Below are 51,131 nucleotides of genomic sequence, written 5' to 3'. Positions count from 1 at the left end.
TGGAAGGTCATGTATTTTGTAACTTTTCTCCCAAAATAAATTAGAAAAAGATTTTACCAAGAGAGGTGAAGTAGGTTTCATGCATAGGGCTACAACTTGATTACATTAGTTTTAGATTAAAAAACAAAGCAAATAACAAGCCCAGACATTAAATCTATTGGCCTACTGCTTATCAAAGTGATCATAATAGGTGGGGAAAAACAGCCAACTATATTGTACTTATCCACTCACTTGCCCTGAGTGAGCAGGAAAGCAGAATTCACCAAGCTGACGCAAAAGATTGGTCAGTGATTGGAGATTTTGCAACAAGAAGACACAAAAGGGAAAAGTTAAAATAGGACTTCAGATGAGCAGTTCTGGGTATATTTTATAATCTTTTCTTTCATTCCTTCTGTACTTGAAATTCACAAAACTCTTCCCAGTTCTCTTGAAGTTTTAATTAACAGATTCTCCAGGGGCTATTTAGAATTGGAGTGCCATCTTTCCTCCCCATAAAATGAAACCATGCTGGTGTAATACCGGTGTAATACCTACCTGATACTCTTATGTCTGTGCTTTACATTTGATGCATGTTTGAATCTTAGACTGAAGCTGAAAAGCACTCCGGTGAGAGCCGAGGAAGCAAAGTGCAGTGCAGAATGCATTCTCTTCTTCCAGGGAACGTAATTGTTCCCTGGGTGGGGTTGATATGGGGTTGGGCTCACCTATCATTTCTGAAGTTGTTCTCCCTTCTGGGTCTGCCTTTTCTCTGTCTTCTTCCTGTCCTGTACTGCTCTTCTTGATCACTCCTCTGTCTTCCTTCCTCCCTTTCATATAACCTCAGTGCCATAAAATAGATACAAGAGAGGACTGAAAGATACTGTGCAGTGATCTGAAGACAGGGTAATAAAAGTGAGGAGCTTCATGGGGTGTTAAATAGGGAGCAGTTAAGTACACGAAGGAGGGACAGCGGTGCCTTGGGACTTTGCTGATGAAGGAACTGTACTAATCACAAGTGGTTTATGAGAGAGGAGGTGAACTACTATCTTCCTGTAGATTTTATGTTTGCTGCGACTCACCTGTTTTCCCTGTATTCTTTATAGCCAGATGGTAGTTTACCAGGATAGTCAAATAAGTCATTATATCTCAGGTCTGTGACAGAATGGCATCCTACCTGGTCCACAGTGGCTGAAAATCATCTTTCCATGCTGTTCCATGAAGGTTAAGCCATGTGCTAGCAGTGCTTTAAACACTGCATTCCTCTCCAGTTAAATGCTAATTGAAAACATATTCTTTATATTTACAAAATCAGGTTTTGTGAAATGTTAGGCTTAGCTACATATTGGCATCCCTTTTAAGAAGAGAAATTTTGTAACTGGCCTGTGGAAAAAGCCATGAAGAACAGTTAATCGCATTTGAACAAAAATAACAAAGCAATGATGAATCAACCTATCAAGTGACGGCAAAGCTATCTCTGTCAATTATCCAAAGCCAGATGTCAAGGATTTTAAACACTGTACCAGCATCACCTCCATCACTAGTCTGTTTGTATACAAAGCTAGATTATGTTAGTCCAGTATTTTGCATACACAGCTATGAACATAATGCATGTATTGTGTTTATTCCTGCATACTTCCAGATTGTAGTCACTCCACATAGCTTTGGTTATGCATGACAAGTGCATATAAGAGATGTTTCCTATGTTTGATTTTCCATTTCAGACAGACTTACAGTCGCTGCCAATCAAATAGCATGATAAGTTGAAGCACAAAATGACACAATGTTAGGAACGACAAGAGCCTTTACTAACTATTCTTATAATTCCCCCAAAGACAGCTACACTTACACTTTGTTCTTGCTTTACAGGTCAAGCTATCTGTCATATATTGAACCAGCTACATCCCAGACAAATTGCTTGTGAGTTTTTTTGTATTGTACCCCTTTTATATCTGAGCAGTTAGCCAATATTCAGGATCTAGTACATCATCAGGAAAACCAACTCTCCCCCCTTATCAGTACAAAGAACGTAAACCTGCTTCATATGACTATTTTTGTACATTCTTTTTTTTTATCCTTTGTGCAAGAATGAGTATCTTGAACAATGGGATGCCATTTAAACCTCTGTAATATCTGAAAGCCTTAATTTTTAAAACAATGACTTCCTTATTGCATCTGTCAAGTAAATGAAAAATTTAATGATCCGTTAGGACTGACAGAATTATACCTACAGATGTAATTTCTCTTTTGTTTTAGTCTTATGTTTTCTTCCTGCATAAAACTGAATGATCAGGGGTTTGAAGTCTGATTTAAAACAATGTGGGTCTGTTTTCTGTACTGCCATTGTCCTGTTCCAGTGGATTTGGTAAGTCACTTACCCCTTATGCTTTTGTTTTCCAGTGATTATAACAACATGGTTTTTTACCTCAAGCTGATTGTGGGTGAAGCTTATTTATTTAGAATTTGTAAGATATTAGGTCTTAATATTAAATATTGCAAGTTATAATTATTGATAAACAGTTAATGAATCATACTGAAGCCAGATGTAGCTTAGTGTGAAAAGTTGCTGATGCCTGAAGCTACATCTGAGACCCTTAGTTCCTCTGACTGTTCTTCTCAAATTTAAATGTGGGCAGCATTCTGGAAGCATGCTGGCTGTGAGCTGTGAATTTAAAGAGGATTATAAAAGCTTTACATTCTCATACCACCTTAGCACCATTTTTTAAAACCCTTTTTGATACACTTCAATTACCCTTTCTTTCCTAGTAGTAAATGCTGATATTTAAATGAATGCTATTCCAAACGCGTGAAGAACTTCTGAAAGAATAGGTCAGCTTCAGTCTTCTATGACACCCATGCAAATACCTTTTTATTATTTACTTTTACATATTTTTATGATCCTTATCTCTGTTGAATCTGAACAAGTTTAACTTCACAAGACCTTTGTGAATTAGAAAAACATTGTCCCTCTTTTACAGATGGGTAGACTGCATTAAGTGCTCAAGATTACACTGACAATCTATAGCAGAGTTGGGGAGAGAATTCAGACCTTAACTTCAAGTCACTTTTTAAACCCCTCTCCTTTTCCCTCTTAGGACTCATTGGGCTTTACACAGGAAAAACTGAAGGAAGAATTTGGTCAAGTATAATAAATCCTGGAAAATATGGAAGATATTAATCCCAACATTTTTAATATAATCATAGTTATCTGACTGAAGTGCTTTATTTAAAAAAAATGCCTGTCTGTACATTGACTAAGGTATGGTGAGATTACTATTTTAGGAGACTAAATACCTTTGAAAATATAGGTCTTAAGAGGTGCCATAAAACTATTGTCAGGCTAAGGACAGTTATGACTGTCCAAGAAATGCTCCCACCATTGAAACAATGCCTGAGGTGACTATGTAGAAAGAAAAGAACTTGCATTTGGTAGGTTTCATATTTAGGATGATGACCACCATATCAGGAGCTCTTTGGGAGAGAACTGTATTAGCCAAATCCTGCTGTATAGCTTGTAATCACAGGGATAAATTCCTATCTAACTTATTAGGAAGGAAATCTTGCTGGCAATAATTGTGTTTCAGGATGGTGGTGGCTGTAGCAGTTCTGATTCCACAGAGAGTAAAGCCTTCATGTAATATTGTATTCTTAGTTATCTATCCATTTTCCTTTCGTCACTTAAATGAATGGAATGGCTCAGCAGAAGTAAAAAAAAGAAACATATAGTTGCATTCAGCAAAATCTCCTCCTCTAGAGATAACACTTATAATTAGAAAGTAAAATAAGTTAACCTAAGTAAATGGAAGTCAGCTCAACCTTGGGCTCAGGCAAAGATTATGACCATGTCTTGGAGCTTGGCCTTACTGAAAGAATTTGTCCATGCTGGTCTCCCATGCAGGCACTCTTAACCCCTTCTGTGAAGCTATGACCTGACCTGAGAACCTGATGGTATTTTTCACTCTGTCATTGTCTGTAAGGTCAGTTTAATGGCTACTGAGGACTAAGTACTAGTTTTGTTGAGCATCTGTATTTTGTTATAATGGCTGAGACCTTGAGAAATACTTACTTTTCTTTTATTATTACTACTTCTTCTCATGTCTCTACACCACATTTGTCCATTTTATTAGGTGTGCTTGTGCTCATTTAGTGTACTTTGCAAGATCTTTCATTGTGCGTGTGCCTTCAAGCAGTGGGCATTATAGCAGGTATTGCATTGTCTGAGGGTCTGTGCCAGTCACAGGTGGTTGAACCAATGGTGTAGCCCCACTTCTTCCTTAGTTCCTTGGAACATCCAAGTATGGTACACAGGCTGTTGAGACATTGCCAACTTTGCCATGGTTCATCAGCCCCTGGTGATAAGGACTCGGCTGCTGGAATGTACATTTTTTTGGTGTTGGGTATTTTCTTCTGCCTCTTGTTCTACATCTCTAGGTATGTCTCCTTGGGTGTGGGATCAAGAGTTTGGGTGCTGGGTTAGGAAGCTCCTATGTGACTTATCAGTAATTATTATGATTACTGATAATTATATTTAATGGAAGAGTAGCCTGAACCATGGCCAATGCCTAAAGCTGCTGGCTGTGTGTTATCTATCATGTGCAGATGATGTGAAATAATTTCAGTTGAGAAGTAGGGAAATTGAGGTACTGGATACAACCAACTGCTGGGAGCAATCAAAAAGAGTCCCTGCTGGCAGTCAATTGATTAAATTACAGATCATAAGGGGCTAGATGGGACCTTGCAAGATCATCAGGTCCAGCCCCCCTGCACTAGGCAGGAAAGACAACTGAGGTCAGGTGACTATCCGGGGAGTAGAATGGCCAGAATTATCTGTGCAGTTTCCTTCAGCCAGTGGGTGGGAATAGTCTTGAAAAAAAAACTCAACAGGTAAGAAATTATCATTCCTGCTTTATGGCAAACTTGTTGTGTTAAATTCCACATGCTGCCATCATGGACCAAACCTGTTTGGTGATTCACTTTGAACAAATGTTTGTTACAGGTAATGGGCTTGGCCACTTTGCCCAATTAGGGATTTCCTGAACAATGAGGGGGGGAACAACTTGTGAGAACTATTATGGATAAGATCCTCAGAGGAAAAACTATGTCTAATTAGCAGCATAAACAAATTGGTCTGTGGGATGCTTGGGCAGGTATCGTATAGGAGACCATAGAGAAATCCAATTAGCTGATAAGCAGCTATCTTTCTCTAGTGTCCTTCATTAGTGACCATGCAGGTCAGTGGGATCTTCAGCAGCGGCACTCAGGAAGCAAACCAAGCAGGAGCCAGTAACTATTAATATACTAAGCCTGAATAACTATGGCTTTCATGTAAGCTGCTACTTCAGATCTATGGTGACACGAAGTTGTGCAGTGATGCTCTCATGGCTGTCCCACATCATTTGAAATGATAAAGCCTCTCTCTCTTGGATTACAGATGGAGAGCCCTAGTTCTTCTGAAGTGGACTTAAACTGAAATGTCTGATTAAATCTCAAAAGACATTGAGTTTCACAGCCTTACCGACAAGTCCTACTTCGGGACTCAAAACAGAACAGAGCCATTTTATGATTTCTTACTTCTGATGGATAAGTCCCTAACACAGACTTTGTGGTGATGCTGGGACAGGAGATGACAACTCCGTTTATCAAACTCAAATGGAGAGGAAATCACTTGTGTGGAATATGTGGCCTTGGTCTGGCAGATTGTTTCTGTTATGATTAAATACTACTTAAAAAGTATTTACATGAGGGAGCATGAATTCATCTTGCTTAAAGAGACAAAATACACCAAAATTGCGCTAGGAAGAAAGAAGAAATAGGAAATGTAAAATTAGGAAATTTGCCAGGTAGCAACATTGATTTGGGTGTGGAACCTGTTCCATAAGTAATTTAAAAGCAGAAGGGATTGGGCAATTGAGAACAGCATGGAAGAAACTGTCCTGTGTTGGCTGGGAGTAGATTGGATGAGCTAGTCAGTCTTTTTCCATCATTGATTTCTGTAATTGTTTAAAAAAATCTATATATCTAATGGGGAGGCTGAACAGCCAATCTTGCCTAACTTTCCCATACCAGTCAGAACATTGTGGGACAAAGAACAAACAAAATGAAACATAAAACAGAAAGGAAGTCTCTTGAACCTCTCTGCTTGTGAGGGGGAACTGAATACATTTGTCTGTTCAGGTAGAGAAAGATCCAGGCCTCTCTATTGAGAGCATCATTCCTGGAACAAAGACAGGGTTAACTCTGAACAAAGAAAAACACTGTATTTTATGTTTAAACTGATTTTACATGGTCTTTCTTTGGCTTTGTGGGAGACAAAGGAATTGTAATCCTGGTGACAAAATTTGATGCATTTGGGACTCTGGTGTCTGAAGTGTCAACCATCATACTTGGACAGCATAAGCAGTGCCATCTTCAGACTTTTTCTTGAAAACGTGGCTGAGTTTTGATCAAGGCTTCTAGTCACAGAAGCATAGGTGCAATCCGCCTCTCTTCTGCGGCTGTGAACACTGATGGCAGGTATGATGTAGCCCTCCAGGATTGGGACTGAATTCATCAATTGATTTCAGCCAGGCCATTAAACAGAACTGCAATGTTGTATACTACAAAAATGGACAAAGGTCAAAAGTTCTATAGTTCATTTCCAATTCCCAGAGAGCGCCAACATCTATCTTTCCTCTCCAAAGAATGCTTTACTCTAATTACATATCACTTTATTAGGCAGTTGAAGCAAAGCGCATATCTGATGCTAATGAAGTGCTGCTATGTTTGAATGCGTAACTATTTTTGGACCTGAATATCTTCAGCACTTTTGATTGGGTGGCTTTGGCTTTAGATTTCTCTAGTTTTGTCTGTGGGCGATATTCTTGGTGAAAAGCAGTGACTCAGCTAGTCAGGACTGTCGAATTGTTTCCATGTTGAGAATGGGAAGCTGCAGAATAACAACACAAAAGCAGCTCTGTATTTGATAGATGTACTGTCCAGGCGGGGGAGAATCTGTTTTTTAGCTTTTATAGATCCTTCTAAATATTCACATTGGTTCAATGGCAGTGATTTTGAGCACGCTTTTGTTTCCTTGTTACCCCATTCATGGCATATTTCAGCAACACCAAACATAACTTACCACAGCCCTTAAAAAAAATGATGAAAATAGACTTAGACAAGCCCTGGTGGGACTCCTAGTTTTCCAGCTCTGCCTCCTCATTGAAGATAAAGGTGATAGCGGTCAATTTCTTTCATGCTTTGCTGCAGGAAATGGAGCTCTCCAGTGAGTTCAGAGTGGGTTGGGAGCCAGGGCTCCTTGAGTTCTTTCTGTCTCTGATGTTTTCTCTCATTTTAAGTGTCACTTATCCTTGCTGCTTCCATTTTGCCATCTGCTAATTGGCATAACGTCCACCTGTCCCCCAGATTGTATGAGAATTGTGCATCAAGTGAATAGAAGATGAACGCCATTATCATACAAATGAAGCATTTTGATATAAAAGCAATAATCGCTTTACAATTGGTTGAGAAATTACATGGCAATGTGACCATTGGGCAGATAAAAGTGCAGGTGCTATTGTGTTACTGCAATTTTTCCCCACTACTAAAGCATTTTCATGTTGAAGAAAAAATGTTAAATGAAATTACTGAGAGAGCCTGTTAATACATTTGCAAATGGAGTCAGTAGTTAATTGAAACTGGAGAGTATCCAGGCAGTATTTTGAATTCTGAAAGAATTAGAGCATTGCATACACCTGAGCTGGATTTTTAACTGTGGTCAAATATTTAAATGGTAACAATGACATTTCTGCCTTTGCCACTTTTACATAATTTTAACATCAACGTGGATAGCAGGGGGCAGAGCCACTTCAGTATGCTTTTATTGATGTCCAGCATCTTCCAGAGCTAACCAAAACTGCAAATGACCTTTCCTCAGGTAGTTTTTGAAAAAATCCTCAATGCACAGCTACAATGCAAAGGAACACATCAACTATATACTATAATGTTGACAGGCAGATTTAAGAGGAATGGGGCTAAGGGGAAAAATGTATATAAGCACAAGAGATCATGTCAATTAAGACACTTGATGTTTTTCAGACCTATCAAAAATAGAGTATAGTGGGGCAGGGTTGGGGAACGCACAAGTCAATACAGAAAACTGGATGGAAGGCCCTGAAATGTTGACAGGTTGCAGTTAGGAATAAAGACTGCTCATCAGTTCCACCTGCTGCACAATGTTTGCATTTTACTTAAATGAACAGAAACTAAACAGGACTGTAGGGTACAAGACATCTTACTGCCTCTACCAAGCAAAAAATACCAATACCTTTGAAGCTGTAGGAGATACTTATGAACAATCAGATTACACTGTAATTTGGCAAAAAGGCTACTTTCTAGTCTAAATACACTTGATGTTTGCAAGGAGAAAGCTATTACTGCCATTGCAGCTTTGCCTCCATCCATTCAACTGGAAGTATACATTATCTACCTTTCTCCAGGACAGGAAGGAAAATCTTATGTTTTTCCTTTTTATGCAACAGAAATTGAATCTATTAGATCTGTATAGATAATGATGCTATGCTTGTATTTGTCATCAGGGTGGATTATTGACAGCCATGTTGTTATCCTTAAAAATAATAGGTACATAGGTGACACTCTTCCTGCAAACTCCTAAAGCAACATCCCCATAATGGGAAGAGGAAGAAGCACATTATTTTTGGAAGAGTTGGTAGGGTGGGGGATTTGGTCAGGATACTGGTACTTAGATGGCTGCTTTGCATGATTCTTTGCAGAGGTGGGTGGTGGCAGTATTTTGACACTCGTCTTAAACAGCATGTCATCCCCAGCTAGAAGACTACCGAAGCTTCTGTAGCAATCTTCCCTGGAGGTCTTCAAAAGGAGACTGACACACATCTTACTGTGGTTATTTGACTCCAGCAGTCTTCCTGCCCAGAGCAGAGGGGGCTGGACCCGATGACCTCACATGGTCGCTTCCAGCCCTAAACTTAAGTGAACGTTTGTGTGAATCTGTGAAGTGGTGGGCCGATGGTGCTCTACCCAAATGCTAAGCTCATTAAAGCTTTAAAAAAATACTCAAATTGTGTAGCAAGGACTTGTAAGAGGCGCTACTTCTTGTAAGAAACCTCAATTTTTGGCCAAGGACTAAGGAGTTGTGTACCCACTGGAAAAATTACCAGCATGATTACACCATTGCCTGTGTGTGTTAAGGCTCATTCTGGAGCATATATATGCAGCAATTTAATGGTTTAAGCGTACCGCTGTATGCCCCCCATGTTGGCATACACTTTTGTACCCGAAAGCTTGTTTTAACATTTCTCCCAAGATTTTTTTGAATCAGCACTTCTTAACCTTTTTAGACTAAAGGCAGCTCCCAGAAAATACCAGCTCATATTTTTTTTTAAAGAAAAGTGAAAGCTAACAAAACAATTCTTCTGTTGCATAGAATTCAGAAAAAGCCGCAAGTCGCTATGATTTTGACGTTACGAATTCTTATTTGAAATCTCTGGGTTTCTCTCCAAATCATTTATATTTTTACACCTAACAGTGCACCCCACCCTACAAAGATCCCACAGCAACCTGGTTAAGAATCACTGTCCTGGGCCATTACTGGCCCATACTAACCCTGTATAGGATAGGGCAGTAATAGAGCTGAAATCCTGTTTTGTTATTAGATGGCCAGGGAATAGAATTTAGAATATGAGACTTCTCATACCATACTCTCCACAAAAAGCTTGCAACCAGCTTACTTCTACTACAGTAGAGCTTCAGAGTTCCAGCATGCTCAGTATTGCAAAAAGATGGAATATGGCCTTTGTTTTGGCATTAAAGTTTGTTCAGTTATTGCAGTCAGTGGAAAGACAGGCTCACCTGTAAACCCCTTTCTTCTTTCTGCCTCCCCACTTACAACAATTTCTAACTCCATTCCATCTGCTAAAACTATGAGAGCAAGAAAATTGACAGTGCACTGACAGATAGGGAGCCCAGCTGGAAGGTTATTTCTAGAACCATGTAGGCTTGCCTTTTTAAAAAAAGCTTTGGCTTCTGCAGTCTGAATGTGCTGCAAAGGCCACAAAAGTACATCCAAGGGCCTGACATCTATTCTGTGGGCGAGATGTACAACAATGGCTAGGAAGTATTTTTAGACTACTTTTCCCTTACATAGCTCATGAAAATTTTATGATGCATCTGCCAAATGCCCAAGATATAGCTATCATTCTCCTATGCTTACCTAAATAGCTCAGCATTACAGGCCTCCAAACCCACCACTCTGATCCAACAAAGCACATCAGGCCAGAGAACTTGAAATTTTGAAGGATCATTCTCTGTTTTAGTTTCCATCTCAATTATAGGAGAAGCCTGGTAATTTGCCAAACACCCCACAGCAAGTATGTCAGAGCCGCAAACAAAACTCAAGACTTTCCTTTGCTGCTGTAGAGAAAATGCAGACTCCCAGGAGAATCATAGTTCCTAAGACTAACTGTACTTTTTAACTGCTGAGTTTCCAGTCAGGCAAGATTACCCATGTCTGGGAGGTCCAGGGAAATAAGATGACAATTCTCTTGAACCCTTAAAAAAAACCCAACAACAAAACAACAATCCCCTGTGTATCTGTCACTAGTACTTGTCAGAAGCCCTAAAATTAGTTGGAAGAGATTCTCCACAGTTCTGTGCCTACCAATCACATCATTTTGATGAAAGTATGACTAAAATGTCACCTGAAAACTATCACACATCATAAAGGCAGCTCCATCTATTTGGAATGCTATGCTGCAATGCAGAAAACACCCAATTTCAAACCAGTTTTTTTTTAGTTCACGAAGAGGTCTAAACCAGGGTGGCAACTAGTGGCATATACAATGGGGAGGGGGCAGGCAAAGTGGTGGCAGATAATGCAGGGAACAGCAGCAGATCAGGCAGGGGAGAGAGGATTGGAGTGATGTGTAGGACGGGTGTGGGGCTTAACTGCAGCATGCTTGCCATGAAGGTTGGCCCCACTGCTCTGAGGAATGTATTTCATTACAAAGATTAAACTAGCTGGAATCAGATGCAGAGCCTTGCTTTTTTCCCCCCCACAAACTTTAATATTAATGTCATGCCTTCAGAATATTTAGAACACCAATTTGTGAGGATAAACTCCATTTGAGAGGAAGAATGTAGAACGCAGGTAGCCACGGAGCTGAGGCACCTTTTTGATTATTGGCAGAAGCTGTGAGTCCACTGTCTTCTGATCTGCTTTGCGTTGCTCTGTTATCTCGTATTTCTAAGAAAGAGAAGACTAAAGTTAGAATACCCCACAGATTTCAGCCCGTTATTCCTGCAGAACTTCTTCACAAGGGCCATTTTCCTGCCATGCCAAGGCTTTTGGCTGGGTAAGCTTTTCAGCACTCCATTTTCAGGAGCTAAAAAAGCGTCATTCCTTTTCAGCCACAAGAAAGAGACAGCACTGTGATGTTTTACACACACTCTCCCTCTGTATCTATCTATATTTCCCCGCCTCAAAGAATAAAGAACAGCCCAACAGCTACAGCTAGATTAAATTACCAGCTCAAACTACAGTGCAAATAGAGTCCCTAACACCACAATAAATAGAATACCTTCCATAGACAGGAAATCGATGGACAGCATGCTGAGAGGGAGATTTCACAACTCAACTTTATGTGCAAGACTGACTCCACCAATCTTAGGAGATGGTGCTCGTCTCCTGCTGGCTGCTTAACAGTCCAGGAGCTATTTTGAAGGCAGCATATTTTAAAATATGTGGATTCTCAGGTGTTGCTATCAAGGTTCCCATATGAGGTTAAACTGATCTGGCCTCCCATGCTTTTTAAGTTCTTTTTGAAAAGGCAGCGTTAAAAATATGCTTCTAGAGGAAGACCATTCCAACCCACTCCCTGCATCTGTGCTATAAAAAGGGCACTGAAGAGCCTTACCTCCTTTTCAGTATCAAAGATCTCGCCTTCCTGATGCTTGGGCTTACGCAGTCTCTTCTTCTTGAAGTACTTGTCACTGAGATCCTTTGGAATTTTCACCCCTGTGATGTCAACCTTGGTGGAAGTGGCAATAACAAATTTCTGGTGAGTCCTGCGCAGAGGGACACGATTGATAGCCAAGGGTCCTAGTGGCAGAGGAAAAAAAAATCCAAGTGAGTTACAAGAGCAGCGTTTCATTTCTGAGATTGCAGCTATGCTCTAAGGAAACTAAGTCTCCCTCATTGAATAACATTCAGATACAAACACTTATTTCTTGCAGAGAAGACTACTAAGCCTCATTAAAAAACATCTAAACAAGTTAAGACACCCTTTCTTTATGCTTTACCGTGCTAAAAACATTTCCTTATCTTGCTAGTATTTCCAGGTATTAAAATGTATGTGAATTCACTTTTCTGGAAATGTATATATTCCTACATAAGCAATTCCATGTCATGTAATGCCCATTGTGATACTCAGACTGCCTCAGAGATGCATGATGTATTCAAATGTCACAGGGAGATTAAAACTAAATTTAAAAGAGATTTCAATGAAAAAGTTGCTTACCTGTTACAAGCAACAGGCCGCTAGCAAGCTGCTTCAGGAAGATCACACGCTAGAAACGTATACAAGAGGACATTAGCCATAGCCTTGCCACATTAAGGACTGTTTAGAGTTTTTTAATCTCTCTCTCATATATATCACAACCTAAAAAATAGAACCATATCTACACTACTTGAATTATACTTTCTGCCACGACAGTAAAAAAGACTCATCCCCCAGGAGCCAAAACAAGCTATACTGATAAAGCATACTTTTGCCAATCTAACTGCATTCACACTAAGGCCTCTCCCAGCAGAGAGAAGTTGGTCAGTCATCTTGACACCCTTGCCCAGCCAGCACTTTTACTGATTGAAGTCTAGCTGAATTTTCTGTAACAAGCAGTGCATGTGAAAAAGTTAGAGGGGGAGAAACTTTCCGTAAAAAGGTGAAGCAGCACCAGCTTTGCAACATGTGGCTCAGGTTTCAATGAATACTCCCCCCAGATAACCTCTTTTTATGACCATGTGGGTTTGACTAGATACAAGCAAAAAATGCAGCAGGGGAGTGAAAGATCTAACTAGAAATTCTGTTCTAAAGTGTCATATACCCAAAGATGCTCTTCTTAGGATAAAGAAAATAAGTGTGGATACCAATTTGTCTTTTGATGTTTGGTTTGCTATAGTGATACTAAAAGCATTGATTTTTAGCTTTCCTTTGCAATTCATCATTCAGAATGCAAGTTGCTTTATTTTGTTCTGCAATAGTTTAAATGTTGGGCCTTCCATTTCCTAGTCGGAGATGGCAACAAATAATATATAGTAATTAACATTTTACTCCTGTTACATAAGTCTGACCCATGACTCCACATCCTTTGTAGAGTATGAGAATGTCCCTTTAATACTGTCTAGGTAACTTGCCCAGTCATTCCTTTTTTTTTTTCCCCTCTTATTCATTCTGACCATGTAGAATACAGTCTTGTTCTTAAACCTTCCCAAAAGACCAAGGAGGGGTATTGTCCACATAAAGCAGCAAGATGGCAGAAAACAATATGCATAAAATGAAGTTGCACACACTGAACCACACAACTGATGACTCTGACTTTATTTTAAAAGTGTCGAGGAGGAAGGGAATAATCACTGAGCAATCAATATAATGAAGTGCAAACACAGTATAGAAGTCTATTTAAAAAGTTTCTCATTTACCTTGCCTCTGTGGCGACCAGTGAGAAGAATCAGAACGGTTCCTGGACTAATGCTACCCCGCAGTTTCCTCTTGTGCTCGCAGAAGGGCTTTTTGCCATGACTCAAGAGCTTACGAGGAACATCTTCAGTTGGATAGTATCTTGGCTAGAGGGAACACATAAAAAAATATGAACTGAAATATTCCAGCCTCATGATAAAATTATTTCATTCAAATTGCGGTCCTTCCCCTTTCACGGATACTCCCTTTCATTTCATTGGGAGAGACTTGTTTTTCCCCCCCGCAAGGTTCTCTTTGCTGCAGGCTAGTATTTTAAGGAAGTTGGCACTTTAAAGACATGCATTTTGCATCATGTACCCAGCAGGTCACACAACACGCAAAGATGACATTTGTAATAGTGCTTTTAATTCAGTACATACAGGGTGCCAGAAGAGATGCTGTACTGCGCACCTTCTTCAGACATGTCAATTCAAAGAGTACGCACGTCATCTCAAATGAAGTGTGTGTGGGGAAGGGGGGTCTCCCACACATACTTCACTGGACAGCAGTACGTCACTAGATTGGGAACGTACCTACAACGGAACTCAACACTAGCGCCCAGACAGCGCCTGCCGAGGGCTGCAAGACTGCACGGCTCGTACAAGAGAGCAACATAAAATCAGCACTGAACGCAGTTCCCAAAACATGAAAGAGATTTTGGCCCTTTTTTTATTAATGCAACTCTGCATCTCAGTGTTCAGCAAGAGCAAACCTCTATTCATCTCTGACAGCTCTTTTTTTTTTGGGGGGGGGGGGGTGGGGGGGCATAATCTTACCATTTTACGGACTTTCACCACCCGGTTGCCTCCATTCTTATCTCCACCGACTGGTTTGGTGATGGTAGCAGCTGCTTTTTCTTTCTTTTTCTTTTCTATCTGCATGGGAAGACAACAAAGGAATGGGTTAAGAGTTAGAACAAGTTAACAAGTAGGGCTAATGAAAGATTATCAGATTCACCTAAAGAACCTCAGCTGCCAGAACAAATGAACGCACAGACAGTTTGTTTTCCACATACCTTTGTTTCTGGGGCCGCGTACTTGCGCTTGTACATCGCTTTTCGGGTGTACATGGCCGACCGGGAGTACTTCCCGATCCCTCGGGCCAGCACAGGGTTGCGGCTGGCATGGTGCTTCCTGGGCTTCTTGGCCTTCTTCTCACCTGCCGCCTTCTCATCTGCCATCTAACCAACAGGAGGGTACAGCATCAGTTATAACACGTGGACAGGCAGAGAAGCCAAAAAAAAAAAGAAAAAGGAGGATCCGTGGTTCAAGAGACCCCACGGGAACCCCTGTGCAGACGGAGACCGGGAAGGATCAGCTCAGGGGTGCTGACTGCCTTGCGCGCAGGCCGGGAAGGCAAGCAGTGAGCATGCCCGGATGGAGGAGCTGGGACCGGGCCAGGGAAAGAAGATGCAGGCCCCCCTGCTCCGCCCGCCGGGATCAACCATGCCCGGCCGCTCGCCGCCCCACATCGCGCCCCCCCGGAGCCCGCCAGCAGCACCCCGGGCACCGGCAGCGCCCCCCGGAGGCAGATGCCGGCGGATGGCCCGCAGCAGCGCCCAGCCCGGGTCCGCCATCCTCACCTTCCGAGAAGGGAAAGGGGTGGATATCCGGGCACCCGGCGCTAAAGAGCGCAGCGCGTGACGTCACCGCGCCCGCCCGGGGTATGCCGGGAGATGTAGTCCTGTGTGTCTCAAGTGCGGGAGGGGGAGGGAAGGGAGGAGGTCGCGGTTTGATGACGTTACTGTCCGCGCCGCGCCTCTGGGGCCTGGAGGCGGTGGCTGTGCACGCTCCCCTCAGGGCCCCGTTGGCCGCGGCCCGCTGCGGGGGGAGGCCGGGAGGGGCGCGGCCCTGTGGCGGGCCCGAGCCGCGGGAAGATGACATCGCGGAGGTGAGGCGGGAGGCGGGACCCGGGCCCCTCCCTCCCAGCTCTGTCTCCCCGCCTTGCTGAGGGGACTCGGTCCCCCCCTGAGGGACGGAGCGGTCCCTGCCTCGGGGTGGGGGAGAGGGGCAGCGCCTTCCCTATGGGGCTGGAGAGTCCTTCCGAGCGGGATCGGGCCCCTTTATGGCGCGGTTCCCCGGTGGGCATTTATTGCACTCCAGTCCGTGGAGCGATGGTGACTTGGCACAAGTGGCGAGGGGCACAGTTCACCAGTGAGTCGTGCCATCCTGCCTTTGCACGGGGGCTCCGGCTGCATTTACTGCGTGATTTGGCACTGAATTGTGCAGTCATGACTTCTCATGGGGGGGGGCAGCTGCATTTATTGCATCCTTCACTAGTTGGTTGTGTGCGTGTGATTTCACATGGGTGGCTGGTGGGAGTTTCTTGCGCAGTTCACCAGGCAGGTGTGCAAATGTGACTTTGCACAGATGGCTGGTATGAATTTGCTGTACAAATCGTCAGTGAATGGTGTGATTGCGCCTTCACATGGGTGGTCGGCCTGAATTTATTGCGCGTTTTGTCAGTCGTTTTGTGATCGCAACTTTGCGTGGGGGCTGGGCTGCATTTATTGTGCGCCGCACCAGTGAACTGTGCGGTTGTGACTTCATGTGGGTGCCCGGTGTGAATTTATTGGCACCCTTCACCAGTCAGTTGCATGATCATCACTCTGCACGTGTGGCCGGTGTGAATGTATTGTGCGATTCACCAGTGAATGGTGTGATAATTCCTTCGCACTAATAGGCCGTCTTCTTTTGTATGTGTGGCTGGCTTAAGTTTCTTGTGCAATTAACCAGTTAATTGTGTAATCTACCTAATGTGTAGCAGGGGCCACAGAGTTGTTCCATGTTTTCAAGCCCTGGCTTCATAGGTGGGTGGCTCTTTTGAGAGGTGGAGAATCCTTTTTATGGCGCAATCATTATTTTGCACAGGTGGCCTGTCTGGGTTTATTGCGCAATATATGTAATGTGTAGCAGGGCCCTTGGAAATCCTCCCTCTATTTATTCCATCCAGGAAGAGTGCACACCAACTGCAGATGCTTCCTCAGCCTGATGAAAGGGTATTTATACCCGAACACTTGCAAAGAAGATTTTTTCCAACTATTTGAGTTGATCTAATAAAAGATATCGGATTTACCCAGAGAACCTTGTCTTCCTCTCTCTGACGCATTCATCTGCAGTGCTGGGGACTGCTGTACCTGCAGCCCCTGAACTCGTGGCCCTATGATGAGAGCGATAGTGCACTTAATGGATGGCCTTTTCTTTTACTCCTCTTATTCTGATCCTTGGCCATGTTTTCCTTTTTGGATTCGGTCTGTTGTGGTTGTTGAGCTCAGGAGGGTGAAACTGGATGGCTTAGTTTCATTCACCTTTCTCCTATCCCTTAGCACTGTGATTTTTCAACCAGGGGCACCCGGAGGCACTACCAGAACTTTTGAAGGGTGCTTTGAGGAGAGAAGCGGTGAAACTAAGCAGATAAGTGCAGGCTCAGGCTTGTCCCTGCCTGGATAATCCCCTATTATCACTGCCCAGCCTCTCTGCAAGGAGGCAAGTGTGTAATCTGTGCTACTCCATTCATAAAAGTGGTGGATAGGGGCCTAGAGTCCAGAAAGGTTGAGAACCACCGCTGTAGTAGGTGTCATGTTAGGAAGGAAGAGGTGTGCATGCATGGCAAGGGTGCTATGGGGTGCCACACACTTAGCTGTGCAAGCACAATGTGCAAGATAAACCCAGAGCTTTCAAATAGAAAGACCACAGCAGGTCAGAAAGTTTTTAATACTATGAATTCCTAAGTTCTTTGAAACAGAAGAATTGCTTTATTATTTTTCTGTAATTTTCACTTTCTGAGGGGTTCGTTGAGAGGGGCGCTTTGCATCTAAAAAGGTGTGTGGGTTCTTCAGTGTTTGCTTACAGTGAGTTTTTGGATTCTCCTCTACCCATCCACCCATCCTTGAAAATATAGCTGCTTAGGTTAGTTGAGCACTTCTTAAAAGTATGTGTTTGTTTTCTGGCTTGTGAGTGTGGAAGTTTAAATTGGAAATCATGAAAAAGAATGGGCAAAGATAATGCAGGTAGAGGGTGAGCCTATAAATAGGATTAACTACATTAAAAGTCACCACCTCCTGATAGCTCCACTTGTGACAGCCAAGGCTTAGAAGTGATTTAATCAGTACTGCAGTCAAAAAGGGAGATCCAGTTTGTTTGCCTTGTTGCAAAATGGAAAAGTATACTGATTTTTTGTTTGTTTGTTTGTTTCTCTTTTCAAGCGGTAAATAATATTGTTTGTTCCCCCCACTACAGGTACTGATTATTCCAATTCTAATAAGGAAACAGAAACATACAGTTAATGTAGCACATGATTGAAGAATGTCCTCAAACATGGCAGTTCTGCAAATAGACCTTTTGTACAATCACATCTTAGTGATTGAGAATTTATCTGAAGCAAGAGCATGTTCTGCTGCGCACGTGATTCTCTTGGGAGGGTAGGAGGGTGAAGGCCCTCTTCTCTGATATCCCCATTACCTTTGTAAATGAGGAGTGACAGTCTCATTGGTTACCTTTTTGCATTAACAGCTTTGCCTTATTTTGAAATGCCAGGTGATGTAGAGTGCTGCATGGCAGAATCTGTTAAATCCAAATAGGTTTGGGAAACATTATGCCCGCAGTGAGGATTGATGGTTTAATTAGACTATGCTTCTATGCATTACTTTTTTGGTTGCATTATAGGCTCTTAGTCTTTTGCTAGGAATAACTCTTGTGTATGCTTAGACCAGAGATGGAAAAAGGAAAGCAGAAAAAAAAAATAAAATACATTCCATCTCTATAAAAGGAAGCGTAAGAGAAAATCCTTTATAGAGTTTACGTTACTGCTATCTGTGTCTCTGCAATCCCTAGTGCTGGAAGGAAGGGATGTGGCCACCTTGGTTCAAAAGCATACATGGTGGCAGAACTTCAGAGGAAGCTATCTCGATTACCGGTCCGGAACCGTTTAACGGAGTTGCTAACACCCCCGTTTCTTTCTATTTGGGGTGACCGACTAATGCACCTTCCCACTCAGAGCCAAAAATAAAAGGATGAGAGAGCAGAAGAATTACGTATCATTGAGTGAAAATTAGGTAAAGAGCTGTAAACTCAGTCTCCTGCATGTAGTTTTTTCTGGTCCCATTTATTACTATACTCCTTTTTCTGATAGGCAAAATTTCCTCCTTTTTTATTATCTGTGTTTAAATGATTTCCTAATCAAATTTAAATTAAGTTATTTTGCAGTCCCTTTTGTTCACTGAGGCCATCTTGTCTTTCTCTTTGCAATTTTGCTGCTTTTCTGACTGGTAATTATGCATGCTTGTATGCAGTACCTGCAACATCCCATTCTTAGTGTGTCTGGGAACTCGAAGTGAAGTGGCTGTAACTTCTGTGTATCACATGCTTGTGGGTTTGGTTCTGATAATGTTCCTCTTTATGTATCTGTGCTTCTTTTTTTGTTTGAACCTAAAGAAGCAGATTATCTTAAGCCTTTTGCTTATTAGAACTTATGTGGCATTTATTTTTGAAGTTGTTTCTCTTGAAAGAAGTTAAGTGTTGGGGTGGGTGAGGGGAAAACAGACAAAATTAAGGTCCAAAGTCCAACTTCCCCTTTCCAGAACCAGCCTGTTTCTCAGAGTACGTTTTCTAATGTCCATTTCAGTCAAATTGTTTTGGTTTTTTTTAATCTTAGAGATTTAACTTCTTTTAAGAGGCTGTTTCCAAGCTGAATATGTTTCCCCACCTGGAAACTTTTCTTGACATGGAAAGGAAATCTTAATTCTATCCAGCAACATTCCTGTGTACCACATCCAATTCTCCTTGGCATTTATGCCTTCCAGACAGTGCTGTATTCCCCATCTAGCTCCTTAGCCTCATGGTACACATCTGAGGCCAGATTTTTTTAAAGGGAATTAGATAACAAGATGCTTCTGGACGTTTCAGTAGGTGTTTGTGTGCAAGCACAGGCACCTAAATGCTTCTGAGATTGAGGACAATGAGGTTGAGGGCTAGATTCTTTCTTTGTAATTCAGGCCCTCTTGGCTTTCTGCTGCTGGGCCAGGCCCTCTTGTCCATCAACTTAATGGCTAGTCATCAGTTTGGGATGAGGTCTTTTTTAAACAATTCACAGTTCTTGTAATGTGCAGTGTGTGTTAATCCTTGATGCATCTTTTCTAAGCCAGAGAAGTGAAAAGTCATAGCTATGGAAAGTTAAAATTACTCTTTTTTGAAAGTGGGAACGGAGGGTAGCAGTGATGCCAGGTGGTCTCTGGTATGTTGCTGTGTTTTGGCAATAATAGTCCCTGTCCAACTAACAGACTTTACTTTCTTCAGTGAAGCTGTCTTGCGGTATTGGTCCTTGTGTTATTTGGGACATCTTTCAAAGGAGCTAGTCCAGGGTCTTGCGTGATCTTCACCAATCTCATGCCTTTTTATAAAGAATAAAGGGGTTGGTTCAGTTTTCCTAATCACATTATCTGCAGAACCGGCTGCATGCCAGTGGCATTGTATTCGTTTTGTAGGAACAACTTTGGGTCCCTTCAGGCTTATTGGAACTGCAGAAATGTAAGATTATTTACCAATTGATGTTTGGTTTTTAGTTGCTGGCATAACGTGAAGTAGGATGTTTTGGTTACTTTGTCTTGGTTTGAACTATATTTGTATGCATATGCACAAACAAATTTCTATGCAAGTTATTTGGTTAGCTTAAAATAACAGTATTACTTGGTTCTTTTGGTTTAGGTAGGACATACAGACTGCATCCAGATGAGCATGGATGTGTGGTATGCGGCACTGCAGATAGCACATGCAGGCATTCCCTGCACTGCTACCTTGCAATGCAGGGGGTGTTGATCCTGGGGGATCCCATAGCCAAAAAAGCAGGGTGGTGGATGTCGTGGCAGCATGTATTGCCCAAAACTGGAGCTTGGCTGGCCATAGCCACACTCTGGCTGCTGGCCAGACTCCAAGCAGCAGGAGCCCCAGGCAAGGCTGCTGGGGCCAGCACAGTTGCTGGCCTCAGCCTCCCTACCCTGCCCGGGGTAACCTACCACATGCCAGAGTGCATGTGCCATGGGTATTCCCTGGGCACAAGTAGCAGCAGCTCAGGGTGTCCTGCTGCTTCTTGTCCCTGGGGAAACCAATGTCCCTGCTCATGTGGATGTGGCCATGGAAGCAGAAAGAGAAGATTTACTGTCTCTTCAAATGGAACATGTATTCCTGTAGGTGTAACTTCCATGTACCTGTTAGGTAGACCAACTCTGAGGTCAGCTTTTCAGGAAGCTAAAAATGTCTAGCATCACATCAAAAATGTAATTGTGGTAGAGAAGGTGCTGAATAAGGCCCTAATTAGAATAATAATAAAAGGTCTGTCAGCTTAAGTTGTCTTTCCTATATAAAGAATTGCTGAACCAGTCACTACAGCAAAGTAGTAGCCCTGTATTTAAACATGGTCTTGCATATTTTCTGTTATAGCAGCTTACCACCAAATGCTGATGTGTGTCTGGAATGATCAGAAATGTTATGTAAAATCCTAGATATAGCATTTTTATAATTGTAACAGGGGAGATGGCTGCCAGGCAGCCAAGTACTGCTCTTGCTTTGATATTTTGCTTTACTCACAGAAAAACTAAAAACCTAATGGGATACAAAGAGCAAGGGATTGTGCATGTTCTCTCACTTGCATACCCTGTACAAATCTAAAATAAAAATGTAAATGGCCCTGCGTGCATGATTTATTGCAGCAATGCAAATAATGAGGACCTCCAAAAGTTGAGGGAAACTTCTAATTGCAAGAGGTGTTATGGGTATAAATATCTGAGGCTGCAGCATGACAAGGCTATTAAAATGGGATTTCTGTGCACTTTGTCCAGCACTTGGCATTTCTGTAACAGTCTCTTATTTCATGGTTTTGTTTTGTCTCAGTCATTCTGGGGTGCAGTGGAGACTGTTTCATTCCTTGCTTTCCCAGATTTTAAAATATGTATGAAAAATTGGAACCTCTTTTCAGCTACCTAGAACACTAAGGTATCTTACCTCCATTGCCTCAGTTGTACTCTGGGAGTCAGATTCAAACTTGGGTCAAAAAGGTGACTGCATTAATACATGAGACTATACCTGTACTTAAGGGGACACACCAGTTTCTTCCTGAGCTCTTTTAAGTGCCTTCCTTTATTTAGAAACTTTTTGTCTTCACCAGTCTTTTAAAAATTAATTTAAATTTAATATTTTGGTTAGAATCCCTCCAGTACTTTTTTTTCCAGGGGCAGAAGTATGGCAAAGGAAGGTTATAGGTGTCCAGCCTTCATGTTTCATTAATACAGGTTTCTGCATTTGTTTTAGCTTCCGACCTCTAATACCTGAAGTGTGTTTTGGTGCTAGGCAATTGTATGGTGTAGGGAGGGAGGATGTAATGGACTGGGCCTAATGTTCATTTGGACCAAAGAACTAAGGGATGGTAGGGATTGCTGTGAACCTTAGATTTAATAATCCCAATCTCCCTGTGGGCCACACGGTTGTCTAATGACTGTTTGCAGTTGCTCAAATATGTGGTTGATAGAGCCATGGGGCCAGCTGTAAGTTACATTATTTCCGTGCTGCAGCAGTGGACTAAAGCTTGAGTACAGCTACGGGAAGTGTATATTTGTAAATGAAATTGCTAGGAATAGGTCTGAAAGCTAATGCCATAGGCGGTGACATTAAATGCTCTTTAGTTGTTATAGATATAGGCCACATCCAGCTCTCCTCTGTATATGGGCAAGTCCTTGTGTTCATCATTCAGGAGGCTGCTTGTGGGTGGTGAAAACCAATATGAGATTCCTCTGTGTCCGTAATTTTAGATTGTGGTATTTCGGGACCACAGGACTTGCCATAACAGATTGGAGCAAGGCTCCATCTAGGTGTCCTGTCTTTGAGAGTGGCTGGTACCAGATGCTTCAAAGGAAGGTGCAAGCAAGTCTGTGGTTGGACTAACTTGTCCAGAAGAGAAGTTTCTACCTGATTTTCATCCGTCGGTGGTTGGTGTGTGCCCAGAAGCATGAGGTTTTACTTTGCTTCTTATATTTTTAAATTCTAACTAATGCAACTTCTGTTTTTTCTGTGTTTGCATGAATGTTAATTTTTTTCCCCCCAGTCCTGTTAAGTTCTAAGCCTCAGTGGCATCAACTGGCCTTGGACACTGCAAGTTGCGGTGGGATTTTTTTTTTTTAAATAAAAGATTTGTTCTTATTTTTCTTTCAGTTCCATTGAATATCCCTTTGCTTTTGTGTTTCAGAGAGTAAATCAAAGTAACCAATGTATCATCTTTATTTTTGTCTATTTTTCTTATATCTCCTCTAAACTAAGCAGCTAAATGTATTGAGTTGCTCCATGTAGAATATTTTCTTGGGGAATCTTGAAAATTATAGGTAGCAACCTAATTTTAAATGGTGATATGAAAAAGAATACCTTTAATATTTCAATGTCTTTTTGACAGGTAAGTCTAGGTATCTCTGTGAAACTCATTTCAGTCAAATACTGTCCAGCAATCCTAATGGTATTAGATGTTTCTACTGCGAGGTTGTATGAGCTAAATTAATACTGTGGCTTTAAGTGTTACTTTTTAACCTTTTTTCAGATGGTTTCATCCAAATATCACTGGAGTGGAGGCAGAAAATTTACTGCTAACAAGAGGAGTTGATGGAAGCTTTCTGGCCCGGCCCAGTAAAAGTAACCCAGGAGATTTTACTCTTTCGGTCCGGTAAGTCAAGTACACAGGGAGCTTTTTTTCCTTCCTCTGTACTTCCAACATATGCTTTTCCACATAACTTTCTATGTAGAAATTAATCTTTCTCAAACGTGTTGTGAGCAAAGAATTCTGGGGAAAATCTGGAGACAAGAATTGTGCAACTTTTCCCTTTGTAGTGGTTCACTTGGAAACGGAAGAAATGTAAGGACTTGGGAAAAATAGGGTTGAGAAGTCATTCGTTGACACTTTTTTGATGCTTCCTTATGCAAAGGATAAGGAGACATTAAGTTAATCCTTTCCTGTTAAAGGAAAGGAGAAGCATTTTTAAGGCCAGCCAGCATTACTTCAGCTTCGTCTGAAATGGTTCTTTCTAGACTAGAGTGTTTTCCCTTGGCATAGCATAGATGTAGGGAGAGGGAAATGCATTTGCTGAGATTACCTGCCACTTAGTTACTTTACATTTTAAGGTTGTTTTAATGGAACTTAGTCAAAGGATAAGGTCCTTTCAAATATCTGTCCATTGGTCTCTGCTCTTCCTTAATATTAGGGTAACATAAACAGCTGTCTTTGGCTAATGCAGGGAGCAAATCTGTCATTAAGGGAGACTCTAGGGTTTAGGCTGTGGACTTCCTAGGTGTCTAGTTAAGTCCAGGAAAAACATATTATGAAGTCTGGAGCACTCCTTGAGCATGGCTTGTGGAACCTATCCAGGTTTTACACCAAGCAGAGCCGGGCTCTGCTCTACAGGTAGGGGTAGCATGGAACCCGGCTTCCTTCCTCCTGAGAAGTACAAATCAAATGCAGGAATCCTAAGGAGCTCTTGCTGGGGACTCAGAGTCTGTTTTAGGTCAATAAAGCCAACAACTATAGAACTAAAATGCACTTAATTCTGCGATAACTGTTAAACATCCACTTCCTGTTCTTATAACCCTGGATATTGTTTCAGTGCCTGGCTACTGGCTGTGTAGTTACTACACACTAAGGATGAAGCAACTTAATCTGTTGCAATATTCCTGCTGAAAGGTGATTGATGTAGCTGTAAGGATGAATCGCTATCATTTTCAGCCTTGTAGAACCTATGATTTCAAGTGTTTTGATTTGATGTCGGTGAACTTGTATAAATTTGATTTTTTTCTTTTGTTTTCTTTGTATAATAAATGACAGGCGAAATGGAGCTGTCACCCATATCAAGATCCAGAACACAGGTGACTACTATGACCTGTATGGAGGAGAGAAGTTTGCCACCTTGGCTGAGTTAGTTCAGTATTACATGGAACACCATGGACAGCTCAAAGAGAAGAATGGTGATGTTATAGAGTTGAAGTACCCACTCAACTGCGCTGATCCAACATCTGAAAGGTTAGAGAGATAAGTAGTGATAGAAAAAAACTTGGTTTCCATTTACTTTGCCACATGTTCCCATAATTACTGTTCTAATAGAAGCAGACGCCTAATGTGAGTAAGTGTAGCAGTACCTCAGTTTGTAAGTAGTTCCTCCACTTTTAGTGCAGCTTCTTGCAAAATAAGGTAGCAAGCAAGCAAGAGGAGTAAGGGTGATAGAATCTGGACTGAAAAGGATAACCCTGGTAGTGGTTGCATCTTCTAATACTAAAGCCCCTAGTCCACTTTCTGGTTCTTCTTGGAAAATTCTGTTGTTGTAGAAGCTTTAGAGAAGAATTCTGTTACTGTAGTGACTTCTGTTATACATTGTAGGGCATCTTTTTTGCAGTGTTATCAATATATTTGTTTAAAAGACAAATCCACAAATTGCTTGTGCTGATCTTAGCACCTGAACATCGATCAGTAGGATCCTAGTCTTTTAGTATTTATGAAAGAAATACAGTCAAGAGATCCTTCCAAAGTAAGTGTCATTCTCTTTCGAAATATTCTTGGCCAGTTATTCTGCACTGTGGCCAGTGAACATCAGTTTATGGTCAAGTAAAACAGCAAGGAAACATAAGAACCAAGCCATCGCCTGGTCTGAAGAAACCATATTTTACAAAACGTAAGGCATTCTTTGTGTTTATAAATGAGAGCACAGAAATCATTCAAGTGCATCAAATGATCATTGGCCTAAATATAACGGAAATTAGGGCCTAAATAATTAGGAAATTAGGATATTTTAAGAATGCAGTAACTGAAATTAATGTGTACTTATGTCAATTCTTGCTAGTTTTTCACGATTTATATTGAATTTTAGAAAGTCTTGGTTGCTGTCTTAAATGTACAAGTGTCTGGCTATTTTGAATCAGCTCTTGGTGTGTGAAAGTTCTGCCATCCTTTCCAAATTAATTTGTCCATAGTAATTTGCCTTTTTTATAGGTACAGCTGTGTGCACACAGGCTTCTTGTCCAAATTTTTCTAGGTTCTCCTTTCTGTACGTTGCTAGTTTCTCTTTATGTTTGTGACAACACATAACCATTTAACCTTCAGTGTAGGGTGACTGTCTTGGCTTGTTTCTAACTGTTTAAACTCAGTTGCACACTGTCCTGGGTAAAGTGATGAGAAAGACACTTGTATTTATTTTTCATTTAAGGTGGTTTCATGGGCACCTCTCTGGAAAAGAAGCTGAGAAATTATTAACAGAAAAAGGAAAACATGGAAGCTTCCTTGTGCGCGAGAGTCAAAGCCACCCTGGAGACTTTGTCCTTTCTGTTCGGACAGGGGATGATAAAGGGGAGTGTAACGATGGGAAATCTAAAGTGACACATGTCATGATTCGGTGCCAGGTATGACAAAGGAGGACCATCTTCTTTTAAAGACTGTTTCCCCTGGGGAGATTGTTGCTCTGGCAGCGGAAGCATTACAGACTTTTCAGATATATTCAACCTCTGTCTGTCTGTCTTTGTCAGATGCTGCTGTATGTACAGTGTATCACCTGTTAGTTCAAACTGGCTATTTGGAGAATTTCAAGGTTCTATTAGGATTTTATTTTTCTGCCTGACTGTGCCTGATTGAATCATGCCATAGCATATCTCAACTGCTAAAAGGTTCTAATAGGCTTACCTGTGATTGCATCAGAGATCTGTCTCAAATCCTTTGCTGATGGAACCTTTCATTTTCATGAGTATTTCTTAAGTTTGTTGTAGTCTTGTCTGAATGTGTCTATTTTGTTAATGTAATAGACCTGGAAAACTGTAGTAGGAATCCATCTGTGTGAGTTTTTCGTGGCTCTGCTGTGCAGGAAGATAAATCCTTGCATCTCTTCTTAATGTGTTTTCAGAAAAACCAACAACATCCTTTAAATGCACAATCCAATTAACATGTAGTACCTACAATCTAAGTTTTGTGTAGGTTGGTTTGTTTTTACTGAAGTACATGTTTAAATCATCTAAGTCTATCAAGAATTTATCATGGTGATTTATATTTGCTCTTGGAACCATTTTATCTGTGCCTGGGGATGGGGGATAAATTTGAAAGTACTTTAACCACTTACAGAAAATACAATCCTTGTGAGGTCATTTGTCTGTAAAGGAAAAAAAAAATTACAAGTAACCCTTCCCTTAATGCAGGGGGACTAACAGTTTAGAGGGAAGTGTTGATCAGATACTTAGCACATAAAGAGCCCAACTGCTGGAGTGTTTGTGTGGCTTTTTTTAAGCTCTGTTTGATAAACATCTTCTGCAGATGTTACATGATACAGAAACATAATTTTCTGTATGTTCTTCATGTGGTAGCCCTTAAAATGTGTGTATTTCCCAGATTTTCTTAAACTAAAATATTGTTGAGCTCCCTTCCACATCTTCAAGTGAGCTGCAACAAACACAAAAATGCTAGCAGCAGATGAGAGAGTAAGTTTGTGTTGCTCACTCTTTTCAAATGGGGAGTACAGTGCCCATATCAGCTTTCCAGGACACACTATCACATTTTCTGGGGGAATTTGCTTTGACAAGTTTTTTGCTTCTGGAATTCTTGTGATGTATTGCAAGTGTTCAGTCTGGGTGGAATGTTGGGCCCTTCTTCAGGTAAAGGGACTGGTATCCTAAAAAGGCAGATAAAAGTAATAGCATATGAACTGCAATTTATTGGGTCAGACCCCAGGTCCATCTTGCCCAGTGTCCCGTGTCACACACCAGCAGAGAGTGGATGCTGAAAGGGAGAGTGAATAGGATATGATCAGGGTCTTTCCCATCTCACTGTACCACTTGCAGCTTCTAGCATTTAAGGTCTAGCGAGTTTTGATTCAGAAGCTGTGCCCCTAACTCCATGTGAAAACCTAACTCCTATGTAGTAGTTCTAATAAAAAAAATGATACCGTTTTCAATGGATTTGGCCCTCCAAAGGCATTCTTTTTGTATTCAGTAAGGATTGGTAGGAATAGTCTAAGCGTGTATTTTAAGAACCTACTTAAAAGGATTCCAGTGGGTTGAACAGCCCAGGGGACTGTTAATGCAGACTTTGTCAATGCAGCCCATGCGCATGATTGTGAATGACCACACTCTGAATCTCTTCTTTTGGAAGGATCTGAAATACGATGTTGGTGGAGGGGAAAAATTTGACTCGCTGACAGATCTTGTGGAACACTATAAGAAGAATCCCATGGTAGAAACTTTGGGCACAGTACTGCAACTCAAACAGGTGAGTAAATGGGACATATTTGATCCTAAGAATGAGCTAATTCTAGACTACAGTCTGTTGGGGGACACTCCACCTGTTTTCTTTATATTCTGGCGGGTATCAGAAAAAGTTCCTTTTTTTTTTATTTTAACGCAAAGAGAACTTACATCCTATTTTACAACAAAGCGTAATCTTTCAGTCAGATGTGAAGACTGGATTTTAATCTTTGCAGGTGTGGTTTTTTTTGTTTTTGTTTTAGCAGTTCATAAAAACTTAATCTTGCACTTCTTCATTGGTTTAGAAGTTCCCTTGGGTTCACTGAGAAGAGTAGGTTTATAATGATGCCAGGAGCTGGCTTAGAAGCGAAAGAGAGAAGCATCTTAATGCAGAGTATGGGAGCCATAAACCTCTGTCTGCTTGTGTTGGGTCCCCACATGCTGGAACGCTCTCATAATTAAGTGGGCTCCAAAACCTATAGTGATACTGTGCTCCTAAAAATTTGGAGTGCTATCTGTACAGAACACATTGAGTGTAGGAGAGCTGTGTTAGCAAAGGTCTTCTTGTCCTTATTGCCATAGCTTTGCTTATTATTAAAACATCTTTCTTCTTTTAGCCCCTGAACACAACCCGTATTAATGCTGCAGAGATTGAAAGCCGGGTGCGAGAGCTAAGCAAGCTAGCAGAGACCACTGACAAAGTGAAGCAAGGCTTCTGGGAAGAATTTGAGGTAGATGATGATGTTTCTAATGCTCTGTTAATGTGTGCAGTCTCTGTGCTACAACTCTGGCTCTGTCACTGCTTTCCCAGCTACTTGGATCCTGCCCTCTTCAAATCTTTATTTTTTCTTGCTCAGGCGGTATTTCCATGGTCACCAAAGAGGAATGCTTGAATTGCGTGTTTTTTCTCTGAGCTGTTTCTGTGAGGGCTTAAACCAGCTCTTCCATAATATTAATGCAGTATCAAGTGATGCTGTCCCCACCAGTATGTGGCGAATCAGTAATGCCTGGGGCTTAGGCCTGTGAGCCTTGTTGGTTTTCAGTGAACCTTTCTTTTGGCTCACTGGAAAACCCAGCTGGGAATCCATCTGCGTTTCTCTGGTTCTTTTCACAAGGACTTCAGTAGTTTTGTAAAACAACTTGAAGTCTTGTAATGTCTTGGTGAGACAGGTAAGTACTACCCTTGTTCTTCCAGTGGGCAAAATAAGGGAGAGAGGCTACACTAGCAGTCCATGATGTCATAGCATGTGAATGGTAGAACCAAGAATTAAACCCAGAAGTCTGGGTCTAACCACTAGATGATTCTCACGAATGAGGAAACTGTGAAGTAGTCCAATTCTGAGGTGGCTGGTGAACAAGTGTAAAAGATGAACAAGTGTAAAAGACACAACACCTAAAATAGTTTGTGTGTGTCTTCAAAAACCAGGATCTACTTTAGTGGGATTTGATCATCTAACTCTTAGACTAGGATTTTCTTTGTTAGAATAACTGCACTTTTGTTTGGAGCAAGGAAGGAAGGAACACTGAATGGAATGGAGTTGTGACCTGAGAAAACTGCTTAAATTGCTATTTGCCTTCTAAAAATGATTAACTAATGACAGTAGAAAACTTCAGCTGATTGATTGATTAGTTTTTTGACTGAAAACTGGATTGTCTTGGTTACCCGATCTTGTAACGTCAGTATCCAGAATAACTCTTCACAGAAGTCAACTTGACAGAAATTTCAGAAAAATTCCACAAATACGAAAGTGATATCTTTTTTTTTTTTTCTTTTTTGATTTCAGTTTTGAATAGTCATATTCAGTACTCTTGTATCTTCTAAGCGCAAGCTTAGGTGCTAGTCAAATTTTCCAGACTAACTGGTTTTCCTGTGTTCCTCTTATGGTATTTAGAAACGGATAGTGAATATCAGTGTCTGTAAATGGAAAGAGGTTCCATTTTTTTAAATGCTGGCTCATCAAGTTTCGTATTGAATAGTAATGGTATTTTCATGTACCTTTTTAAGTTGACAAGGAAATAAATAGCTTAGAAAGTGGAACCCTGAAGGAAAAGTGGTTGATTAGGGCAGGTGTGAAGGACAGCAAGGCACAAATACACATTCCCGTAGCGAGATGTAAATGGAACTTCTCTTTGGTTATTCTGACCCTCTCTTGTCCTTAGATGGGTATTTGACCATCATGTTTTGAAAGCATCAGTGTTGGTGAGAGCTTCTGGGCATTTCACTGTTAACTTTAGATGATGTTGTGATGGTGGCTATATAATCTAGGCATTCCTGAAAGCACCCCAGAAGGACTGACTTTCATTTTGTTTTATTGCAGCACCTCCACTTGGAGCTAGCTTTTCCATCCTCCAACCAGAAGGAAAAGAAGGGGATGTACTTTACTCACCTTTGCTTATTTTACGTATCTGCAGTGCTTCCATGCTCCTTGGGAAAGGTTGCATGTAGCCTTTCTTTCCTTTCTCTCTCTGAAAGGTTCTGCTCACTTGGGACAGCTTTCTTTTTACATTTAAAATAGAAAATACTGCTGAGATCGGTAACTTCTCAGAAGAAACTCAGTCTGTCCCCTACATACCCAATTCCACAGCACACTGGAGTTGTCCCTAGGGTCTAAAGCTTCACTACCAACTGGAGTGATTGTGGAGCAACGACTCAAAAAGGTGAAGTTAGTTAATCATTTCTGCAAATCTCGATGTGAATCTGGAGGGCAGGCTTATATCAAAGAGTTCCTTAATGACTTGTAGGATTGATATTTGATCACCAGCAGATGGCAGCAAGAAAGCAGGTAATCCTGTGGTGCTGGCCTTTGGGGGAGAATTAAACCAGGAGAAGTTAAGGGCTGGAGTCCCCTGGACAATCTGTGGGCAAAAAAGACGATTCCCAGCCTTGATCAGGGAATGCATAGAACAAGGAAGAGAGAATGGTTTCCAACTCCCTTTCTTTCAGACTTCTTTCTCTGCTCTCGGCGCTCGTAATAGGTACTATTAACAGATTTCTCTCAGCTGATCTCCACTATTCTTTGGGAACAGAGAAGAGATGGAGGCAGCCTAGGATAAATACGGAGCAGGTAAGGTATCCATCTGTATATCTAAGGCAGTACCTCACTGTATCCTAATTGAATGAGTACCTGTTGGCCTCTTCAAAGAACAGCCTAAATGTGCTTCATGTGGGTTGAGGATTTTTATCTGAAAGTTAGCAGGAGCCTTTGTGACTATGGTCACTGGAGTGTTCAAATAATTACTGTATGATGGCACTTGTACAGTTATGCACACCACAGCTTGACTTAAACCCACAATAAAGCAGCCTAACTGGGTCACACTTGGGTAAGCTCTGGGAGGTACCCTTTTTGAGCCTTAGGTTTCAGAGGAAGTGTCCCAAGTCACTCTTGACTTTTTCTCTTTTCCTGTTGTAAATGGTGGTGGTAAGGGTGATACGTGAATGAATATCTAACTATGCAGTGGGCACAGCATTCCTTTGTGATGTGCTTTTGAATGTGCTGTAGACTCAGATAAATAAAGACTGAACTAGCACTTTGCATTTACCTTTTCCTTTTTTCTTCTCCTTCTGGCCCCTTCACAATGATTTGTGGTCTTGGTGGAGTACTGGCAAAGAATTTGCTTTGTAGCTGATTCAGTGTGACCAGCCTGTAGTGAAATGGCAGTAGATAAATCCCTGCAGCTTTCCCAAAAACAGCTATTCCTTGAGAAGCCAGAAATCTTATGGAAGGGAAAGGCAAATGCAAGACGTTTATCCCAACTTCCTTTCACTTTCACTGCCCTTCAGAAAGAGTGATGCTAATCCTTAATATTTCTTTACGAGGTGAAATGAAATGGTGGTCTGTGAAATGCAGCCATCTTATAAAATGCGAAAGTTGCTTTTTGTTTCCATTTGACAACCACTGGTCGTCTGTCTCTGTGGAAGTCTCCAGGTTGTCCATAAAAATCTGCCTGCACCATTTTATGGATTGGCTATCCAGATGGTTCTTATAAATTACTTCCTCTTTAGGCATGTTGAAGGATGTCATCCCTCTTTTTCCTGTGAACTCCCAGATAGAGATGTTGGCTGTCTGCCCTATTCTCCTTTGCTTTTGAAAAAATACTGGCAGGGGGCTGGACTCTGATCTCCAAAGGTCCCTACCAGCCCTAATATCTATGAAATCTATGAAAATCTTTTTGGTGAATGTAGTACTTGGCTGGTGTGATGACTTGAGAACCAGCATCCCAGATTTATTATTATGCTGTATACATCTTTTAATGGGCTTGTTACAACTAGCTGCTGCTCATGGATCTATCCTCGGGGACGCGCAGAGCAATAGTAATAAATGGTATGAAGTGAAGACATGTTTGTTGCCTCTGCGAAATGAGGCCCAAAATGAAGGAAGCAAGGGGTAAATTCTGTTTGCAGGTTATAAAATGAATGCAGTTAAATGTGCAGTGATGGGAACATCAGATGATGCTCATTAGAAACCAACTCTATCAGAGGTGTGCAATGATGATGGCTCTTGCAGAAAGGCAGGCGCATGCTGAAGCGAGTCTTTACTCTGCCAGTGATTACAAATGACACTGCTTCAGAGTAGCATAGCATTCTGCCCTGGATGCACTGCAGAAGTTAAGTCTTTGCACTGTATTGCTGTGATCTGAGATGGGGAAACTGAAAGGCGTGGAGGATAGGAGACTTGTCCAAGGTCACACAGCAAGGCAGGAACAAAGCCAGACATAGAAGTTGGTAAATGTGCTTGACACTCCCAAATATTAGTTTGCTTTTGCAAATGCCTCTGCTTTGAGTGGTTAGGAGAGGGCGGAGTGTAGGTCCAAGGTTCAAGGGTGACAAAATGTGGGGTGATGCTGGAGTACCACTAGATTTGAGAGTGTGTATTCATGGGATCTGTTTTTGTTTTGCAGTGAAGAGGGTTGGTATGCGACCACATCTTGGCTACTCTTGAGGTTAGGGCTCTCTTTTCCTGAAACAATGATTAACAGAATTGAATGTCCTAAAAGTAGTTCTTGAGCTAGCAGCTAGCCAGTGAATCATAGTATGGTGCTATAGCAAGAAGCAACAGGAGACTGCAAGGGAGAGGGGCTTGCTAGCTACAGGGCAGGTGAAACAGGAACGTCTGTGTGAAAGGAGGGAGTCGAGACTCCCAATTTTGCTGCCGCCATACTGTCTGTACTTGGTTAGCCGGTCATATTTAATGCCTCTAGCCTTCAACACCACTGTGAAGTGAGGAGCTGCTGTCGTCTCCATTTTTTACAGGCTGAGAACAGAGCACAGAGTTACACCTCACCTACGTTGGGTGGTTGCACTGATTAAACTTGAATCAGATAGCGTAACCATATTATTTTGAAGGAAATCTGGACAGGGGGTGACACCCCTCCCTTGATCCCATGGCTTCCAGAAGCCTTGATGGTGTGGTGGGGGCATGACAGTATGGAGGCCTGCAGCCAGGCTCCATCCCCCTGCATGCAGAAGCTGGAGCAAGAGAGTTTGCACCAGGGTTTTTCTCTGGTTTAACTCAGTGGTCATTAATGTAAACCACAAGTCTCATCTCCCTCCGTCACTTGCCCAAGAATTCAGCAGGAAGCTTGCAGCAGGGGTGGGATTGAAGCCAGCTAATGTTTCAAGCCTGTATCCATCCTTCTGCTCACTGGTCGGAGGCACTCTTGCCACATCTAACGAAGAGGATGATAAGTACTTGCCTTGCTTCTCAAGGGTGCAAGGAGGCTTAATTAACATTTGAAAGGGAGATAGAAATTAACAGTTGAAGTCCTGTTGTTTTCCCTGGTGCTAATTTTTCTGTCTCACCCAGTGTGGGACATGTCTGCCTTGATTATTCTCATTCTAGCATAGAACGGATGTGAGGGAATAGCTTGTGACAAGGGTTGGAATATCCTTTTCTTCTCAATATTTTGCTTCTAATTGTCTGAGCAGCTTGTCCTCACTCTCTGCTGTGTTTTTTTTAGTCTAGAATGCGTATATTGAATCTGCTGTATTTTTTTCCCCCCTCTGTGCTCCCTCCTCTTCCTTTGCTGCTTAGGATTTGCTTGGCAGTTGGAAGAATCCTCTCTTGCTGTTCGTGTTGTGGCATTGCAGTATAATCTGGGGGAACTTGCCTCTGGGACTCAGGCGTTGCTACATACCTGCTGCACCTGAAGGCACGAATTCAGGCCAAGTTAGATCCCCAGGTATCTGGTTCAGACTGTAGAGAAGCCAAACCACAAATATGCCATTATCCCTTTATAGACATATGCTCAAAAGATTACCAGAGTTGTTATTTAGAAGCAACATTGGAGACAGTGCCAGGCTAAGTAGAAATTTTCCCTCGTCTCTCCCTGTGACTCAGCAGCTGGGAGAAATATGATTAAGTATCTTTGTGTTTTGGTTTTGAGACTTAGTAGGAGGCTTTCAGCCACCTCCAGAGATCGATGGCTCTCTTCTGCAGACCAGTGCAGGAGAAACTTTGCTTGCTGTCTGTTCACATTTTGTGGTTCAGTCTACTGGCTTTCATTTTCCTTCTTAGAGTAGCAGTGCAAATCTATCGTTGCCTGAGCTACCTCTTTGTAGCCGAGGCGAGCAAAACGCTGACATTATTTTTGAATTCTTGCAAGTGCTGAACAGTGCAGTGATCAGAGCTTTTAGGCATTAGCTTGGGTACTGTGGTTGGTTTGTTGTTCTGGGTACCATTTAGTCCCACGGATTTCTACACAAAAAACTCCTTTTGTTCCAGCTTTCAAAAACTGGTCCCTTACACAGTTTTCCAGGAGAAAGTTAAATTTACATTTAAAAAACAAAGGTATCGACCTGCAGAGACAGGTAAATGCTTCTCCAAATAATGGTCTGGGAACTTACTGATGCAACTTTTCTTTGGATTAAAGAGAAACTCTTACCTCCATGATTGTGTGTGCTTTCCTGTATCTCCTAATTCAATGTGCTGATTTCTTTGAAGCAGCCTCTTATTTAACCAATTTGACTGCAGCAGAAAAATAATGAGATCTTGTTCCGTCAGCATTCTAGCATGAAGATCAAACGTTGAGTGAGCCACTGTGCTGGGTGGTCAGTTTTGTCAAACACTATGTAGCACACTTTTGAAACCAGTTGTTTGTGCTGTTTTTTTATCTAGACTCTGCAGCAGCAAGAATGCAAGCTACTGTATAGCCGTAAAGAGGGTCAACGGCAAGAAAACAAAAACAAGAATAGATACAAAAACATTTTACCTTGTAAGTATTTATCATTTTTTCCTTTGTTTCCCCCTATCAACTGAACTTTAGGCTGTTCAACTTCACACTTATTCTTTGCTGTGGCCTTAATTATTGACCAGTGATCCAGTTTCACCAATGTTTCTGTTGCTTTTTTGTTGTTCTTCTAGTTAGCAATCACTTCTTTTAACATTTGTAAAAATAAGCTAGATTTGAATTTTCTGATACTAATATTGGCCTGCATTGTTTTCAACCATAGGGGGATGTAAGAGGCAAATATTATAAGCTGCATGATAGTTTGATGCCACCAGGTTCATCTCCCTATGTATCTCCATATTTTTTTTATACCAGGGCTGTCCAACTTCTAAGCAGCTAGGGACCAAATTGCCCATGGATTGCACAAATGGAGTCTGCAGGCTCTTGCCCCCTTGGGCTGCACAACACATGGTACAGTGTGGGGGAGAGGGTTTGTGCACAGTTGCCCTCAGTGGATGCCCCATTGCTGAAATGTGTGGTCACCACCTCCTGCCCTTCCCCCTCTGCTGTACCATGTCCTCCCCAGCCACTGCACTGCACACCCACATAGCCCTAGGCTCATCCTCAGCTCTCAGTACTGTGTTGCCCTATCCCCTGGGGCGGGGGCAGGAAGCATAAGGCAGATGAGAGGAGGAGAGCCTGGAGACTCCAGCTGCTATTGCAGGCAGAGCAGTATGGGGAGCAGTGGGCAGGCAGAAACACTAGGGGCTGCAACTTAACCCCTCACAGGTCTCCAGTTGGATGTCTTTGTCTTGCATGAAAACCCTAAACCTCTGGTCAGTGATCAGAAACAGCACCTTTATGAGTATTATGGTGTTCTGGTACAGACTAGAATCATTTAAATGTTATGTGGATCTATAAACCATTATTTAATTGTATAAGCAAATTATGAAGCACTCAGTGCTTCAAACCAGGAGCAGTGGTCATAAAATCCTAGAAGGGGAGGTTTCAGACTGGGTATAAGGAAAAACATATTCATGGTTCATGTGACCAGACTCTGGAATAGACTCCCAGTGGGGGTGGTGCAGGTGCCGACCCTGGAGATCTTCCAAAGGGGACTGGACGCACACCTTGCTGGGGTTATTTGACCCCAGCAGTCTTTCCTGCCCAGAGCAGGGGGGCTGGACCCCATGATCTCATGAGGTCCCTCCCGGCCCTAAACTTCTGTGAATCTGAGAGTGAAATGAACAAACAACATAATGTTTGATCTTAATATCTTCCAAAATTTGAAAATGGCATTGTAGGAAGCAATGAAAAGGGAAAAATGGTGGTACCTAGCCTTTGGAAATGGCAAGTAGGAAAATATATGCTGATTGTGAACGTTTGAATAGTTTTGATATTAAGGAACTGGTTACGTTAGCAATCGGAGTGTGGCTGCTTAACAGGGAATTTATTCTTCTAGTTGATCATACCAGAGTGGTTCTACACGACGGTGATCCGAATGAGCCTGTTTCAGATTATATCAATGCTAATATTATTATGGTAAGTGTATAACTGCCCATGTGAATCTTCGTCACTGGCACAAAGCACACTTACTCTTTTGCCCTCGCCTAAAACTAAATTGTGCTTGTCTTAAAAGTGACACCTGTCATAGCTCACTGGTGCTTGTCTTCATCTCTAGCCTGAATTTGAAACGAAGTGCAACAATTCAAAGCCAAAAAAAAGTTACATTGCTACACAAGGCTGCCTACAGAACACGGTGAATGACTTCTGGAGAATGGTGTTCCAGGAAAATTCTCGAGTTATCGTTATGACGACAAAGGAAGTCGAAAGAGGAAAGGTAAAATGGACCCTTTAGTGGGCCCTGGTAGAAGCCGTTTTGTTTGAGTACAAGTAAAGACCAAATGCATTTCAGGTGTGTTGACTTGGGATCCCAAATGAGTGCCCTTTCCTCCCATTATCAGAAGTGGATATCAAAGGGTACACTTATCCCATAGGATCAGGCTTTCCTTTAAAAACTGAATTTACTTACTGCAAAATTATTTAAAGGTTGCTGATGCAATCAGACTAACATTCTGTGCATTTTGAGGGGTGAATCTACTGTGTCTGCACCGATATACTGCTGTTCATATTAGTCCAGAGGATTTGGTTGTACAGCTTCAGTGGATTTTTTTTATGCAAGCAGGTCGTGGATTTTTTTTTTTCCCAATGGTGTGAAAATGACGTTGGAATGCATCAGCGGTCAAGTGCAAACCACCACAGCACTGAGTGAAACTTGCTACCACATGTTCCCCAAAGTCTCAGTAGCATTTGATTGGACTGGACAAATGTAACGGTCTCTCTTTTTTCTCCTTTTACCCTTTTGCACACTTGGTATGAGTAAAAGCCTTTGCACACAGTGCTTAACTTTCTAGATTACAACTCCTTCTGAGGGTTGAAAATCTCTAAAGCAGGAATGACTTAGCACTTTTATTTCTAAAGTCATGTTCCTCTGCCCATAAAGACAGCCTAAATGCCATATTCGGCATGAGCACAGCTGCTCACTGAGGCTTTTGTGAACTGCTTTGGCAATACAGTATTACTTTATCAAGAAGGAACTTTCTCAGTAATGTATTCCAAAAAGCTCATCTCATTTATTGACATGCAGGGAGATCTCATGTTATCTTCCCTTCCACCTCCTCCCTTTGCAGTCTGAGGCTGTTACTTTGCTTCTGCATCCCAGCTTTGCAGTGTGTTTTGGGTGAATGGGAAGGAAACAGAAAAATGAAAAATAGCCAAAAAGTCTTTGTTAGAATAGCGACAATCTTATCCCACTTCTGGGCCAGCCTATTTAATTCTTGAAATGTGTTGCCTCTGCCTTTTTGCAGACATTTTTGCTGACAGTCTGCTGCTTCTCGGTTTCTCTGCCTTTCCTACATTTTGTCTTCCACCTTTTGTCAACATGATGTTTTATGTTTTGACTCTTGCGTATCACATAATTGAATGAAATGAAAATATTCTGTCCAATGTGGTGACTGCATTAAAGAAATCTTGAGTGAGGAGGCCTAATGTTCCACATCCTTTCCTTGAGCAATGTTCACACACAGTGTTGAAGATGAATGCTTACAGCTTTTGTTGGAGATAACAGCAAGTTCCTGAAGGATAGGGGGAGGTTTATCATGCATCCTCTATTCTGCATTAACTTCCCATATGTACTTGCTTACTCGTGTGCTGCTAGAGGCTGCTGCAGCCCCAGCTGGGGCTATCCCACATAGGTTTTGGTTCTTGTTCCATCGGTCAATGGTTTTGCTGCCCATTTCACTGGCTTCCTGGCATTTCTCTACTGATTGTTAGTCTGCAGGCTGCACTAATGACACAGCTGTCTGAACTGATTCTGTAATTAGACTATTAAAGCAGTGCATCATGTGCTGAGTGTTTGTGAGCTTCCTCCAACATTTTCTGTCCTTAGAGTTGCTAATAACTGTCCTAGTTTGATATGAAAGCTTTTATATTCTTGGCCAAGGTGCATTCAGCTCTACAGGAAGCAGAGGGAAGCATCCATCCCAGAGATGAAGGAAGAGACTCTGAAATGGTTTTGGTTCTATCTAGGGTTCATAAGCCTTCAAAACATGCTGTAGGAGAAGCGAAAGGAAACAAATCCTTACATATTAAAATAATGCAGTCCTGGAGAGCAGCTATAGAGCTTATGGATATGCATCTCCTTTCCCAGGCCAATGCCTGCTTAATATTACATGTTGCTGTTCAGATTATTTATACCAACAGCTGCTCCTCATTTGGAGTCTTGCATTAGAACTGCAAATGGTTATGTCAGTATAAATGCAAGACACGGTTCTTGGTGCAGCTTGTGTTTTTGGGGAAGAAGTAACAACAAAAAGCGGTTTTATTCCAAAGCATGCTGGCAAATGCATTCCAAAATATCCCTCAATCATACATCATCTTGTGTTGGCAGAGGGAAAGTTTCTTGCTAACATGTTTTCTATAGGCTGCTGAGTTTTGCCAGTGAAATGTTGGAGGCTCAACATGTATTTATGTGAAAGCAGCCCTCCACAGTAATCAGTGGATAAGTCTACATTTGGTATGGGTAGATGAACTGTCTAACTCTGTTACAAATAGTTCATCCTAACAGCACGTGGACTTGCCTTGCAACCATGGGTTCACAAAAATCATTCTTTCCTAGCCGTTATCTAACACTGTTTCTAGCTATTACTATTACTGCTTGGTTCTGGAGAGCTTGTTCCTTGTAATATGGGATACATTCTGACTGACTTGCAAATAACACTTGATTACAAATGTCCCCCTTTCCTTGGAAGATTAAAAAGTACTGTGACATTAGTTTGTGCAACACGGGCAATAATACTCTTGCAAGCTTGGTGGACTAGAGGCCTCATGAAACCTTTAACGCTCTGATTCTAAACGAGATGGAGGGAAAATGTTCTTCCAAGGTTTTTTTACACTAAAAATGACCCATTCCACTGAGTGATGCCTATAGCTTTAAATATTAAATTTTGGCCATAGAACTGCATGTGGAGGTAATGCATTCCATTGTATTTAAAACTGCTGCTCCTGCAGGTGTTCCAAAAAAAAAAAAAAAAGATAGTAACAACTACTGAAAAGAAGCTGATGTTAACTGCAGTAGGAAAGGTGCCAGAAGAAAATGGCATTTTCAGATTTACTAGCCAGGCTTTTCTCTCTCTTCTTCCCACATTCAAGATAAAAAATGCACTGCTTGCATGAACATTAGTTTAGTCTTAATCTATCAAGTGTTAACTATTAGTAACCTACTTGTGTGTAGACCGTGTTTAAATGTTCACAAACCATTAAAAAACAAAACACAACAAACCAGGTTCCTGAAGGCTGATATGAACTGCTTCTGTTTTATCTTCCAGAGTAAGTGTGTCAAATACTGGCCTGATGAATACGCATTAAAGGAATATGGTGTTATGCGTGTTAGGAACGTTAAGGAAAGTGCAGCCCACGACTACACACTAAGAGAACTTAAACTCTCTAAGGTTGGGCAGGTAAGTACATCAGTAGACATCTGTGTTCAGGGGGTGCCGAAAAACCATTAACGTTTTAATGTAGGTTGCAAAAGGAGGCTAAAACTTTTAATTGGCCCCAAGCAGAGAGGGAAGCAGCAGTGTGATAAACAAATCAAGGTAGCATTCACGTAGATGTGTTGCTGTTCTGTCTCCTCGTTCTCTCCCCTTATCATTCAATCCTGCTCTATAGCCAGGTGTAATTATTTTTCAGGTTTTAAATTATGTTTATTAAATATATCCCAAAGCATCCTGGTATCTTGTATTAAGAAAACGTATTGCGGTCCTTGCCCTGAAGAGCTTATGCTTGGCAGGATTGAGTACAAGAAAACATAAAATGTTAATGGGAAGGTGATAGCAAGGCTATTTTTTTTTGCTCAGAGGTGTGTAGACATCACAGATCCTACAACATGTGTGATGAAAATTAAACTGACTTCTTGTAGGGGCAGCATCAGAAATGGGTCTGAAAGGAGGTATTTGAAGGATGGGAAACGAGATCAGATAGACCAGTGGTTCTTAACCTTTTTAGTACCAGGACCCATTTCTAATTTTTATTAATGGCCAGTCCTGCCCCTAGCCTCAGCCCCCCAGTGTGTGGGGCGGGAAGTGGGTGTGTGGTGCACAGTGGGGCCCTAAGGAGATCTTCACAGGCTGGAACTCTGCCAGCCTACAAGGGAAAAGCCATGGTTTCCCAGGTTTTTCTCCTTCAAAGGAGAATCGATTTTTAAAGTTTGTTTGGAACTGTTTCATATATTTTTGCGCCGCATGGGTTGAGAAATGCTGAGATAAAATGCTCTATCTGTAGAAAGAAGGGTGGAGACAGCTCTGGGAGAAGGGAAGCAGCAGGGTGCTTAGGCTGAAGTCATCATGAAAACAGGGTAGTGGCAGGATATGCTGGGGAAGAGAAAAGAACCCCGATTTTCAGCATTATGAAAGCAGTTGGGTTGTTGGATTAGGGCCTCGGTCTGGTAAGTAGACAAGGACAGAGCCTTGCGGCACCTTAAAGGTGAGGACAAGAAGCTGCTGGAAATGGATGCCCTAGAGAATCAAGCAGCCATAGAGGACTTTTTTGAGGCAGAGGCCTTGGTAAGGCTGGCAGAAGGTCAGGAAGATTATCTTGGTGGCAGTATGTTGCCTGGAAGGGGAAGGAAGCGGCATGGGATTTGGATAGGCTAAAGGGAATGTTCTGGTAATCAAGCCAATGGGTGCCTGTCATAATCTTTGAATCCCCAGAAAACTGTGGGGCTTTCTTTGTCTCTTCCCCTTCTCTCAAACTCAGTCTGCCTCATTCTGAGCAAATATACGCTTTCAACTGGATTTCTTTGGAAAGATTTCATTCCTTCACACACAACTCGTCTTTCAGGGGAACACAGAGAGAACAGTCTGGCAGTATCACTTTAGAACTTGGCCTGATCATGGCGTTCCCAGCGATCCGGGCGGCGTTCTGGACTTCTTGGAGGAGGTTCACCACAAGCAGGAAAATATCTCGGATGCAGGACCTGTGGTGGTGCACTGCAGGTATGGTAACACTGTGTAACTCGTAGCTTCGGTATGGTTCTACTTGGTGAGCTCTTCACCAAGTGGTTAGAAAGCACTTAAATTCTGAAAAAGCAAGCGGGCTTTTTTTTCCTGGGTCTTTAGCTCTTCTGGTGAATACCCAAAGTTTGATAGATGTGTAATCTTGTACGTGTCCTCTGGAATTTGGGAGGTGCCACACTAGTTGCCTTTTTTCCAGGGCAAGTATTAGTATCAATATCACAGGATGGTGCTGGGGTGGGGAGGGTAGAGGAAAAAATGATACAGCATCAGAAATGAACTTAGGAGGCAGGTTCTTTTGAGAGTCTCATACACGATTCTGTTTACATCTGTTTCTGATGTTGCACCATAGGAATCCAGTCTTTCTGTGGGTCTCTAATTATTCTCTTGCCAAAGGTGAGACACTCTCCCTTCCCCTGAAGACTAATAATTTCTGTTTGAAAGTATAGGGCCAGGTGTGATTGTGCTTCTCTCTAATCTAAGTATATTACCAACCCCTAAATGATGAACTGTGCTATTGTCTCATATGATTCATGTGTTGTCTTTTAATTTTAACTCTGGCCTTCCTGGGCTCAAATTTATGTGTTTGAGTGCAGTCCAGAAGTCTAGAGCATCTTTGTATTAGTTGCTTGCTTATGTGGGCTACTTTGGTTTTATTGCTTGTTCGGAAAGGTGAAACATAATGGCTTTCTTATTTTTCTGCAGTGCTGGGATTGGGCGAACAGGAACTTTCATTGTGATTGATATTCTTATTGACATAATCAGAGAGAAAGGTAAGTCCCAGTTCTATTGTTCCTTTGGAGAATTTATGAAGATCCAATTTTGTGGTCTGGGTGAAGGAGAGATTTGGTGGTGATAAGTCTAATGTCTATGAAATCTAAGTTTCATTAACCTTTCAACATGTGTGTGTTGTGGGGGGAGGGAGGGGCGTAGCATGTGAGCTTGTTGGAAACTGCCGTCTCTGAAACATACCGTCACCAACTTCAATAAGTCAAGTAGCCAAAACCATGGTAAGTGACTGTATCTAGCTGAGGACTGGACTGTGTATGGCTTACTATGGATTTATATAGCTTAGTGAGTCTCACCCATGGTGCCACAGCACACTGAGATGCCTTGAGATCCTTTCAGGAGTGCCACAGGTACTATCCAATGTTAGATCTGTCAGGTGTACAAACATGATTCAGAAGGTAAATCCAGAGATTTCAAACGGGAATCCACAGCGTAAAAACATTCTCACCTGTTGTGGTCTTTCTGAGTTCTTTGCAATGCCAGAATTGTCCCCTCAATTTTTCTGTAGTGGAGAAACAAGTGGAAACAAAGAGCTGGCATTTTTCAAGAGGTGTATTGGGTCTAAAAAGGTTGAGAATCACTATATCACAGTCCAACATGGTCCATTTTCCCCCTTCAGAACAGTTTGGCTTGCTGTTCTTATAGTAATGTCTGTCCGTGAACAAATGGCCAAGCACTCAGTTGTCCATGCCTGATGACTTCTAACAGTAGCAGTTAAATGCACTGGGTGTTATGAAAGCCTGTGAAAAAACAGTCCATGTCCCAAAGCTTTTTCAGGTGAAAAGAGAATATTGCAGTGCTAACGCTGTGGTGGTGTCTCCTAGGAGTGGACTGCGATATTGATGTTCCGAAGACCATTCAGATGGTGAGATCGCAGCGGTCAGGAATGGTTCAGACAGAAGCACAGTACCGATTTATTTACATGGCAGTACAGCACTACATTGAAACGCTTCAGCGCAGAATTGAAGAGGAGCAGGTGGGTTGGTCATAAACCTAGAACTGGCCGAAGGCAGCATTTTGTTAATTAGGAACATTCTGCTGTCACAGGAACAAAAGGAATTGCCCCTGTTTTATGCCTGCTTGAGGTACAACTAGTGTGATCAAGTATATTGGGCTCCACAATTCAAAAAGAATGTGGAGAAGCTTGAGAGAGTCCAGAGGAGAGCCATGCGCATGATCAGAGGTCAGGAAAACAGACCATATGACGACAGGCTGAGAGCGATGGGGCTCTTTAGCCTGGAAAAGCACAGGTTCAGGGATGATCTGGTGGCCACCTATAAGTTTATCGGGGTGACCACCAGTATCTGGGGGAATGTTTGCTCACCAGAGCGCTCCAAGGGATGATGAGGTCAAACGGTCATAAACTCCTGCGAGACCGTTTCAGGCTGGACATAAGGAAGAATTTCTTTACTGTCCGAGCCCCCAAAGTCTGGAACAGTCTGCCAGCGGAGGTGGTTCAAGCACCTACACTGAACACCTTCAAGAGCAAATTGGATGCTTATCTTGCTGGGATCCTATGACCCCAGCTGACTTCCTGCCCTTTGGGCACAATGCTAGACTCTATGATCTTCCAGGGTCCCTTCAGCCCTAATGTCTATGAAATCTATGAAATCATGAAGGGCCTTAACTCTATTAATTGTACTTTGGAAAGCTGTGCTATATGTTTCAAGTAACCACCCTTCAGACTTGCTTGAACCTGTTTGAAGGAACTGGAAAATTGGAAAGATGCCTCGTGTTAGGTTACTCTTCCCACATTAGATGGACAATCTGAAAGGCTCTTGCATTACCGTTGCTATTTCCACATATTTTCTTGGAACATACAGCAGTGTCTGGTGCTGCTTTTTGTGCGTCCAGAACTGCCATGCACCACAGCGCTTAGGTTTGATTTTGTGTGAAGAATGAAAGCTTAAGTCCCTTTGAATTCATAAAGAGGTCACGCTTATGCTTCCCTGTGTTTTGAGCAGATTAAAAAAGTTATTTAGGTGTCTGTTTACTTATAGGTTTAAGTACAGTAATTAAATTCAAACATTAGCAGCTGTAACACCCATTTCAAGGGTGTGTTAAAATTGAAGTGTGTTAAAAGATAATCATGTTGGGCTTAATTAAGTCTTTGCAATAATATAAGAACTGGTTCAAGTGTTACATAATCTCCAAAGAAGAGAGCATTTAGAGCAGAGTCCCTTGAGCAAAAGGGCAGAGTGAAAGTGTTGGGATGAGTGCTGGCTAGTAAAGGACTGAAATGGGAAGGTGCTTCGTGCTTTGAAAGGTCTAGCAGCACTGGTACCATTTTACACATCTCATTTATTGATATCTCTATTCTCAGTGGAGAGCAGACTGTCTAGATACTTTTTTTCTTTCTTGGCACTTTTTTATCTCTTTTTCCTCTGGATCTGTGGGAGCTAGCCTTTTTGGCACATGTGCCACACATTAGTTCTGTGTCCTCCTTGAGGGCCACTTCAAGTCCCTTCCCCTGCCTGATTTGCTGCTCTGCTTTCTGCTCTGTCTGTCTCTGTGCTGCGTGTCCCCTCCCTGGCATGCACACAGCTGCCTGTGCCATTTGTGGCACACGTGATAGAGCTTGGCCACCCTGATGATGGCTGTCCTGGGTTTTTATCCTTTCCTGGAATGGCAGGGTCTCTTCTGTGCCACAGCTGTATGATGATATAGCAAAGTCACCAATCTCTCAGTCTCCCAACCATTCATAACCTCTTCATAACGTGTAATCATCACCAACTCTAATTAAACAGCCCTGTGGCAGTTCCATTGAGACATTTATCTTGTATGGCAATGACTTTAATCTCACTAAAACTAGAAAATGCACAAATTCCATGCAGACCTCACATTTCCATGTCTTGTTTATATAGTCTTTTCCTTGCGGCATTTCATTTAAAGAAAAAAAATGTTTCTCTGTCATAGGTGTGTGTGTGTGTGTTCAATATTATAGTATTTGATACTATCAAACAGATCAACCTCTCTGTCCCATAATGGCCAGACTCAATCTAGAGGTATAAACACCCTGTACAATTTTTATTAAAATGGAAATGGGAATCAAACTGGATTCTAAACTTATCTTTACTTTAGCACCAGTGGGATTCTCATTCACAGCTAGGCCACTTGGTAGGTGGGACTACAGACACACATTCAGACTAGGTACCCCTCAAGGGTAAAGACCCTTGAGGGGTGCCTAGTTCAGCCCTCTGCACAAATCTCCTGATCTCCTGTTCCTAAGTCATCCTAGGCTGATGCTGATCCAGCTTCTGCTGAAGACCTCCAGTGAAGGGGACTGCATAGCTTGCTCCATTGTCTTGCTGCACTCGCAATTAGGAAGCCCTTCTGATATTTAACCTACATCTACTCTGCTGCAGCTAAAACCCATTGCTTCATGTTCTGCTCTTTGCTTCGGATTAAAACAACCCTTGTGCATCACTTGCAGGAAGTGAATGTGTGATCCTGAATTACCTATATACTTACATGACAGCGTTTCACACTTATGTTTGGGATACAGATGGGGAGCAAACATGGCTTGAGACAGCAGTAGAATAAAGGGCACAGCTTGAGACTCTCCTGGCCCGGCTCCATTCTAGAAATATTTCCTGCTACCCTGCAGCATTGAGAATCTCCCGTGTCTTGATATAATTAAAGATTGTATTTTTTAAATATTACCTGTCTCTTCCAGACGTATGAAAGCTGCAAAGTGAACCTGTTAGATATTATTACTTGCAAGAAATTTGTGTATCTCACTTTTTAATGTTGAAGTAACTCAGGAGTAATTATTTTTAATTAAGATTAATGGAAATGTGGGGGGAATAATTGCACCAAATAGTAGGAATAATTGCAATGAATTAAAGAAGCCAGAGAAAGAAAAGGTTTAGGTTTTAATCTTCCTAGTTTGTTTCTTAACTAGTTTTGGTCTAATCATGTAGTAGAGCTGACTTCTGATTCTGCTTTGCTGCTACTTGTGGTATAATATAAGCCTGCTGCTTGAGTTGGCATTGGTTATGTACTTAAAAATCAAAATCCAGTTATAAGATTCAGCATAGAATTAACCTTTGCTAGGTGTACCCATTTCAGAAGTTTGTATCGCATTCCCAAAAAAGGGGATGGTGTCTGAATCCTTATTCCCTCTGTGTGTATGTTAGCTCTAATATTTCAAAATAATTGATTCTGACTGGCTGTCAAGCCCACTGTGACTTGTCAAGAGCAAGAGAGAGATGTCAGGGGGAAGAGATCTGTAAATAACATCAGTTTCTTAGCTCATCCTTCAGCAGACAGTGGTGTATAGGAACACTCTTCAAACACAGTTTAAAACTGCCTTAATGGGATTTGGCTATCTGATTTTTCTAGGAAGCTTTGAAAATCCTCATCAGTTTGATTAAGTTAATGTTCTCAACTTCATTAGACACAAGGTCCCCTTTAGAAAATGCCCACTCTTAGCTTTTACACATTTTTTGACTTTTGAAACATAATAGAGGATTTCTTTTGCAGCATAGAACTAAAAAAAGCACAACAGGTCGGAATGGTTTTGACACTGTGGTTTCCCTTTTGATATCTCTGGGTTTATCTTGTAAATCATGTGTAGGCATTTTTTTATATCTAACTACTAATAATGCATGACACCCTGCAGCACTGTTAAGAGGATCTTGCAGCACCCTGCTTGAGAATTAGGTTGCCATCTGTTGCCAGTTTGAGCATTCGAAGGGTGGTAACCTTCAAAACTTTGGAGTGGAGCTTTGATGCACGCTTGTTCTCTTTGAGATTTTGGCTGCAGTGAATGCTTCATTTTAATGTTGATTGTAAAGGGGAAAGGTTATCTCTTCTCCAGCTTGGGCTGGTTATGACTGCCGAGATGTTGGCATCCTGAGATGAAGGTGGTATTGTTGACTGCAGCACTCAACATAAGCTGCAGAATGCAAAGAAGAAGTTATTTCCCATTGAACCTCCTCTGGGCCAAGCGTTGCATGTTATTAGGACTCTTGCAAAGGACCTCGCAGTTTGTTTTATTATATTACAAAGCTGAAAGCAAAGGTTGTGGGGAAGCTGTTGGCTGACATGGTCAACTAGAGAGTGAAGGGTGGGTCCTTTTGCCAGATATGAATGAAGAAAATGCATTTGCCTCTGCTTACAAAGTTCATTTGTCTAACTTGACCTAGGGCATAGGAAAAATTCTGTTGAGGTTTTTATAGATTTCAGGTGGCCAATAGTCAAATTTAATATCTTACTACAACTGCTGGTTAGTATTACTGAAAGGGGGTCTTCTGCCTTAATGCGAGAAGCATGGAAAATGTCCCTTGAGAAGGGAAAACAATCAATCTGGTTATTTTTGCTTATGTTTAATGATAATTTCTTGAGCTTTAACTATTGCTTTCCAGAGGCTTCTGTTTTTATTGTCAGTGTCTAATCCTTCTTAACACTTGTGTTCACTTCTTTCAGAAGAGCAAGAGAAAAGGGCATGAGTACACAAACATTAAATATTCTTTATCGGACCAGACAAGTGGGGATCAGAGTCCTCTTCCACCATGTACTCCAACCCCGACCTGTCCAGAGTAAGTAGCAAGCTCTGTCCATGGCATGGGAGTTTAGATAGATCCTATGAAAGAGCCTTGCTCTCAGCCCCCCTTCCCTTGTAAGAGTTTCCTTATAATTGTAGCACAGAAAAAAATATCCCTAATAAACTGTTGCTTTCCTGTTCTGATTGTTTCTTTTCTGCTTTTTTCTGCACATTTTTGTTTCAGTCCTGTGCTGGGTCTTTTTTTTTAATTGGTATAGACATATGGGAAGATTAGCTTGTGCTCAGAAGCATCCCTGATAAACTGCTTTTTCACATCTGTTCATGCAACACATTGTACTGGGCTCCCAACATCTATTCAACCAGAGCAACTCTAGTAACTGTGCTTTAGCATCCCTTTACAGTTGTTGAGTTTAGGAAATGAAAAATTCTTTATCCCACTCAAACGATCTGCCTTGCATTTTTCTAGTATGTGAATGTAGAGGAATGGTGGGTAGAATGAATGCAGCTACCTAGATTAAAATTTAGCCACTATATACAATAACTGTGTAGTGGAAGGAGGGTGGGAGAATTGTTAGGGCTTATGAGCACAAGTTGCAAACCCCTCTGGTTCTGAGAAGGACCTTCAGAGAGGTGGAGGCAAGTCAGTTAACAGTGAAACTGTTTCCTTCTATGTACTGGTATTTCCTTTTAAGTTCTTCAGCAACTAAAACTGTTGCCAGACTGCAATGCTGCATTATGGTCGTCTTGCTTCTCTTTACATGGGGCCATGTTTTATGCTGACTTACTTTGTACAACTTAGCATTAAAGTGGGCACATGACTATACAGGTCAAACTTCAGTGGTTTCCAAGAGATGTGACCTGGCACAGAATTGCTTCCGCTGACCTGGGCAATTCCTGTGTCCTGTACTCAAGGCCATACTTTTTAGGCAAATTAATAGCCAAGTATTGAATTGGCCTGTAATACTGTGAAACTTGGCCTGTATCACTTTATTTCTATCAAATATTTGACTTTTATGTTTTTCTGTCTTACTACATTTCTTTCTCTAGAATGAGAGAAGATAGTGCTAGAGTATATGAAAATGTGGGGTTGATGCAACAGCAGAAAAGCTTCAGATGAGAAGCTGTACAGAAAGTTCCATGCAAAGGAAGGTAGGTGCATTAGAAACGGAAGATATACGTTAACCTGGCTCTGCTTTATTTGGGTATGGCATGTTTTCTGCAGTCAGAATCATGCTGTGCATATCTAAGAATCTCCGTGTTGGGTGGGCAGTTCAGTGTTCGGCATTGTTTCTACACCAAAGATATTTATTAGCTGAGAAAGGTAATGTTTTGGACTCAGCTGAGTCCAGTTCTATTACTAGTGCAGCTGCGATGGTATCTGCTCTGTGTACAAAACTAGAAAACTGCCAGGGCTTTTCACTGCCTCAGGCTTTTTAAAAAAAGTGATTTTTTTAATCCTTTCAGTGTCTAAGTAGTAGTATGTGCAGCTTTTGGATTGAAAAGATTGTGACCAAGAAAAGCAATTTTAAAACACATGTATGGTCAGAAGTGACTCTTAGTTGTAACTGTCGGGGCATGGACAAATATATTTTTTAGCTGCTTTAAGAGAAGCAGGAGCTCTTGCTGAAAATGGGCATCGGCTGATAGGCTGTAACCTAACGTCAGTATGATCCTGTAGCAGTGCAAGTTAGCTAAATTGCCTTAACTTAGACTTCAAATACAACGGAGTTAAAGTTGGAAAATTTGCTGGCTGCAGAATCATGCAGTCATGACTTGCATCTTAGCAGCTTATTATATTGGTATCCTTTTAAAATGGTTATGTCCTTTGCTAGCGTATATGTGCTCCCAGTTGGCTCAGTCTTGCAACCGTTGATACCAGTAGGAAAGGTCACTGACTTATGGATGCTAATCAGAACCTGTATGGTTTAATCCTGCACGCTTTCATTTGCAGTAATCTCATTGCCTTTACTGGGAAGATGTGTTACTGAGGGTGCTGTACATATCTGAATCCTCTCACCTTGCCCATCTGACCAAATGTGTTTACATAACTTGTCATCATTCCTGAACCGATCTAGTTATAGAGTGTAATGTGAAGACTACCTTGCCTCTGACCAGACACTTACTGCAGGCAAGAATCCAACTTTCCAAATTCTGGGAAGCGTCTGTAACACCACTCATGTTATACATTGCTTGAGATTATTTTGGAATTGCAGTTCAAGTCTGTTTATTTTGGAAGCTCATAAGAAAACATCCAGGGCGCTCTATCACTATTCGTAATTGGAGCCCCTTTCTAGAAAGTGTCTTCCCCTTACAAACTGCTTAAATGGCAACTTTTTAAGCATACAGGGTTAGTGCATGTACATGATGGGAAACATCTGGGCAACTCTGTGGCATGCAGACACTGATTATGACAACTAGGCTGCTGGCCTCTCTCCCTAGCCCGCAGTGTGCTGACACTGTGCCCAATGTCTGAGGTTTTTATATGAATTTTATTTGATTTAAAATATGCTGACTATTAGATTTCTGGTATTGCTTAAATTTGTCTAAACTACCTTACAAAGATCGAACATAATCTATTTTGATTGTTCCATGTTCAAGCCACCTGAAATGCCAGAAAGCTGTTTTGTTAGGGATAGAAAAATCCAGCATTCCCATGTAAAGTTCTTCATTCCTACTTTTGCATGTATGTTTCTGAAGGTCTCTTTTTTTTTTTTCCTCCCTTCCCAGAAACAAATATGGCTTTTTAAAAAAAAAAAAAAGGTCAAGAAAGAGATGGAAGAAGCTTCACATGAAGAGTGAACTCTGAAGGCTTGGTACCTTTTTATTTATGTTTTTAACCCTTAAGCAAAACTTAAGACCATTTAAAGATCATTATATTCTTTCTCGCCAATACCTGATTTACAAAATTGCTCATTTTTTTTTAAATAAAAAGGAAAGCCTCTCTGTAATGTAGGAGGATATTTTGTAGAAACAATTTTTGAAGCCAGCAAGCTATCAGACTGTCATTCACTTTTTTAATAGCATTTTTTTTTGTTTCAAAATTTGGTTATTAGCATTTTCGGTTTATCTGAGCAGTTGTGGGAATTTTTTTGGGTGGGGAGCAATGACTTGAGCAAGTCTGTTACATTAATGCAAA

General features: G+C 41.6%; 2 protein-coding genes across 2 annotated transcripts; one reads left to right on the top strand and one right to left on the bottom strand.

Annotated features, from left to right (window-relative positions):
- Positions 1–11,031: 11,031 nt before the first annotated feature.
- Positions 11,032–15,324, bottom strand: RPL6 (ribosomal protein L6). The gene is made up of 7 exons (XM_090063675.1): positions 15,304–15,324; positions 14,737–14,901; positions 14,498–14,596; positions 13,685–13,828; positions 12,507–12,555; positions 11,904–12,088; positions 11,032–11,233 (listed from the first exon to the last, which is right to left on the bottom strand). The coding sequence occupies exons 2-7, from the start codon at positions 14,899–14,901 to the stop codon at positions 11,081–11,083; spliced, it is 795 nt and encodes a 264-aa protein (XP_089919801.1). The 5' UTR covers positions 15,304–15,324; the 3' UTR covers positions 11,032–11,080.
- Positions 15,325–15,455: 131 nt separating this feature from the next.
- PTPN11 (protein tyrosine phosphatase non-receptor type 11) lies at positions 15,456–49,144 on the top strand. Its single transcript, XM_090063674.1, has 15 exons — positions 15,456–15,611; positions 23,295–23,417; positions 24,570–24,764; positions 25,942–26,134; positions 27,867–27,983; positions 28,576–28,689; positions 35,074–35,170; positions 36,588–36,667; positions 36,807–36,965; positions 40,012–40,143; positions 41,525–41,679; positions 42,403–42,470; positions 43,311–43,462; positions 47,917–48,029; positions 49,043–49,144. The coding sequence occupies exons 1-15, from the start codon at positions 15,598–15,600 to the stop codon at positions 49,110–49,112; spliced, it is 1,782 nt and encodes a 593-aa protein (XP_089919800.1). The 5' UTR covers positions 15,456–15,597; the 3' UTR covers positions 49,113–49,144.
- Positions 49,145–51,131: the final 1,987 nt, after the last annotated feature.

The sequence above is a fragment of the Crocodylus siamensis genome, chromosome 9, assembly GCF_052110815.1.
Source record: "Crocodylus siamensis isolate JL-2025a chromosome 9, ASM5211081v1, whole genome shotgun sequence".
Lineage (NCBI taxonomy): Eukaryota > Metazoa > Chordata > Crocodylia > Crocodylidae > Crocodylus > Crocodylus siamensis.
The sequence above is the reverse complement of the archived record's forward strand: the minus strand, read 5'-3'. Positions and strand labels throughout refer to the sequence as shown.

Excerpts from the sequence above, each read along its gene's own strand:
- RPL6 (XM_090063675.1), bottom strand. The coding sequence starts at position 14,901 with ATGGCAGATGAGAAGGCGGCAGGTGAGAAGAAGGCCAAGAAGCCCAGG. Across the intron at positions 13,829-14,497 it reads TGGTGAAAGTCCGTAAAATG|CCAAGATACTATCCAACTGA; the intron begins GTAAGATTATGC and ends TGTTCCCTCTAG. Across the intron at positions 11,234-11,903 it reads TCTTTGATACTGAAAAGGAG|AAATACGAGATAACAGAGCA; the intron begins GTAAGGCTCTTC and ends TCTCTTTCTTAG.
- PTPN11 (XM_090063674.1), top strand. Across the intron at positions 23,418-24,569 it reads GATTTTACTCTTTCGGTCCG|GCGAAATGGAGCTGTCACCC; the intron begins GTAAGTCAAGTA and ends AATAAATGACAG. Across the intron at positions 40,144-41,524 it reads AACTCTCTAAGGTTGGGCAG|GGGAACACAGAGAGAACAGT; the intron begins GTAAGTACATCA and ends CTCGTCTTTCAG.